We start from the raw sequence: 72,089 nt of genomic DNA, 5'->3' as shown, positions 1-72,089 counted from the left end.
TAATAGTCCATACTTTGTCTGAGTTTATACGACGCAAACTGGTGTTGAACGCCAGTTCCATGCTGCATTCTAGAGTTAAACGCCAGAAACAGGTTGCAAAGTGGAGTTAAACGCCAGAAACAGGTTACAAACTGGCGTTCAACTCCAAGAGAAGCCTCTACATGTATAAAGCTCAATGCTCAGCCCAAGCACACACCAAGTGGGCCCCAGAAGTGAATTTCTGCATCATTTACTCATTTCTGTAAACCCTAGTAACTAGTTTAGTATAAATAGGACTTTTTACTATTGTATTTACATCTTTGGATTATCTTTTGATCCTTTGATCATGTTTAGGGGGCTGGCCATTCGGCCATGCCTGGACCTTATCACTTATGTATTTTCAACGGTAGAGTTTCTACACACCATAGATTAAGGTGTGGAGCTCTGCTGTTCCTCATGAATTAATGCAAAGTACTATTGTTTTTCTATTCAATTCAAGCTTATTCCTATTCTAAGATATCCATTCGCACCCAAGAACATGATGAATGTGATGATTATGTGACGCTCATCATCATTCTCACCTATGAACACGTGCCTGACAAACACTTCCGTTCTACATGCAAACAAGCTAGAATGAGTATCTCTTAGATATCTAATACAGGGGACCGAGTCCGAGATATTAGAGTCTTCGTGGTATAAGTTAGAACCCATGGATGGCCATTCTTGAGATCCGGAAAGTCTAAACCTTGTCTGTGGTATTCCGAGTAGGATCTGGGAAGGGATGGCTGTGACGAGCTTCAAACTCGCGAGTGCTAGGCGTAGTGACAGACACAAAAGGATAGTAAATCCTATTCCAGTATGATCGAGAACTGACAGATGATTAGCCATGCAGTGACAGTGTATTGGACCATTTTCACAGAGAGGATGGGATGTAGCCATTGACAACGGTAATGCCCTACATAAAGCTTGCCGTAGAAGGGAGTAGGAATGATTGGATGAAGACAGCAGGAAAGCAGAGGTTCAGAGGAACGAAAGCATCTCTATATGCTTATCTGAAATTCTCACCAATGAATTACATAAGTATCTCTATCCTAGTTTATGTTTCATTTATCTTTTAATTATTAAAACTCTATAACCTTTTGAATCCGCCTGACTGAGATTTACAAGGTGACCTGGTGCACAAATTGTGAATCACACTTTTCACAACTCGTACCACTGACCAGCAAGTGCACTGGGTCGTCCAAGTAATACCTCACGTGAGTAAGGGTCGAATCCCACGGAGATTGTTGGTTTGAAGCAATCTATGGTTATCTTGTAAATCTTAGTCAGGAAGTTAATTATGTTTATTAGTTGAATTGCAAATAAACAATAGAGCATGGATTAAAGGTTACTTGTTATGCAGTAATGGAGAATATGTTGGAGTTTTGGAGATGCTTTGTCTTCTGAATCTCTGCTTTCCTCTGTCTTCTTGTTCACGCACGCACGTCCTCCTATGGCAAGCTGTGTGTTGGTGGATCACCGTTGTCAATGGCTACCTTCCATCCTTCCAGTGAAAACTACGCTCACGCGCTCTGTCACAGCACGGCTAATCACCGGTTGGTTCTCGATCCGGTTGGAATAGGACTTACTATCCTTTTGCGTCTATCACTAACGCCCAGCCTTCAGGAGTTTGAAGCTCGTCACAGTCATTCAATCCTTGAATCCTACTCGGAATACCACAAACAAGGTTTAGACTTTCCGGATTCTCATGAATGCCGCCATCAGTTCTAGCTTATACCACGGAGATTCTGATTAAGGAATCTAAGAGATACTCATTCAATCATATATAGAACGGAGGTGGTTGTCAGGCACACGTTCATAATTTGAGGGAGGTGATGAGTGTCACAGATCATCACCTCCATCACAGTTAAGCGCGAATGAACATCTTAGATAGGAACAAGCGTGTTTGAATGGAAAACAGAAATACTTGCATTAATTCATCGAGACACAGCAGAGCTCCTCACCCCCAACAATGGGGTTTAGAGACTCATGCCGTCAGAGAATACAAAGTTTAGATCTAAAATGTCATGAGGTACAAAATAAGTCTCTAAAAGTTGTTTAAATACTAAACTAGTAGCCTAGGTTTACAAAAAGTGAGTGGGCTATGATGGATGATGCAGAGATCCACTTCTGGGGCCCACTTGGTGTGTGCTGGGGCTGAGATTTAAGCAAGTCACGTGCAGAGGCCATTTGTGGAGTTGAACGCCAGTTTTTGTGCCAGTTTGGGCGTTCAACTCCAGCTTTTGATCCTTTTCTGGCGCTGGACGCCAGAATTGGGCATAGAACTGGCGTTGAACGCCAGTTTACATCGTCTATTCTTGTGCAAAGTATGGACTATTATATATTTATGGAAAGCCCTAGATGTCTACTTTCCAACGCAATTGGAAGCATGCCATTTCGAGTTCTGTAGCTCCAGAAAATCCACTTTGAGTGCAGGGAGGTCAGAATCCAACAGCATCAGCAGTCCTTTTTCAGCTTGAATCAGATTTTTGCTCAGCTCCTTCAATTTCAGCCAGAAAAATACCTGAAATTACAAAAAAACACACAACTCATAGTAAAGTCCAGAAATATGAATTTTTCCTAAAAACTAATGAAAATAGACTAAAAACTAACTAGAACATACTCAAAATTATATGAAATTAACCCCAAAAAGCGTATAAAATATCCGCTCATCACAACACCAAACTTAAACTGTTGCTTGTCCTCAAGCAACTAGACAAATAAAATAGAAGACTAATAGGTTGAGAAGCAATAATATCTCAGAGTTTTCTTGAGTGAAGCTCAGATTCTAATTAGATGAGCGGGACTAGTAGCTTTTTGCTTCTGAACAGTTTTGGCATCTCACTTTATCCATTGAAGCTCAGAGTGATTGGCATCTATAGAAACTCAAAATTCAGATAGTGTTATTGATTCTCTTAGTTCAGTGTGATGATTCTTGAACACAGCTATTTTATGAGTCTTGGCCGTGGCGCTAAGCACTTTGTTTTCCAGTATTACCACCGGATACATAAATGCCACAGACACATAATTGGGTGAACCTTTTAGATTGTGACTCAGCTTTGCTAAAGTCCCCAATTAGAGGTGTCCAGAGTTCTTAAGCACACTCTTCTTTTTGCCTTGGACCTTGACTTTAACCGCTCAGTCTCAAGTTTTCACTTGACACCTTCACGCCACAAGCACATGGTTAGGGACAGCTTGGTTTAGCCGCTTAGACCAGGATTTTATTCCTTTAGGCCCTCCTATTCACTGATGCTCAAAGCCTTGGGATCCCTTTTATTTGCCCTTGCCTTTTGGTTTTAAGGGTTATTGGCTTTTTGCTCTTGCCTCTTGGTTTTAAGAGCTTTTGTCTTTTTCTGCTTGCTTTTTCTTTTTCTTTCTATTTTTTTTCCTTTTTTTTTTTGCAAGCTTTGTTCTTTGCTGCTTTTTCTTGCTTCAAGAATCATTTTTATGATTTTTCAGATTATCAATAACATGTCGCATGTTCATCATTCTTTCAAGAGGCAACATATTTAACAGTCTTAAACAACAAATTCAAAAGACATATGCACTGTTCAAGCATTCATTCAGAAGACAAGAAGCATTGCCACCACATGTTACTAATTAGAATTTTTCTTATTAAAAACTCGAAATTTTATTGCCTCTTATTCAAAAGATCTACTATTTTATTCATGTTTGCTGATGATGAGAAAAATAGACTATAACTTAATTGGGGATAAAATCAAACTAGACACTAATTACTACTAATGATCATGTAATGAAGACACAAACATAGATAAGCACTTAACATAGAGAAAACGAAAAACAGAGAAAGTAAGAACAAGGAACGAGTCCACCTTAGTGATGATGGCATTTCCTTCTTGAGGCACCAATGATGTTCTTGAGCTCTTTTATGTCTCTTCCTTGCCTTTGTGGCTTGATTCTTAGTGATTTTTGGTATTTCTATCCTCAGTTGCTTCCAATAATTATGTGGAGGGAAGTGCATCCCCTGAGGTATCTTTTGATTTGCAGCCACATGTTCTACCACTGAGCTATAGATCCTTCACATAATTGTTTTACCACACCAAACTTAGAATGTTGCTCGCCCTCGAGCAAAAGAAGAGGGAATAGATGAAGAAGAAGATGTGGAAAGAAAAAACTAGGATTATGAGGAGGGAAGGTGGGGATCCTGTGGGGTCCACAGATCTTGAGGTGTCAAGGCATTTACATCCCTGCACCAATTTAGGCATGCAAAATGCCCTTGCACACAACTCTGGGCGTTCAGCGCCAGGTTGGTGCCCATTTTGGGCGTTCAACGCCCATTTACTAGCCATTTCTGGCGTTGAACGCCAGAACCATGCTTGTTCTGGGCGTTCAGCGCCAGGATGTTGCCCATTTTGGGCGTTCAGCGCCAGAACCATGCTCTGTTCAGGCGTTGAACGCCAGACAGGTGCTTCCTCCAGGGTGTGATTTTTCTTCTGCTGTTTTTGATTCCGTTTTCAATTTTTTTAATATTTATTTTGTGACTCCACATGATCATGAACCTAATAAAACATGAAAAACCATGAAAATAAATAAAAATTGGGTTGCCTCCCAACAAGCGCTTCTTTAATGTCCTTAGCTGGACCTTGCTGAGCTGTTAATCTAGCTTCAGCCTTGAGAATTCTTGCTCAATGTTGCCTTCAAGATAATGCTTGATTCTCTGTCCATTGACAATGAACTTCTTATCAGAATCAATATCTTGAAGCTCCACATAACCATATGGTGATACACTTGTAATCACGTATGGTCCCCTCCACCGGGATTTCAGTTTCCCGGGGAATAGCCTGAGTCTAGAGTTAAACAACAGAACCTTCTGTCCTGGTTCAAAGATTCTAGATGACAGCTTTCTGTCATGCCACTTTTTTGATTTTTCTTTATATAGCTTGGCATTTTCGAAAGCTGTGAATCTGAACTCCTCTAGCTCATTTAGCTGGAGCAATCTTTTTTCTCCTGCTAATTTGGCATCAAAGTTTAGGAATCTGGTTGCCCAGTAGGCCTTATGTTCCAGTTCCACGGGCAGGTGACATGCCTTACCATACACGAGTTGGTATGGAGATGTCCCTATGGGGGTCTTGAATGCTATCCTGTAAGCCCACAGAGCATCATGCAAGCTCCGTGCCCAATCTTTTCTACGGGTATTTACTGTCCGTTCCAGGATTCTCTTTAATTCTCTGTTAAAGACTTCAGCTTGCCCATTGGTTTGTGGATGATATGGAGTGGCCACCTTGTGGCGAATTCCATACCGAACCATGGCAGAGTAAAGCTGTTTATTGCAGAAGTGAGTGCCCCCATCACTGATTAGTACTCTAGGGACACCAAACCTGCTAAAGATATGTTTTTGGAGGAACTTCAGCACTGTTTTAGTATCATTGGTGGGTGTGGCAATAGCCTCAACCCATTTTGATACATAGTCAACTGCCACCAGAATATAAGTGTTTGAGTATGATGGTGGGAAAGGTCCCGTGAAGTCAATTCCCCATACGTCAAACAACTCAATCTCCAAGATTCCTTGTTGAGGCATGGCGTAACCATGAGGCAGATTGCCAGCTCTTTGGCAACTGTCACAGTTACGTACAAACTCTCGGGAATCTTTATAGAGTGTGGGCCAATAGAAGCCACATTGGAGGACCTTGGTGGCTGTTCGCTCACCTCCGAAATGGCCTCCATATTGAGATCCGTGGCAATGCCACAGGATCCTCTGTGCTTCTTCTCTAGGCACACACCTACGGATGATTCCGTCTGCACATCTCTTAAAGAGATAAGGTTCATCCCACAAGTAGTACTTTGCATCAGTAATTAATTTCTTCTTTTGTATCCTGTTGTACTCCTTAGGTATGAACCTTGCAGCTTTATAGTTTGCAATATCGGCAAACCATGGTGCTTCCTGAATGGCAAATAAATGCTCATCAGGAAACGTTTCAGAGATCTCAAGAGAAGGGAGGGACGTCCCTTCCACTGGCTCTATCCGGGACAGATGATCAACCACTTGGTTCTCTGTCCCTTTTCTGTCTCTTATTTCTATATCAAACTCTTGCAGAAGCAACACCCATCTGATGAGCCTGGGTTTTGAGTCCTGCTTTGTGAGTAGATATTTAAGAGCAGCATGGTCAGTATACACAATCACTTTTGATCCTACTAAATATGATCTGAACTTGTCAATGGCGTAAACCACTGCAAGTAGTTCTTTTTCTGTGGTTGTGTAATTTTTCTGGGCATCATTTAGAACGCGACTGGCATAATAAATGACATGCAGAAGCTTGTCATGCCTCTGTCCCAATACTGCACCAATGGCGTGATCACTGGCATCACACATCAGCTCAAATGGTAATGTCCAGTCTGGTGCAGAAATGACTGGTGCTGTGACCAGCTTAGCCTTCAGCGTTTCAAACGCCTGCAGGCACCTTGTGTCAAACACAAATGGCGTGTCAGTGGCTAGCAGATTGCTTAGAGGTTTTGCGATTTTTGAAAAATCCTTTATAAACCTCCTATAGAATCCTGCATGTCCCAGAAAGCTTCTGATTGCCTTAACATTGGCAGGTGGTGGTAATTTTTCAATTACCTCTATTTTTGCTTGATCCACCTCTATTCCCTTGTTTGAGATTTTATGCCCAAGAACAATTCCTTCAGTCACCATGAAGTGACACTTTTCCCAGTTTAAAACTAGGTTGGTTTCTTGGCATCGTTTCAGAACAAGTTTCAGGTGATCAAGACAGGAGCTGAATGAGTCTCCATAAACTGAGAAGTCATCCATGAAGACTTCTAGAAATTTTTCCACCATGTCAGAGAAAATAGAGAGCATGCATCTCTGGAAGGTTGCAGGCGCATTACATAGCCCAAAGGGCATCCTTCTATAAGCAAACACTCCGGATGGACATGTGAATGTTGTTTTCTCTTGATCCTGGGGATCCACTGCAATCTGGTTATAGCCTGAATAGCCATCCAAAAAGCAGTAATAATCATGACCTGCTAGTCTTTCTAGCATCTGGTCTATGAATGGTAAAGGAAAATGATCCTTTCTGGTGGCTGTATTGAGCCTTCTGTAGTCAATACACATGCGCCACCCTGTAACTGTTCTTGTAGGAACCAGTTCATTTTTTTCATTATGAATCACTGTCATGCCTCCCTTTTTTGGGATGACTTGAACAGGGCTCACCCAGGGGCTATCAGAAATGGGATAAATAATCCCAGCCTCTAGTAATTTGGTGACCTCTTTCTGCACCACTTCCTTCATGGCTGGATTTAGCCGCCTCTGTGGTTGAACCACTGGTTTGGCATTATCCTCCAATAGGATTTTGTGCATGCATCTAGCTGGGCTTATGCCCTTAAGGTCACCTATGGACCACCCAAGAGCTGTCTTGTGTGTCCTTAGCACTTGAATAAGTGCTTCCTCTTCCTGTGAACTTAGAGCAGAGCTTATGATCACTGGAAAAGTATCACCTTCTCCTAGAAATGCATATTTCAAGGATGGTGGTAATGGCTTGAGCTCGGGTTTAGGAGGTTTTTCCTCTTTTAGAAGAAATTTCAGAGGCTCTTTTATGTCCTCTGAATTCTCTAAATCAGGCTGAACATCTTTAAAGATGTCTTCCAACTCTGATTCGAGACTCTCAGCCATGTTGATCTCTTCTACCAAGGAGTCAATAAGATCAACTTTCATGCAGTCTGTTGATGTGTCTGGATGCTGCATGGCTTTGACAGCGTTTAACTTGAACTCATCATCATTGACTCTCAGGGTTATTTCCCCCTGTTGGACGTCAATAAGGGAGCGTCCAGTTGCTAGGAAGGGTCTTCCTAGAATGAGAGTAGCACTCTTGTGTTCCTCCATTTCCAGCACAACAAAGTCAGTGGGAAAGGCGAATGGCCCAACCCTGACAATCATGTCTTCAATCACGCCTGATGGGTATTTAGTGGAGCCATCAGCAAGTTGAAGACATATCCGGGTTGGTTTAACTTCTTCAGTTAAACCAAGCTTTCTGATAGTGGATGTAGGTATTAGGTTGATGCTTGCCCCAAGATCGCATAAAGCTGTCTTGGTGCAATCACCTTCTAATATGCATGGTATCAGAAAATTCCCAGGGTCTTTAAGCTTTTCAGGAAAGCTTTTCAGAATGACTGCACTGCATTCTTCAGTGAGGAGAACTCTTTCTGTTTCTCTCCACTCCTTTTTATGACTCAAGATCTCTTTCATGAACTTGGCATAAGAAGGTATTTGCTCAAGTGCCTCTGCAAATGGAATCTTTATTTCAAGAGTCCTTAGATAATCTGCAAAGCGAGCAAATTGCTTATCCTGCTCCTCTTTCCGGAGTTTTTGAGGATAAGGTATCTTGGCTTTATATTCCTCAACCTTAGTGGTTAAAGAAGCCTTTTTAGAGGGGTTGTTATCAGCACTTGTGTGTGTCTGATCCCTCACTGGCAATTGAGTGCCAGAGTCAGAAGCTGGAGTGACGTTAGACGCCAGCTCACTGTCTGTTCCTGGCGCCTGAACGCCAGAAATGTGCCCATTTTGGGCGTTCAACGCTGGATTCTGCCCCATTTGGGCGTTCAACGCTGGATTCTTGCCCATTTCTGGCGTTGAACGCCAATTCTGCCTTGTTTCTGGCGTTGAACGCCAGTTTTGGGCATGGTCTGGGCGTTCAGCGCCAGCCTCCCACCCATTTTCTGGCGTTTTAGCGCCAGAATTATTTTTCCCTGGCCTCTTACTGTCCTCAGGTGAATTTTTGGTGGGTTGCTCATTTCTTGAATTTTTGATGCCTTGAGGTGGTGTTTTTAATGTTTTCCCACTCCTTAATTGAACTGCTTGGCATTCTTCTGCTATTTGCCTTGATAGCTGCTGCTTTGTTAGAAAATCCAATTGCTGATTGAATTCAGCAGCTTGTTTTACAGTACTGAATTCAGCAGTTACTGTTTTAACCTCTTCATTCATGGAAGGGTTGCTGCTTAGGTACAGATGCTGATTCCTGGCAACTGTATCAATGAGCTCTTGAGCCTCTTCAATTGTCTTTCTCATGTGGATAGATCCACCAGCTGAGTAATCTAGAGACATCTGAGCTCCTTCTGCAAGCCCATAGTAGAAGATGTCTAACTGAACCCACTCTGAAAACATTTCAGAGGGGCATTTTCGTAGCATCTCTCTGTATCTCTCCCAGGCATCATAAAGAGATTCATTATCTCCTTGCTTGAAGCCTTGGATGTCCAGCCTTAGCTGTGTCATCCTTTTTGGAGGAAAATATTGATTCAGGAATTTTTCTGTTAGCTGTTTCCATGTCTTTATGCTGGCCTTAGGTTGGTTATTTAACCACCTCTTAGCTTGATCTTTTACCGCAAATGGAAACAGTAATAGTCTGTAGACATCCTGATCTATTTTCTTATCATGTACTGTGTCAGCAATTTGTAAAAATTGTGCCAGAAACTCTGTAGGTTCTTCCTGTGGAAGACCGGAATACTGGCAGCTTTGCTGCACCATGATAATGAGCTGAGGATTCAACTCAAAGCTACTGACTCCAATGGAGGGTATGCAGATGCTACTCCCATATGAAGCAGTAGAGGGGTTAGAATATGACCCCAGAGTCCTCCTGGACTGTTCATTTCCACTTATGTCCATGATGGATAAAGGGATATAACTTGGATTGATTTACCTTTTTATCTATTTATTTATTTATTTATTATTATATTTTTTTTAATTTTTTTATTTATTTATTTTTTAAATAATTTTTGAAAATTTGTTTTAAAAATAGAGAGAAAAGATATTTTTAAATTTAGTGAGGAGAGAGAAAAAACAATAAGATAGTACAAGATTTAAAATTTTTAGATCTAATGCTCCTTGTTTTTGAAAATTTTGGAGGGAAAACACCAAGGAACACCAAACTTAAAAATTTTAAGATCAAGACACAAGGAAAACTCAATAACACTTTGAAGACTCACAAGAACACAAGAACATGAAGAAAGAACACCAAACTTAAAATTTTTAGAAAACCAAACCAAAATTTTCGAAAACCAAAGGGAAATCAACAAGAAAACACCAAACTTAAAGTTTGGCACAAAATTTAATAGAAAAATTATTTTTGAAAAAGGTTTTAAAAATATGATAGCCAATTACCATGAACATAAACACCACGTTCTAACTAACTGAGCTATAAGTTTAAAGTATTTTAACAAGGGATAAATAATAAAAGACTCTAAACCAAAAAGAAAGATTTTTTCCTAATCTAAGCAACAAAATAATCCGTCAGTTGTTCAAACACGAACAATCCCCGGCAACGGCGCCAAAAACTTGGTGCACAAATTGTGAATAACACTTTTCACAACTCGTACCACTGACCAGCAAGTGCACTGGGTCGTCCAAGTAATACCTCACGTGAGTAAGGGTCGAATCCCACGGAGATTGTTGGTTTGAAGCAATCTATGGTTATCTTGTAAATCTTAGTCAGGAAGTTAATTATGTTTATCAGTTGAATTGCAAATAAACAATAGAGCATGGATTAAAGGTTACTTGTTATGCAGTAATGGAGAATATGTTGGAGTTTTGGAGATGCTTTGTCTTCTGAATCTCTGCTTTCCTCTGTCTTCTTGTTCACGCACGCACGTCCTCCTATGGCAAGCTGTGTGTTGGTGGATCACCGTTGTCAATGGCTACTTTCCATCCTTCCAGTGAAAACTACGCTCACGCGCTCTGTCACAGCACGGCTAATCACCGGTTGGTTCTCGATCCGGTTGGAATAGGACTTACTATCCTTTTGCGTCTATCACTAACGCCCAGCCTTCAGGAGTTTGAAGCTCGTCACAGTCATTCAATCCTTGAATCCTACTCGGAATACCACAGACAAGGTTTAGACTTTCCGGATTCTCATGAATGCCGCCATCAGTTCTAGCTTATACCACGGAGATTCTGATTAAGGAATCTAAGAGATACTCATTCAATCGTATATAGAACGGAGGTGGTTGTCAGGCACACGTTCATGATTTGAGGGAGGTGATGAGTGTCACAGATCATCACCTCCATCACAGTTAAGCGCGAATGAACATCTTAGATAGGAACAAGCGTGTTTGAATGGAAAACAGAAATACTTGCATTAATTCATCGAGACACAGCAGAGCTCCTCACCCCCAACAATGGGGTTTAGAGACTTATGCCGTCAGAGAATACAAAGTTTAGATCTAAAATGTCATGAGGTACAAAATAAGTCTCTAAAAGTTGTTTAAATACTAAACTAGTAGCCTAGGTTTACAAAAAGTGAGTGGGCTATGATGGATGATGCAGAGATCCACTTCTGGGGCCCACTTGGTGTGTGCTGGGGCTAAGATTTAAGCAAGTCACGTGCAGAGGCCATTTGTGGAGTTGAACGCCAGTTTTTGTGCCAGTTTGGGCGTTCAACTCCAGCTTTTGATCCTTTTCTGGCGCTGGACGCCAGAATTGGGCAGAGAACTGGCGTTGAACGCCAGTTTACGTCGTCTATTCTTGTGCAAAGTATAGACTATTATATATTTCTGGAAATCCCTGGATGTCTACTTTCCAACGCAATTGGAAGCATGCCATTTCGAGTTCTGTAGCTCCAGAAAATCCACTTTGAGTGCAGGGAGGTCAGAATCCAACAGCATCAGCAGTCCTTTTTCAGCCTGAATCAGATTTTTGCTCAGCTCCTTCAATTTCAGCCAGAAAAATACCTGAAATTACAAAAAAACACACAACTCATAGTAAAGTCCAGAAATATGAATTTTTCCTAAAAACTAATGAAAATAGACTAAAAACTAACTAGAACATACTCAAAATTATATGAAATTAACCCCAAAAAGCGTATAAAATATCCGCTCATCATGACCATAGCTTGCTTCAAGCCGACAATCTCCGTGGGATCGACCCTTACTCACGTAAGATTTATTACTTGGATGACCCAGTGCACTTGCTGGTTAGTTGTATCGAAATTGTGAAGAAAACTAAAATTATGAATGTGCATATTAAGTTTTTAGCGCCGTTACCAAGGAATGAACAATCACGATTTCGTGCACCAGGGATTGATTTATTTTGACCAAGTAATTGCATGAATTTAAATAGATTGCATGTAGATAATTTGCATTGAATAAATGTTTGTACCCCTTTCTTGTCTTTCTTGAGTTTAGCATGAGGACATGCTTGGTTTAAGTGTGGAGAGGTTGATAAACCCCAATTTTGTGGTTTATCTTGTGTTGAATTTAGTGAATTTTATCAACTTATCCCGCATTTATTCAATGAAATAGCATGGTTTTGTGAATTTCTTCTAAGTTGTGCTTAAGAGTGAAAACATGCTTTTTAGGCCCTTAATTAGCTAAATTTAATTCACTTTGATTCCACTCGATGCCTTGATGTGTTTGTTTAGTAATTTCAGGCTTAAGAGGCAAGGATTAGATCAAAGAAGTAAGAAAAAAGCATGCAAAATGGAGAATTCATGAAAAAATAAGAATTTGGTGAATGTAAGGCCACGCATATGCGTGACACTTGTCACGTGACCTCATTAAAGAAACACGCTAGGGGCAATTTCTGAGCTCAAGGAGGCCCAAATCCAACTCATTTCTGAAGTATTTGAAGCCAAAAGTAGGAAGGAAGAAGGGGGGAGCAATTAGTGTAGTTTAAGAAATACGCTTTAAGTTAGTTCTAGAGAGAGAAGCTCCGCTCCCTCTTCTCTCTAGAAATTAGGGTTCTTAGTTTAATTTTATCTTAGATTTAGGTTTTAGTTCTTATTTTCATCTAGTTTCTTTTACCTTCCCTTGTTCTATTGCCTTAATTTCCTTACTTTATCTTGTTAATTTCTGATTTGAGCCACTTTTTAGTTTATAAACACTCTTGTTACCTTTAATTTCATTTAATGCAGTTTGATATTTTATGTTCTTTTCTTGCTTGCTTGAGTTATTATTGTTATTTTCTTGCACTTAGTAGTTTAGATTTTATATTTTTTGTAATTTAATATGCTTTTATTTTTATGCACACCAAGTGTTTGATAAAATATTTGGCTTAGGTTTAGAGTAGATTTTGAGCCTTCTTGCTTTGGAAAGAGAAATTAGGTAATCTTGAGTCATTAATATCCAATTTGGATTAGTGATCTAAAGTAGTTAGTTAATCTTATTTTCATTAACATTACTTATGGATTGGGGTTAACTAGGCATATTTGACTTTCTCCCAATGTTGGAGATAACATAATAGGCTTAACTCTTGGTAATTATCGTGTTATGATTAATGACAAGGATAGAAAACCTTGATTCTCAATCTTTGCCATGAATGCCTCTTTAGTATTTGTTATCTTTAGTTGTTTTATTTATTTTCTTGTCATTTAAAATTCTTACCATTTAATTTCTTGCCTTTTTATCAATCCACCTTTGTGAACCTCATAACTAATAATTGAGCACTCGACTGTAATTCCTAGGAAGAATAACCCGGGAGTAATACTCTCGGTTATTTTATTGGGTTGAACTTGTGACAACCAAAATTAAACTTTGATTGAGGGTTGTTTGTTAGTTTGGAATTATACTTCGACGAGATTATTTTTTTGTGTGAAAATTCTAAACCGACGGTAACCTCACATCACTGCTACACTATGCTATCAGCTTTGAGGAGTACCGAAAGGTGTCTAGATGCAAGACAGCCAAAGAAATCTGGGAGAAACTCCAGGTTATACACGAAGGCACCAAACAAGTCAAAGAAACAAGGATTGATATAATGCGAAAAGAGTATGAGATGTTTAACATGAAGGATGGAGAAAACATTGATAAAATGTTTGAGAGATTCTCAATCATAATCAACAGCCTTAATGCTATGGGTTTAATACACACATAACAAACCCTAGTGAGAAAAGTTCTTAGAAGCCTCATAAATAAAGGAATGAAACAAAAGCCATTGTCCTAGTCGAGAGTAACAACCTAAGCCCTATAACCTATGATGACCTGAAAGGGAAACTTCTTGCTTATGAAACCACACATCCAAGCCAAGACTCAAAGAAAAAGGGAATAGCCCTTAAGTCAAAAGTCGAACCAAAAGAGAGTGAATCTAGTGATAGTTTTTCAGATGATGAACTTGTGTTTTGGCTAGGAGGCTTAGAAGGCTAAAGAGGAACAAAGACAAGTACAAGGGCTCGAGTTCAAAGGAGTACAAGAAGGATATGAGCAAAGTAATTTGCCACAACTGTAAGGAGGCTAGACATCTTAAATATAACTGTCCGAAACTTAAGAAGGAGGACAAAGGAAAGAAAGAAAAGAAGAGAGTGCTCATGGCATCTTGGAAAGATCTTTAGAACTATTTGGATGAGGAAGAAGACTCCAAATGTGAAGCTCAAATCTGCTTCATGGCTGGTGAGGATCAACTTGATGAGGTAAATTACTATGACTTGTCCATAGATGATTTACATGTTATCATTGATGATCTCAACCTCTATTCTGAAAAATTGCTGAACAAATACAATAAATACAAATCTAAAAAGGAAATATTGAAAGTTAAAAATGATTTTTTGAAAGAAAAGCTGAAGGAAACCGAATGTACTTTGGATATTATTGAAGAAAATAGATTTATGAAATTTGAACTTGAGAAACTTAAAGGAAAGTACATTGTGGATCCTTCTCAAGAGCTTGTTGCTGAAAATGAAAGGTTAAATGAGATTATTAAAAGATTGAATAGTGACTTAGCAAAATTTGCTCATAGTTCTAGTAACTTGGCCAAATTACTTGCAAATCAAAGACCATTGTTTGAAAAATCTGGTTTAGGCTATGTGACAAAAGAGAGTGCAATTTTTGAAAATTCTTCTACAGAATTCATGGCCTCTTCTTAAAAAACAAAATCCACCATCAGCAAATCTGGTCTTGGATATGTTCAACACCTATGAAGAAGAATTTGAAAAATCTTATTTTGATGAAACTGCATCATCTTCAAGAACCGAACCTACACCAAACAAGTCGGGTCTGGGCTATGTCTCAAACAATGAGGTTGCTTTCAAAAACCCACAGTTTCACAAAAGAACCTCTTATTTAAGAAGCCCATATGCTTTCAAAAATCCTGGTTTGAATGCATTTGCAAAAAGAAATACTAATAACAAAAATAATTTTGTCAAAAAATGCCCATTTTTCAAAACCCAGAAAACCTCAGTCTTTTAAGTATTTCCAGCATCAAAACTTAAATCAATTTCATCAACATGCATCAAGAAATCATTACTTTAATTGTAAGAAAATTGGTCACTCTTACTTACAATGCTTTATTGAAAAAATAAGAGTAGAAAATCAAACTTACAATGTTATTTGTGATTTTAATGCACTTGGGCAACCAAGGTGGATTAACTTCAAAGGATCCAAATTAATTTGGATACCTAAGGTTACTTGAGATTGTATGCAGGTTCGCCTAGCATCCAAGAAGAAGAAAGATATGTGGTACTTGGATAGTGGATGCTTTAGGCACATGACAGGAAGGTCAACCGTCTTCATCAAACTCAACAAGTATGATGGAGGATTTGTTACCTTTGGAGATGATGGAAAAGATAAAAATCATAGCTGTTGGAAAAGTAGGTAACAATCATTCTACTTTCATTGATGATATCTTTTTTGTTGATGGTTTGAGACATAATCTTTTGAGTATTAATCAACTGTATGACTTGGGTTACTTGGTAATATTCAAATGATTAGAATGCCAAGTGGTGAGTGAAAAATCAAATGAAGTGCTATTCATAGCAAATTATTGTGATAATGTGTATGGTCTCACTCTTGATGAAATAAATAAATAAAATGTAGCTTATTTTCATTCTAAAGAAACTGAAAAGTGGCTATGACACAAAAGATTGGGCCATGCTAGCATGTTTCAAATAAATAAGCTTGTCAAGAAGGGATTAGTAAGAGGTCTTCCTTTAATAAAATTTGACAAAGATATCACTTGTGATACTCGTCAAATGGAAAAACAAACAAAAAATTTATTTAAATCAAAGGAAGACATCTCTACTAAAAGACCACTTGAATTGCTACATATTGACTTATTTGGTCCAACAAGAACCCAGAGCTTAGGTGGTAAACATTATGGTTTGGTTATTGTGGATGACTACACAAGATTTGACTGGGTTTTATTTCTTGTACACAAAAATGATGCCTTCTCGGCTTTTGAAATTTTTAGCAAGAAATTCAAAATGAAAAGGATTTAAAGATTGTCTCAATAAGAAGTGATCATGGAACTGAATTCGAAAATCAATTATTTGAATCCTTTTATGAGGAATTTAGAATATCACAAAAATTTTCCTGTCCAAGAACACCACAACAAAATGGTGTTGTTGAAAGAAGAAACAGAAGTATTCAAGAAATGACAAGAGTTATGCTTTGTGAAAGTAATGCTCCAAAATTCCTTTGGGCTGAAGCTGTTAATACGGCTTGCCACATTTTCAATAGAACAATCATAAAAAATTCTTTTAAGAAAACTCCTTATAAACTTTGGAAAGGTCACTCACCAAATTTGAATTATCTACATATCTTTGGATGCAAATGTTTTGTCCTAAATAACAAAGAAAATCTAAGAAAATTTGATCCAAAGGCATATGAATGTTTATTTGTAGGATATTCCACAACTAGCAAAGCATATAAAGTTTATCATCAAAATGCTGGAATTATTGAGGAATCCATACATGTTACTTTTTGTGACACTAACTTAGTTCAAAGTATCTTGGAAGATTGTGATGCAGGAAATCAGGTTCAAGGCAACAAAGGAGAAGCCCAAAATCTTAAGAAAGAAAGTTCTGGGCTACCCGAATCTGAAACTGCTGCTACAGGAGATCCTGCAGGAGACAATTCTATTTTGTCTCCTGAAACAGGCAAAATTTCTGAGAATACTAGTTCTTTGGATCCCTCAGTGACCGAATCTGCTCCTAAGTTCACTAGAACCCGTGAGTGGAGATTTTTAAAGAATTATCCATAAGAATTTGTCATTGGGGACGTCTCTCAAGGTGTCAAAACTCGATCCTCCACTAGAAAAGCAAATAAAGAATCAAACCTAGATTTTCTCTCTCAAATGGAGCCACAAAACATCAAAGAAACTCTTGATGACCCCTCTTGGATAAAGGCTATAGAGGAAGAGCTTAGTGAATTTGAAAAGAATCAAGTTTGGACACTTGTTCCAAAGCCAAATGGAAAGAAAGTGACCGGCACCAAGTAGATTTTCAGGAACAAGTTGGGTGAAGATGGAAGCATAGCTAGAAATAAAGCAAGGTTAGTGGCATAAGGATATGATCAAGAGGAAGGAATAGACTTTGATGAATCATTTGCCCCTTGTTGCTCGAATGGAAGCCATAAGACTTCTTCTTGCTTATGCTGTTTATTGTGCTTTCAAATTGTTTCAAATGGATGTGAAATGTGCATTTTTAAATGGTGTAATAGATAGAGAAGTGTATGTGGCACAGCCACTTGGTTTTGAAAATAAGGAATTTCCTAATCATATTTTCAAACTTTCGAAAGCTCTTTATGGACTAAGACAAGCACTTAGGACTTGGTATGAAAGACTTAATTCTTTTCTCTTGAAAAATAGATTTCAAAGAGGCACTACAGACACTACTCTCTTTATTAAAATTCTAATGATTCTTTTATTTTAGTCCAAATTTATGTTGATGACATTATTTTTGGATCAGCTAATGAGACCCTTTGTACTGAATTTGGAAAACTTATGACAAGTGAATTTGACATGAGTATGATGGGTGAACTTAATTTCTTCCTTGGGCTTCAAATAAAGCAAACTGAAAATAGAATTTTTATTCATCAAGAGAAGTATGTCAAGGAATTAGTTAAGAAATTTGGTATGGAAAATGCCAAACCCATGGGAACACCCATGCACCCTAACTCAAAGTTAGAAAAGTGTGAAATTGAGAAAGATGTTGATGAGACTAGGTATAGAGGAATGATTGGATCTCTTATGTACCTAACTTCCTCTAGACCTGATATTGTGCAAAGTGTTGGAATGTGTTCAAGATTCTAATCAAAACCGAAAGAATCATACTTTTCTGTAGTTAAAAGGATTATTAGATATGTTCATGGCACATCCAATTTCGGTTTATGGTATCCTAAGACTAATGAGTTTTCTGCAGTTGGTTATTATGATGCAGACTTTGTCGGAGATAGAGTAGATAGAAGGAGTACATCAAGCATTTGCTGTTTTTTTGGAAAGTCCTTAAATGTCTGGTCTAATAAGAAGCAGTCTACAGTGGCATTATCCACTGCTGAGGCTGAGTATATTGCTACCTCCTCCTGTTGTTCTCAGCTTCTTTGGTTAAAAACTCAACTTGCTGATTATAAATTAAATGCTGAAAATATTTCCTTGCTGTGTGAAAATATGAGTGCTATAAATATTTTCAAAAATCCAGTTCTGCACTCAAGAACTAAACATATTGAGGTGAGACTTCACTCAATAAGGGAACATGTTCAAAAAGGAAATATTAGCATTCAATTTGTTAAATTAGAGGATCAATTAGCTAATATTTTTACCAAACCTCTAGCTGAAGATCGATTTTGAAAACTTAGGACAAATTTAGGGATTCTAAGTTATGATTCATTATTTGCGCTTTGCTAATGTGTTTATTAAAGTTTTTGTCTCTCAGGTTGGGATGAGACAATTTTGGGCAAATGAAGAACCATCATCCTGAATATTAATTTCTGGGCTCAATGGCAAGTTCTGAATCTTCTGGGCCAACCTTTTAGTTTAGAGTTCTTATGGTCCAATATGTTTCCTTAAACTTTATCATCTCTGGGCCCAATCAGTGTTACATCATCCATGTGTGAATTTGTGTTTTGTCTTTTAGTGAAAAAGATTTCATCTTTAAATTAGTTTTGTTTTACCTAGTATTTTTAATAAAATTAAATCATTTTTTTAATGAAAACATTTTATTTTAATATTTGTTTTATTCTACACAGTACTTTATTCTTAAATAAAATCAAAATCAAAACTTCTCATAGTGATGTCAAGTCTTTTCAAGGTCTAGTCACAAGTGATAAAGCAACATGGTTTCAATAAACCTCTTTCTTGTAGCAGTTACTAATCCTCTCTCTTCATAACTCCTTCCACAACCTCTTCGGTTCCTCCCTACTATCATCACTCCCTGTTTTGTGCGAAACCCTTACTACACAACAATGAAGAAGAAAACTGTCATGCAAAAGAGTCCCAGGGCTAAAATTTACAAACTCCCTGCTAAGTCTAGAACTTCTCCTCGCAACAAAGATCATACTTTTACTCCATCACCTTCTCCTCCAACCTCACCTCCTCGCATTGATCTAATGGCACACACCAAAACTACTCCAAGGTATCCCTCCTCCTCCAAACCGACGGCTCCTCCCATTGCTCCTTCAAACCCAAGCACATCAAAAGGGAAACGTCCTACTACTGAGGAGATTGTGCCTGAACCGTCTCAACCTAAGCTTAGGTGAGTCCCTCAATGTCCTCAACGAGGTAACCCTCATATCCCTCTCAAATCGATTAAGAAACCTGATGAATCCATATTTGATGATAAATTTTGGATTGATTTGAGTGGATTTCATCATATAAACCCACATTTATTCATCCAAATAGCATACTTTTGTGTTCTCTCCCTAAGTTGAGCTTAATTGTGAAAACATGCTATTTTGGGCTTAATTTAATCAATTTTCATCCCACTTTCATCCCATTTGATGCCTTGATGGTTTTGATGAGTGATTTCAGGTATAATAGGTAGGAATGTCTTGATAAGAGTGGAAGAAAAGCATGCAATTGGGACAAAACATGAAGAAAACAAAGGAGAAGCACACACTGGAGTGTGCGTATGTAAAACCTACTACGCGTACGCACAAGTGAAAGATCAATAAGTGTGCGTACGAACACAACTTTGTGCGTACGCACAGGTCCCGACACGTGACTCATTTACTGCAAAACGCTGGGGCGATTTCTGGGCCTCCAAAGCCCAGTTTTGGACTTTCTGAAGCTAATTGAGTGCTATATCAAAGGGGCATCACTCCATATCAAGTGGAGAGTAATTAGGGTAGATTAGAAACATGCTTTAAGTCATATTCTAGAGAGAGAAGCTCTCCCTTCTCTCTAGAATTAGGGTATGTTAGATCTCTCTTAGATTTAGGTTTAATTCTTGTTTTTATTTAGTTTTCCTTACCATTTATTGTTATTGAACCTTTGTTCTTTACTTCTATTTGTTATTTCCCTTCTTTTGTTCCTTTATGTTTATGACACTTTGTTACTTTTAATTCCAATTAATGCGATTCATGTTTTATGTTTCTTATTGTTTAATTTAGTTGTTATTATTGTTTTCATCCATATGGTAGTTGTAGAATTTATTATTTCTTGTTATTTTTCCATGCTTTCTTTTTATGCCTTCCAAGTATTTGATAAAATGCTTGGTTGGATTTTTGCCTAGTTTTTCACACTCTTGGTTGAAAAATTGGGTAATTAGGTAAACTTGAGTGGTGGATGTCCATTCTACATTGTATGAGAATTGTTAGTTGATTTGGTTTCTTCTAACTCTAAGCCTTCCATTAATAGAGTTGGCTAGGACTTGTGGATTGAGATCACTTATGCCCTTTTGACTAGTTCTCAATGTTAGGTGGTGCGTGTACGCAAACCCCACACTCTCGTACAACAGTACCAGCAAGTGCACTGGGTCGTCCAAGTAATACCTGAGCGAGTCAGGGTCGATTCCACGAGGATTGTGGCTTGAAGCAAGCTATGGTTATCTTGCAGGTCTTAGTCAGGTGGATCAAAAGACTTGGTTGTGAAACTATGAAGACATATAACTAATAAAGATATTTAATAAAAATAGAGTTGAGAGTCGGAGTTTCTTTGTCTTTCTGAAATAACTCTGATACTACTGTCTTCTTTGCTTGTGAATGATCTTCTTCTATGGCAGGCTGTATTTGATCAATGCTATGGGCTGTGGTCATTGATCTCCTCTGCTACAGATTGAACGCCATTGGCCGTGGTCATCCAATCTGACCAAGGGTGAAGCGCTTAGCAAGTCATTCTCCTGGCGATCCTACTCAAAGCGCCATAGACAAAGTCGAATCTTCCGGATCAAAGAATGCTGCTTCTTTAGATTTTAGCCTATACTGCGGAGACCCTAATCTTCCCAAAAATTGGCTGAACTGGTGTCTCGAGAAGTCCCCAACGAAGTCGTGGATTAACCGTCTGAGAGATGTATAAACATAGCTGTTGGCTCGTGCTTTCCAGTCATGTATTCACATGAACCCAAGTATACACAGGTGTTTGTCAGGCACGTTCGTCTTAATGTGATGAACAGAGCTAATTGGTTAGATCATCCTATTCACCACGATGAGGATCGGATTATACATCTTAGAAACAGATCAAACACGGATCGGAGAAGAAATAGTAATACTTTTATTAATTCATAGGACTCAGCAGGGCTCCTCCCCTCAACCTAGGAGGTTTAGAAACTCATACTGAGGAAAAATACAATGATAAATGTGTATGATGGTAAAAGTGATGTAAAAGTGTTCGAATAACATGAATAAAATCCCTTAAATACTAAACAAATTACTAGTAAGTGTAAAATAGTCTTTTTAGTGCTAAAATCCACTTCTGGGGCCCACTTAGTGAGTGTTTAGGCTGAGATTTGATGAGATCCACGTGCTTTGAGGTCTCTGCGGCGTGAAACGCCAGCTAGGGGTCCTCTTTGGGTGTTTGTACATTGGTCTCTACTCTTCGGGCACTGGACGCCTTGTAGGGGGCAGGTAGCTGGCATTGGATGCTAGTTTTGGGCCTTCTAATCCGAAGCAAATGATGCGTGAGCATCTTTCCTATCTTTTCCTAGTGAATTTGCATTCAATTTGTTGAGTTTAATCAAGAATTAATTATCTTTTAGCCACTATGGATGCTACTTTGAGTCTTATGCAATTCTGTTTATTTTAGGTAGCATTTGGTTGGATTTGATGGAGCTTCCACAGAAAAAGAGAAGAAGACTATATAGGGCAGAAATGCTTAGAGGATGGAGAGGAAGCCTGCACAAATAGAAGGAGCACAAGAATTAAAGGAGATGACCAGCGAGGAGCGACGCGTGCACGTACCTGATGCGTACGCATGAAAAGTGAAGTTGCTCAGCGACGCGTGCGCGTACCTGACGCGTACGCGTGACACGCGAAGAAGACCATCGACGTGTACGCGTGACTGACACGTACGCATGAGAAACGCGAAGTGCAGAAAACGCTGATTCCTATTAATTCTGATTTAAACTTTAACTTTTAAGAGGAAAAGATATTATTTTAGTTTTAGAAAATATATTTTTTAAATTAATTAGGATTAGATATAAAAGGGAAAAGAAACTTCCCTTCAGGAGATTCCAATTAGTTAACATTCCATTCCACCTCAGCCAAAATACATTTTATCAGAATCCTTATTTTCTCTCTGAACCATGAGCAACTAAACCTCCACTGTTAAGGTTAGGAGCTCTGTCTATTGTATGGATTGATACTATTATTTTTCTATTTTGATTCATGTACTTATTTATATTTCAAGAATTGTTTTCGTTCTTTATTTTATGAATTTGGGTGGAACGGAAGTATGACCCTCTTTCTAATTGAGTTCTTGTATAACTTGGAAAAGCTCTTTACTTGAACAACAGCTTGAAAACAACTTCTCCTAAATTTTAATTATCTGGACTTAACGGGATACGTGACATATAATCCTCTTATATTTGGGTAATTAGGATTTATGTGGCATATAAACTAGAATTAAGCTTCACCTTCTAATTGGAATAAATTGACCAAGGAATTGACAGTTGATGAATTTTAGAAGAGACTAGAAAGGTCTAAGGAATTAGGGTCTAGTCACATATAGTTTGTCATTAATTAAATCTTGCATGATTAAAATAGTTAGTAAGAAAAGTCAATCCGGAAAATAGATAACTTTGAAGCCTTAACTACCTTCTCCATATTTTTATTCCCAACTTATTTATTTGCCTGTCTTCTGTTTAATGCTTTTTGAAATCTCACACTATTTTCTGCTTGGCTAACTAAGCCAATTAATCAACCATTGTTGCTTAGTCCTTCAATTCTCATGAGATCGACCCTCACTCACCTGAGGTATTACTTGGTATGACCCGGTGCACTTGCCGGTTAGTTTGTGGGGTTATAAATTCTGCACCAAGTTTTTGGCGCCGTTACCGGGGATTGATAGTGATTAACAACTATTAGTTGTTTGATTGCTTAGATTAGGCATTTTAGTTTTAATTTTTTTAAATTTTAGTTTAGTATTTTTAATGTCACATAGTTAATTTCATTTTAATTTCCTTGTTTATTTTCCCTGTTAATTTTCGAAAAATTTTTTTTATTTCAGTTATCATTTTCGAAATTTTTCTGTTTTATTTATTTAGTATTTCTATTTTATTATTTTACATAGGTTACTGGTGCACGAATTGTGAATCACACTTTTCACAACTCGTACCACTAACCAGCAAGTGCACTGGGTCGTCCAAGTAATACCTTACGTGAGTAAGGGTCGAATCCCACGGAGATTGTTGGTTTGAAGCAATCTATGGTTATTTTGCAATTCTTAGTTAGGAAGTCAATTATATTTATCAGTTGAATTGCGAATGAACAAGAGAGCATGGGTTAAAGGTTACTTGTTATGCAGTAATGGAGAATATGTTAGAGTTTTGGAGATGCTTTGTCTTTTGAATCTCTGCTTTCCTCTGTCCTCTGATTCACGCATGCACGTCCTCTTATGGCAAGCTGTGTGTTGGTGGATCACCGTTGTCAATGGCTACCATCCATCCTTCCAGTGAAAATGGTCCAGGTGCGCTGTCACCGCACGGCTAATCATCTGCAGGTTCTCAATCGTACCGGAATAGGATTTACTATCCTTTTGCGTCTGTCACTACGCCCAGCACTCACGAGTTTGAAGCACGTCACAGTCATTCAATCCCAGAGTCCTACTCGGAATACCACAGACAAGGTTTAGACTTTCCGGACTCTCATGAATGCCGCCATCAATCTAGCTTATACCACGAAGATTCTGATTAAGAAATCTAAGAGATACTCATTCAATCTAAAGTAGAACGGAAGTGGTTGTCAGGCACGCGTTCATAGGGAATGATGATGATTGTCACGTTCATCACATTCAGGTTGAAGTGCGAATGAATATCTTAGATAGAAACACGCATGTTGAATAGAAAACAGAAATACTTGCATTAATTCATCGAGACACAGCAGAGCTCCTCACCCCCAACAATGGAGTTTAGAGACTCATGCCATCAGAGAATACAAAGTTCAGATCTAAAAATGTCATGAGATATAAAATAAGTCTCTAAAAGTTGTTTAAATACTAAACTAGTAGCCTAGGTTTACAAAAAATGAGTAAACTATGATGGATGATGCAGAGATCCACTTCTGGGGCCCACTTGGTGTGTGCTGGGGCTGAGATTTAAGCAATTCACGTGCAGAGGCCATTTGTGGAGTTGAACGCCAGTTTTTGTGCCAGTTTGGGCGTTCAACTCCAGCTTTTGATCCTTTTCTGGCACTGGACGCCAGAATTGGGCAGAGAACTGGCGTTGAACGCCAGTTTATGTCCTCTATCCTTGTGCAAAGTATGGACTATTATATATTTCTGGAAAGCCCTGGATGTCTACTTTCCAACGCAATTGGAATCATGCTATTTCGAGTTCTGTAGCTCCAGAAAATCCACTTTGAGTGCAGGGAGGTCAGAATCCAACAGCATCAGCAGTCCTTTTTCAGCCTGAATCAGATTTTTGCTCAGCTCCTTCAATTTCAGCCAGAAAAATACCTGAAATTACAGAAAAACACACAACTCATAGTAAAGTCCAGAAATATGAATTTTTTCTAAAAACTAATGGAAATAAACTAAAAACTAACTAGAACATACTCAAAATTATATGAAATTAACCCCAAAAAGCGTATAAAATATCCGCTCATCACAACACCAAACTTAAACTGTTGCTTGTCCTCAAGCAACTAGACAAATAAAATAGAAGACTAATAGGTTGAGAAGCAATAATATCTCAGAGTTTTTGAGTGAAGCTCAGATTCTAATTAGATGAGCGGGACTAGTAGCTTTTTGCTTCTGAACAGTTTTGGCATCTCACTTTATCCATTGAAGCTCAGAGTGATTGGCATCTATAGGAACTTAGAATTCAGATAGTGTTATTGATTCTCCTATTTCAGTGTGATAATTCTTGAACACAGCTATTTTATGAGTCTTGGCCGTGGCCCTAAGCACTTTGTTTTCCAGTATTACCACCGGATACATAAATGCCACAGACACATAATTGGATGAACCTTTTAGATTGTGACTCAGCTTTGCTAAAGTCCCCAATTAGAGGTGTCCAGAGTTCTTAAGCACACTCTTCTTTTTGCCTTGGACCTTGACTTTAATCGCTCAGTCTCAAGTTTTCACTTGACACCTTCACGCCACAAGCACATGGTTAGGGACAGCTTGGTTTAGCCGCTTAGACCAGGATTTTATTCCTTTAGGCCCTCCTATTCACTGATGCTCAAAGCCTTGGGATCCCTTTTATTTGCCCTTGCCTTTTGGTTTTAAGGGTTATTGGCTTTTTGCTCTTGCCTCTTGGTTTTAAGAGCTTTTGGCTTTTTCTGCTTGCTTTTTCTTTTTCTTTCTATTTTTTTTTTCTGCAAGCTTTGTTCTTTGCTGCTTTTTCTTGCTTCAAGAATCATTTTTATGATTTTTCAGATTATCAATAACATGTCTCATGTTCATCATTCTTTCAAGAGCCAACATATTTAACAGTCTTAAACAACAAATTCAAAAGACATATGCACTGTTCAAGCATTCATTCAGAAGACAGAAAGCATTGCCACCACATTTAACTAATTAGAATTTCTCTTATTAAAACTCAAAATTTTATTGCCTCTTATTCAAAAGATCTACTACTTTATTCATGTTTGCTGATGATGAGAAAAATAAACTATAGCTTAATTGGAGATAAAATCAAAATAGATACTAATTACTACTATATGACTCCTAAGGTAAGCTTCTATAAGGACACTGTCACAGAGTTAAGGCAGAAATTAGAAATTAACAACCTTTATTCTGGGGGAATGGGGGTTCCTCTGATCCTTGGGGTGCTCGGTCCTGCAAGAGAAGACTTTTGGCGCTTCAATTCCCTTAAGTCACGCCCTTGCTCCTCTTGTTCTTTAAACATATAGGTCAGCATTTGACTGTGTTCCTTCTGTTCTTTTATTATTTGTTCCATAGCTTCCCGTATCTTGGTAACAGACGTTTCAAGATACTCCCAGTATTCAGATTGAGGGATCTCTGGGAGGAATTCCTGTGCTCTCTTCTTGATGGGATCATCCTGTGCTTGTTATTTTTCCATTGATGCTTTGGTGATTGGCTTCTCAATTGAGATATACTCAGTTATTCCCATCCTTACTCCAGCGTCCTTGCAGAGCAGAGAAATCACGCTTGGATAAGCCAACCTGGCCTCTTTAGAATTTTTGTTAGCAATTTTGTAGAGTTCAGCTGAAATCAGCTGATGAACCTCCACCTCCTTTCTCATCATGATGCAATGGATCATCACTGCTCTTTTAACTGTGACTTCAGAGCGGTTGCTAGTAGGCAACAGAGAATGCCCAATGAATTCTAGCTATCCTCTGGCGACTGGTTTGAGATCCTCTCTCTTGAGTTGATTTGGGACACCCTTTGTGTTGGTGGTCCACCTGGCTCCAAGGATACATATGTCCTCTAGAATCTTATCCAGGCCCATGTCTGCTCTCATCATCCTCCTGTTGAAGGAGTCTGGATCATCCTTTAGCTGAGGTAGCTTTAAGATCTCCCTGATCATGTCAGGGTGGGTATGAACAATCTTTCCTCTGACCATGGTCCGATAGTCATAGAAGGCAGTTCCAGATAGTTTCTGCTTGTCAGTTTGCCACATATTAGCATAGAACTCCTGGACCATGTTCCTTTCCACTTTCGTTTCAGGATTAGCTAGGACTTCCCAGTTCCTAATTCGAATTTGCTCTTGGATCTCTGGATATTCATATTTTTTCAGATCGAATCTAACTTCCGGGATCACTGATCTCAGACCCATTATTTTAAGATAATGGTCTGAATGTTCTTTAGATAAGAACTTCCCTTGATTCCAAAGTGGTTTTGGAACGCTCTCTTTCTTACCTCTTAGAGTGGGTTGTTTTCCTTTAGGAGCCATAATCTTAGTGATCGTGGATAAACACACCAAACTTATAGGTTTGCTTGTCCTCAAGCAAAAGAAAAGAAAGGAGAGGGATAGAAGGAGAGCTAGCTGCTATTGTTGATGGGAGAGGAGGGAGGCCGAACTCAAATTTATAAGGGGGGGAGGGTGGGTTTTCGAAAAAAAAAAGATAAAGATATGATAAAAAGATTTATTTGGAAAAGATAAGATAGAAGATATGATAAGAGAAGATATAGTTTAAAATTGAGAGGATATGAAAGATTTTTGAGAAAGATAGATTTAATTTTTGAAAAAGATAAAGTGGAGGTTTTGAAAAAGATATTGATGAGTTGAAAAAGATAGATTTTTTTAAAAAATTTTGAAAAGAGTTGGATTGAATTTGCAAAGATGCCTGGTGCTTATGGATTAAAATACATTTGATATTTTTAGTGGTAGGGTTTTTAGAAATTATGGAATTTTGAAATCAGGGTTCTTGACATGTTTATGTAAAATCATGCATTGAACCATAAAATTTGAAATTAGAGTGGAAAAACGTGTGGAAAAAATGAGTTTTGCTCCTCCCTGCCTTCCTGGCGTTTGAACGCCCAAACACTGCCTGTTTTGGGCGTTCAGCGCCCAAATGCTGCTCTCCTGGGCGTTCAACGCCCAGCTGCTGCCATCACTGGCGTTCAACGCCCAGTGGGTGCCCATTTCTGGCGTTAAACGCCCAGATTGCTACAATTACTGGCGTTTTCTTGCCAGTGAGCTCTTTTTCTCTGTTTTGTGTGCCGAGGTCTTCTGTAAATGATTCCTCACCTTAGTGTCAGTGAACTTTATATAAACAAATAAAAATAAAAATAAAAAATAGGGCAAAATGCTTAGAGGATTGTTGCCCCATGGCTGAGTTGCCTCCCAGCAAGCGCTTCTTTATTGTCTTTAGCTGGACCTTGCTGAGCTTTTAATCTAGCTTCAGCCTTGAGCATTCTTGCTCAATGTTGCCTTCAAGATAATGCTTGATTCTCTGTCCATTGACAATGAACTTCTTATCAGAATCAATATCTTGAAGCTCCACATAACCATATGGTGATACACTTGTAATCACGTATGGTCCCCTCCACCGGGATTTCAGTTTCCCGGGGAATAGCCTGAGTCTAGAGTTAAACAACAGAACCTTCTGTCCTGGTTCAAAGATTCTAGATGACAACTTTCTGTCATGCCACTTTTTTTATTTTTCTTTATAAAGCTTGGCATTTTCGAAAGCTGTGAATCTGAATTCCTCTAGCTCATTTAGCTGGAGCAATCGTTTTTCTCCTGCTAGTTTGGCATCAAAGTTTAGGAATCTGGTTGCCCAGTAGGCCTTATGTTCCAGTTCCACGGGCAGGTGACATGCCTTACCATACACGAGTTGGTATGGAGAGGTCCCTATAGGGGTCTTGAATGCTGTCCTGTAAGCCCACAGAGCATCATCCAAGCTCCGTGCCCAATCCTTTCTACGGGTATTTACTGTCCGTTCTAGGATTCTCTTTAATTCTCTATTAGAGACTTCAGCTTGCCCATTGGTTTCTGGATGATATGGAGTGGCCACCTTGTGGCGAATTCCATAACGAACCATGGCAGAGTAAAGCTGTTTATTGCAGAAGTGAGTGCCCCATCACTGATTAGTACTCTAGGGACACCAAATCTGCTAAAGATATGTTTCTGGAGGAATTTCAGCACTGTCTTAGTATCATTGGTGGGTGTGGCAATGGCCTCAACCCATTTTGATACATAATCAACTGCCACCAGAATATAAGTGTTTGAGTATGATGGTGGGAAAGGTCCCATGAAGTCAATTCCCCATACGTCAAACAACTCAATCTCCAAGATTCCTTGTTGAGGCATGGCGTAACCATGAGGCAGATTGCCAGCTCTTTGGCAACTGTCACAGTTACGTACAAACTCTCGGGAATCTTTATAGAGTGTGGGCCAATAGAAGCCACATTGGAGGACCTTGGTGGCTGTTCGCTCACCTCCGAAATGGCCTCCATATTGAGATCCATGGCAATGCCACAGGATCCTCTGTGCTTCTTATCTAGGCATGCACCTACGGATTATTCCGTCTGCACATCTCTTAAAGAGATAAGGTTCATCCCACAAGTAATACTTTGCATCAGTAATTAATTTCTTCTTTTGTATCCTGTTGTACTCCTTGGGTATGAACCTTGCAGCTTTATAGTTTGCAATATCGGCAAACCATGGTGCTTCCTGAATGGCAAATAAATGCTCATCAGGAAACGTCTCAGAGATCTCAAGAAAGGGGAGGGACGTCCCTTCCACTGGCTCTATCCGGGACAGATGATCAGCCACTTGGTTCTCTGTCCCTTTTCTGTCTCTTATTTCTATATCAAACTCTTGCAGAAGCAATACCCATCTGATGAGCCTGGGTTTTGAATCCTGCTTTGTGAGTAGATATTTAAGAGCAGCATGGTCAGTATACACAATCACTTTTGATCCTACTAAGTATGATTTGAACTTGTCAATGGCGTAAACCACTGCAAGTAATTCTTTTTCTGTGGTTGTGTAATTTTTTTGGGCATCATTTAGAATGCGACTGGCATAATAAATGACATGCAGAAGCTTGTCATGCCTCTGTCCCAATACTGCACCAATGGCATGATCACTGGCATCACACATTAGCTCAAATGGTAACGTCCAGTCTGGTGCAGAAATGACTGGTGCTGTGACCAGCTTAGCTTTCAGCGTTTCAGACGCCTACAGGCACTCTGTGTCAAACACAAATGGCGTGTCAGCAGCTAGCAGATTGCTTAGAGATTTTGCGATTTTTGCAAAATCCTTTATAAACCTCCTATAGAATCCTGCATGCCCCAGAAAGCTTCTGATTGCCTTAACATTGGCAGGTGGTGGTAATTTTTCAATTACCTCTATTTTTGCTTGATCCACCTCTATTCCCTTGTTTGAGATTTTATGCCCAAGGACAATTCCTTCAGTCACCATGAAGTGACACTTTTCCCAGTTTAAAACTAGGTTGGTCTCTTGGCATCTTTTCAGAACAAGTTTCAGGTGATCAAGACAGGAGCTGAATGAGTCTCCATATACTGAGAAGTCATCCATGAAGACTTCCAGAAATTTTTCCACCATATCAGAGAAAATAGAGAGCATGCATCTCTGGAAGGTTGCAGGCGCATTACATAGCCCAAATGACATCCTTCTATAAGCAAACACTCCGGATGGACATGTGAATGCTGTTTTCTCTTGATCCTGGGGATCTACTGCAATCTGGTTATAGCCTGAGTATCCATCCAAAAAGCAGTAATAATCATGACCTGCTAGTCTTTCTAGCATTTGGTCTATGAATGGTAAAGGAAAATGATCCTTTCTGGTGGCTGTATTGAGCCTTCTATAGTCAATACACATGCGTCACCCTGTAACTGTTCTTGTAGGAACCAGTTCATTTTTTTCATTATGAATCACTGTCATGCCTCCCTTTTTTGGGACGACTTGGACAGGGCTCACCCAGGGGCTATCAGAAATAGGATAAATAATCCCAGCCTCTAGTAGCTTGGTGACCTCTTTCTGCACCACTTCTTTCATGGCTGGATTTAGCCGCCTTTGTGGTTGAACCACTGGTTTAGCATTATCCTCCAATAAGATTTTGTGCATGCATCTAGCTGGGCTTATGCCCTTAAGGTCACCTATGGACCACCCAAGAGCTGTCTTGTGTGTCCTTAGCACCTGAATAAGTGCCTCCTCTTCCTGTGAATTTAAAGCAGAGCTTATGATCACTGGAAAAGTGTCACCTTCTCCCAGAAACGCATATTTCAAGGATGGTGGTAATGGCTTGAGCTCGGGTTTAGGAGGTTTCTCCTCTCCCAGAAGAAATTTCAGAGGCTCTTTCATGTCCTCTGAATCCTCTAAATCAGGCTGAACATCTTTAAAGATGTTTTCCAACTCTGATTCAAGACTCTCAGCCATGTTGATCTCTTCTACCAAAGAGTCAATAAGATCAACTTTCATGCAGTCTGTTGATGTGTCTGGATGCTGCATGGCTTTGACAGCGTTCAACTTGAACTCATCATCATTGACTCTCAGGGTTATTTTCCCCTATTGGACGTCAATAAGGGATCGTCCAGTTGCTAGGAAGGGTCTTCCTAGAATGAGAGTAGCACTCTTGTGCTCCTCCATTTCCAGCACAACAAAGTCAGTGGGAAAGGCGAATGGCCCAACCCTGACAATCATGTCTTCAATCACGCCTGATGGGTATTTAGTGGAGCCATCAGCAAGTTGAAGACATATCCGGGTTGGTTTAACTTCTTCAGTTAAACCAAGCTTTCTGATAGTGGATGCAGGTATTAGGTTGATGCTTGCCCCAAGATCGCATAAAGATGTCTTGGTACAATTATCTTCCAATATGCATGGTATCAGAAAGCTCCCAGGGTCTTTAAGCTTTTCAGGAAAGCTTTTCAAAATGACTGTACTGCATTCTTCAGTGAGGAGAACTCTTTCTGTTTCTCTCCAATCCTTCTTATGACTCAAGATCTCTTTCATGAACTTGGCATAAGAAGGTATTTGCTCAAGTTCTTCTGCAAATGGAATCTTTATTTCAAGAGTCCTGAGATAATCTGCAAAGCGAGCAAATTGCTTATCTTGCTCCTCTTTCCGGAGTTTTTGAGGATAAGGTATCTTGGCTTTATATTCTTCAACCTTAGTTGCTGCAGGTTTATTGCCTACAGAAGTGGTTGAAGAAGCCTTTTTAGAGGGGTTGTTATCAGCATTTGTGTGTGTCTGATCCCTCACTGGCGCTTGAGTGCCAGAGTTAGAAGCTAGAGTGAAACTGGATGCCAGCTCCTTGTCTGCTCCTGGCGTCTGAACGCCAGAACTGTGCCCATTTTGGGCGTTCAGCGCCAGATCTTGCCCATTTTGGGCGTTGAACGCCAGATCCTTGCCCATTTCTGGCGTTGAACGCCAGTCCTGCCTTGTTTCTGGCGTTGAACGCCAGTCCTGAGCATGGTCTGGGCGTTCAGCGCCAGCCTTCCACCAATTTTCTGGCGTTTTAGTTCCAGAATTACTTTTTCCTGGGCTCTTACTGTCCTCAGGTGAATTTTGGATGGTTTGCTCATTTCTTAGCTTTTTGCTGCCTTGAGGTGGGGTATTTCATGTTTTCCCACTTCTTAGTTGAACTGCTTGGCATTCTTCTGCTATTTGCCTTGACAGCTACTGCTTTGTTTGCTTAAACTGTTCGTCCATATGTATATTAGCCATCCTTGTCTCTTGTAACCTTTCTTTGAATTCGGCTAACTGCTTTGTTAGAAAGTCCAATTGCTGATTGAATTCAGCAGCTTATTTTACAGGACTGAGTTCAGCAGTTGCTGTCTTAACCTCTTCTTTCATGGAAGAGTCATTGCTTAGGTACAGATGCTGATTCCTGGCAACTGTATCAATGAGCTCTTGAGCCTCTTCAATTGTCTTTCTCATATGGATAGATCCACCAGCTGAGTAATCAAGAGACATCTGAGCTCCTTCTGCAAGCCCATAATAGAAGATGTCTAACTGAACCCACTCTGAAAATATTTCAGAGGGGCATTTTCGTAGCATCTCTCTGTATCTTTCCCAGGCATCATAAAGAGATTCATTATCTCCTTGTTTAAAGCCTTGGATGTCCAGCCTTAGCTGTGTCATCCGTTTTGGGGGAAAGTACTGATTCAGGAATTTTTCTGTCAGCTGTTTCCATGTCTTTATGCTGGCCTTAAGTTGGTTATTCAACCACCTCTTAGCTTGATCTTTTACAGCAAATGGAAACAGTAATAGTCTGTAGACATCCTGATCTATTTCTTTATCATGTACTGTGTCAGCAATCTGTAGAAACTGTGCCAGAAACTCTGTAGGTTCTTCCTGTGGAAGACCGAAATACTGGCAACTTTGCTGCACCATGATAATGAGCTGAGGATTCAACTCAAAGCTACTGACTCCAATGGAGGGTATGCAGATACTACTCCCATATGAAGCAGTAGAGGGGTTAGAATATGACCCCAGAGTCCTCCTGGACTGTTCATTTTCGCTTAGGTCCATGATGGAGAAAGGGAGATGAGATAAAATAGAAAAAATATTTTTATTTATTTATTTATTTATTTATTTCAAAAATAAAATAAAAAATAAAATAAATAAAAATGAGTAAAAGATTTTCGAAAAAGTGAGGAGAGAGAAAGTGGTTAGGAGATTTTGAAAAAGATATGATGATTTTTGAAAAAGGTTTTAAATTTTGAAATAAAAATCTGAATTTTTAAAGGAGGGAGAAAAACAATAAGATAACACAGGATTTAAAATTTTTAGATCTGAGGTTCCTTATTTTCGAAAATTTTGGGGGGGGGGGGGGAGGGAGGGGAAACACCAAGGAACACCAAACTTAAAAATTTTAAGATCAAGACACAAGGAAAACTTAAGAACACTTTGAAGATTTACAAGAACACGAGAACACAAAGGAAGAACACCAAACTTAAAATTTTTAGAAAACCAAAATAAATTTTCAAAAAAAACACAGAAAAATCAACAAGAAAACACCAAACTTAAAGTTTGGCACAGGATTTAATAGAAAAATTATTTTTTTTTGAAAAATATTTTAAAAAGAAAATAAGGATTCTAAGATTCTAACACAACAATAAAAAGAGACTCTAAACAAAAAAAGAGAAAATTTTCCTAATCTAAGCAACAAAATAAACCGTTAGTTGTCCAAACTCGAACAATCCCCGGCAACGGCACCAAAAACTTGGTGCACGAATTGTGAATCACACTTTTCACAACTCGTACCACTAACCAGCAAGTACACTGGGTCGTCCAAGTAATACCTTACGTGAGTAAGGGTCGAATCCCACGGAGATTGTTGGTTTGAAGCAATCTATGGTTATTTTACAATTCTTAGTCAGGAAGTCAATTATATTTATCAGTTGAATTGTGAATGAACAAGAGAGCATGGGTTAAAGGTTACTTGTTATGCAGTAATGGAGAATATGTTGGAGTTTTGGAGATGCTTTGTCTTTTGAATCTCTGCTTTCCTCTGTCCTCTGATTCACGCATGCACGTCCTCCTATGGCAAGCTGTGTGTTGGTGGATCACCGTTGTCAATGGCTACCATCCATCCTTCCAGTGAAAATGGTCCAGGTGCGCTGTCACTGCACGGCTAATCATCTGCAGGTTCTCAATCGTACCGGAATAGGATTTACTATCCTTTTGCGTCTATCACTACGCCCAGCACTCACGAGTTTGAAGCACGTCATAGTCATTCAATCCCAGAGTCCTACTCGGAATACCACAGACAAGGTTTAGACTTTCCGGACTCTCATGAATGCCGCCATCAATCTAGCTTATACCACGAAGATTCTGATTAAGAGATCTAAGAGATACTCATTCAATTTAAAGTAGAACGGAAGTGGTTGTCAGAAACCCGTTAATAGGGAATGATGATGATTGTCACGTTCATCACATTCAGGTTGAAGTGCGAATGAATATCTTAGATAGAAACACGCATGTTGAATAGAAAACAGAAATACTTGCATTAATTCATCGAGACACAGCAGAGCTCCTCACCCCCAACAATGGAGTTTAGAGACTCATGCCGTCAGAGAATACAAAGTTCAGATCTAAAAATGTCATGAGATATAAAATAAGTCTCTAAAAGTTGTTTAAATACTAAACTAGTAGCCTAGGTTTACAAAAAATGAGTAAACTATGATGGATGATGCAGAGATCCACTTCTGGGGCCCACTTGGTGTGTGCTGGGGCTGAGATTTAAGCAATTCACGTGCAGAGGCCATTTGTGGAGTTGAACGCCAGTTTTTGTGCCAGTTTGGGCGTTCAACTCTAGCTTTTGATCCTTTTCTGGCGCTGGACACCAGAATTGGGCAGAGAACTGGCGTTGAACGCCAGTTTACGTCGTCTATCCTTGTGCAAAGTATGGACTATTATATATTGCTGGAAAGACCTGGATGTCTACTTTCCAACGCAATTGGAAGCATGCCATTTCGAGTTTTATAGCTCCAGAAAATCCACTTTGAGTGCAGGGAGGTCAGAATCCAACAGCATCAGCAGTCCTTTTTCAGCCTGAATCAGATTTTTGCTCAGCTCCTTCAATTTCAGCCAGAAAAATACCTGAAATTACAAAAAAACACACAACTCATAGTAAAGTCCAGAAATATGAATTTTTCCTAAAAACTAATGGAAATAAACTAAAAACTAACTAGAACATACTCAAAATTATATGAAATTAAGCCCAAAAAGCGTATAAAATATCCGCTCATCAGTTACCTCACTAGGAGTTCTCTGCACTCTGACGTAGAGAATCCCATCTTTTCTTGTTTTCTGTCTATTTATGCACAGGAATAGAGACAAAGAACATCTCTTAGACTTTGATCCTGAACCTGAAAGGACTCTCAGGTGACGTTTGCAACAAGCAAGACTTTACAAGGCTGCAGAATCCACTATGGATCCTAACAATGCTGTTAATGTCAATGTAGCCAATCCGAATGAGAATGAGGAACAAAGGAGAGTGCTTGGCTCTTACTCTGCTCCTACTACAGATCTTTATGGAAAAAGTATTGTAGTGCCTCCTATAGCTGCGAACAACTTTGAGTTGAAGCCACAATTGGTCACCCTGGTGCAACAAAACTGCCAGTATCATGGTCTTCCCCATGAAGACCCAAATTAATTTATTTCTAACTTTCTGCAGATTTTTGATACTATGAAGACAAATAGAGTGAACCTAGAGGTGTACAAACTCATGCTCTTCCCGTTTGCTCTGAGGGATGGAGCAAAGCTATGGCTAGATTCACAACCCAAGGAGAGCTTGGATACTTGGGACAAGGTTGTTACTGAGTTTTTTACTAAATTTTTCCCACCAAAGAAGCTGACTAAGCTTAGGGTGGAGGTTCAGACCTTCAGGTAGAAGGATGGTGAAACTCTTTATGAAGCTTGGGAGAGGTACAAGCTACTGACTAGGCAATGCCCTCCGGACATGTTCTCCAAATGGACCCAACTAGATATCTTTTATGAAGGTTTGGGTGAAATGTCCAAGATGTGCTTAGATAATTCTGCAGGTGGTTCATTGCACAAGAAGAAGACACTGAAGGAGACTATTGAGCTAATTGAATTGGTTGCCAGCAACCAATATTTATACTCATCTAACAGGAATCCTGTAAACTCTGAGGCTCCTCAGAAGAAGGGTATTATGGAAGTAGAAGCTCTTAATACTCTTCTTGCTTAGAATAAGCTTATGTCTCAGCAGATAATTCTACTTACTCAACAGATGGGTGGCATGCAAGTCTCAGCTATCAACACCCAAAACTCACCTCAAGAGGTCCCTTATGACATGACAAGTAATTTTGTGCAAAATGATAATTATGATTATGTTCAATGCTCTTCTGAACAGGTCAATTACATGGGGAGTGGTCCTGGAAATCCCAATACTGACCCATATTCTAAGGCATACAATCAAGGGTGGAGAAATCACCTAAATTTTGGGTGGAGGGACCAACCTCAGAGACCTCAAAATTTCAACAATAATTCTCAGGGCGGCTTCCAACAGAACAATTACAATAACCGCCAATTTCAGTCTCAGCAGCAACAACCACCTCAGCAGGCAAACTCTAAATCCCAAGAAGATTCTAATTGGGAGATGACGAGGAGGTTTATGCAGGAAACCAGAGCCTCCATTAGAAACTGAGAGGTGCAAATGGGCCAACTGAGCAAGCAAATACCTGAGAGGTCTGCAAGTACATTTCTAGGTGATACAGTGGTAAACCCAAGAGAAGATTGCAAGGTTATTCAATTGAGAAGTGGTAAAACAGCTGGCTCTGAGACAAGGGCCAATGAAGAGCTAGTTGAAAAGAAAGCTCCAGAGGAGAAGAAGGAAGAAGTAGAACACGCCCCTCCTAAGCATGCAGACAACCCATTTCCTGACACTCTTGAAACTTATCCTACATTGCCAAAGGCTCTTGAATACAAGCCAAAAATGCCATATCCTTAGAGGCTTCAGAAGGCTTCCAAGGAAAAGCAATTCTCTAAATTTTTAGATGTCTTCAAGAAGCTACAGATCAACATTCCTTTATGCTAAATTTATGAAAGAATTGTTGACTAACAAAAGGAATTGGAAGGAGCAAGAAACCGTGGTGTTAACCAAGGAATACAGTGCTATTATTCAACATAAACTTCCTGAAAAAATGCAAGATCCAGGGAGCTTTGTGATTCCTTGCACCATTGGAGATGTCACCATTCAGAGAGCTTTATGTGATCTTGGAGCTAGCATCGATCTCATGCCACTTTCAGTGATAAAAAAGCTTCGAATTGAGGAGGTAAAACCCACTCGTATTTCTCTTCAACTTGCTGATCTTTCTATTAAATTACATATGGGTGTTGTTGAGGATTTACTTGTGAAAGTAGGACCATTTATTTTTTCTGCTGATTTTGTTATATTAGACATGGAAGAGGATGTAAAATCCTCTATTATTCTTGGTAGACCCTTTTTAGCTAGAGGAAGAGCTCTGATTGATGTGCAAAAGGGTGAATTAACCCTGAGGGTAAACGAAGAACAAGTGGTCCTTAATGTTTTTGAATCTCTCGAGCACCCTAATGATTCTGAAGGGTGTATGGGAATTGATGTTGTTGAACCGCTTGTTCAAGAAGTACTGGAAGATGAGGTACTTGATGACATTCTGGATCCTATTTCTGAGTATGAATTAGTTGAGGTTGATGATTCACCACCCCAGAAGACTATGGTATACACGCCTAAAGCAGAGGAGGAAGCCCCCAAGCTTGAGCTCAAACCTTTACCTCCTTCTCTGAAATATGTGTTCTTGGGTGAAAATGATTCCTATCCAGTGATTATTAGCTCTTCCCTGAAGCCTGAAGAGGAAGAGGCGCTTATTTCAGTGCTCAGGAGCCATAAAACAACTCTTGGATGGACCATTAGTGACTTGAAGGGGATTAGTCCAACCAAGTGTATGCACAAGATCCTCCTTGAAGATGATGCTAAACCAGTTGTGCAACCACAAAGGAGACTCAATCCAACTATGAAAGAGGTGGTCCAAAAAGAGGTAATGAAATTATGGGAAGCATGTATTATTTACCCTATTTCTGACAGTCCTTGGGTAAGTCCTGTGCAGGTAGTTCCCAAGAAAGGAGGGATGACAGTGATCAAGAATGAAGAGAATGAGCTTATTCCTACAAGAACAGTCACGGGATGGTGAATGTGTATAGACTACAGGAGGCTCAACACTGCTACAAGGAAAGATCACTTCCCCATGCCTTTCATTGATTAGATGCTTGAGAGGTTAGCTGGTCATCCTTTTTGCTGTTTTCTAGATGAATATTCTGGATATAATCAAATTACAGTGGACCCTCAAGATCAAGAGAAGACAGCATTCACATGCCCCTTTGGAGTATTTGCCTACAGAAGAATGTCTTTTGGACTTTGTAATGCTGCAGCAACTTTTCAGAGGTGTATGCTTTCAATTTTTTCTGACATGGTTGAAAAATTTATTGAGGTATTTATGGATGACTTTTCTGATTTTGGTAATTCTTTTGAATCTTGCCTTAAGCATTAATCTCTTGTCTTGAAACGGTGTCAAGAATCAAACCTTGTTTTAAATTGGGAAAAATGTCATTTTATGGTTACAGAAGGTATTGCTCTTGGACACCGGATTTCAATTAAGGGAATTGAGGTTGATAGAGCAAAGGTGGAGGTAATTGAAAAATTACCACCACCAGCTAATGTTAAGGCAGTCAGGAGTTTCTTAGGTCATGCAGGATTTTATAGAAGATTTATAAAGTATTTTTCTAAAATTGCTAAACCATTAAGCAACCTGTTGGTTGCTGATGTTCCTTTTGTCTTTGATTCTGATTGTCTGCATGCTTTTGAAACTCTGAAAGCAAACCTTACCTCTGCTCCCATTATAGCTCTCCCTGACTGGGATTTACCATTTGAATTGATGTGTGATGCCAGTGACTTTACTATAGGAGCTGTTTTAGGACAGAGGCATGGTAAGCTTGTACATGTCATTTACTATGCTAATCGTGTGTTAAATGATGCCCAAAAGAATTACACAACTACAGAAAAGAGATTATTAGCTGTTGTATATGCTGTTGATAAGTTTAGGTCCTATTTATGTGGTTCTAAGGTCATTGTTTATACTGACCATGCTGCTTTGAAGTACCTTCTAACTGGTGCGGAATTTATAACCACAAACTAACCGGCAAGTGCACCGGGTCGTACCAAGTAATACCTAAGGTGAGTGAGGGTCGATCCCACGAGGATTGAAGGACTAAGCAACAATGGTTGATTAATCTACTTAGTTAGACAAACAGAAAATAGTGTTTGAGAGTTCAAAAAGCATTAAACAGAAGACAGGCAAATAAATAAGTTGGGAATAAAATATGGAGAAGGCAGTTAAGGTTTCAGAGATATCTATTTTCCGAATTGACTTTTCTTATTAATTTATTCTAATCATGCAAGATTTAATTCATGGCAAACTATATGTGACTAGACCCTAATTCCTTAGACCTTTATAGTCTCCTCTAAAATTCATCAACCACCAATTCCTTGGTCAATTAATTCCAAATAGGGGGTGTAGTTTAATTCTAGTTATTATGCCACAAAAATCCTAATTACCTAAATATAAGAGGATTATATGTCACGTATCCTGTTAAGTGCAGATAATTAGAATTTAGGAGAAATTATTTTCAAGCTGTTGTTCAAGTAAAGAGCTTTTCCAAGTTATACAAGAACTCAATTAGAAAGAGGGTCATACTTCCGTTCCACCCAAATTCATAAGATAAAGAGCGAAAACAATTCTTGAAATATAAATCAAAACATGAATTAAAATAGAAAAATAATATAATCAATCCATACAATAGACAGAGCTTCTAACTTTAACAATGGAGGTTTAGTTGCTCATGGCAAAGAAAATAAGGATTCTGATAAAATGTATTTTGGTAGTCGGGGAATGGAATCCCATGTGGAATAATTCTAATCCCCTTTTATATCTAATCCTCATTAATTTAAAATTTATCTTCTAAAACTAAAATAATATCTTTTTCTATTTTAAATAAAAAATAAAGTTTAAATCTGAATTAATAAAAGCAATCGGCATGTCTTCAATTGGTGGATGGTGACCACTTCTTCGTAGGGTCCACGCCTAACTTGGAGTGGGCATAACCATTCTTGTGTGAATCTCCCTTGAGTCTCTGCTATCCCTTGGCTCTAGTCTGTGTTTCTGGGCCGAAAACTGGGTCAAAACTCGGCCTAAAATTTCTCCCAGCATTTTCTGCGAATTTTGCACGTGGCGCATGTCATGCGTACGCGTTAGTCACGTGTACGCGTCGATGATCTTCTTCGCGTGTCACGCGCACGCGTCAGCTACGCGCACGCGTCGCTGTGCAACTTTTGCTTTTCACGCGTACGTGTCAGCTATAGGCATGCGTCGCCATGGACAGCTCCGAATCACGCGTATGCATCAAGCACGCACACGCGTCGCTCCTCGCTGGTCAGCTCCTTGGTTTCTTCTCTTTCTCTGCAGAAACTCCATCAAATCTAACCAATTGCTACCTAAAATAAACAGAATTGTACAAGACTCAAAGTAGCATCCATAGTGGCTAAAAGATATTTAATTCTTGATAAAACTTAACAAATTAAATGCAAATTTACTAGGAAAAGATAGGAAAGATGCTCACGCATCACAACACCAAACTTGAATTGTTGCTTGTCCTCAAGCAACCAAACTAATATAGGCTTAGAATGTGAATTTGCATGAGAATGAGAGTTCGATTAAGCTCATGTCTCTTCATATAGTGGGGTTTACAACTGCAATCTTGAATAGTTTTGGCATCTCACTCTCCTTTGAATTAGAAGGATGTCATTGTCATTCGGAATTAGAATCCGGATAATATTTTGAATTCATGATCTTTTGTAACTCAATTTAACCCTTGAACACAACAATTTTTCTTTGATTCTCTTTTCTTTGGTGCTTTGCACCTTGAGCCTAGCCGTGACTTTAAATGTTTTGTCTCAAGCTTCACTTGACACAGAAACACCACAAGCACTTAACTGGGGAACTCTTTTGAAGTTTTGATTTTTCTTTCAGCTACTCCCAGACAGTGGTGCTCAAAACCTTTGGCATACTCTGCTAATTGCAATTGATCTCGACTCTAAATATTTTATCTCAAGGATTACTTGACACAAGAACACCACAAGCATATAACTAGGAAAACAACTTTTTGAGCTTTTAATCATGTCTGACCTCCCTAGTCATTGATGCTCAGAGCCTTGGACCTTGCTTTCTTTTTTCTTTCTTTTGCTTCAAGGATTAAATTTTTGTTTATTTCAGAGAAGTCATAATAATTCTCTAAATTCCTGTTCCTTGTACACCAACATTCTTTTATTCAAATTTAAATATGCACTGTTCATGTCATGCATTCAGAGTCACAGAAAATACCACCATATTTAAGTGAATAAGACTTCTCTTCAATGTAAACTCACTTTCTCATGCAATATATCACTTCTTTTTCTTTTTCTTTTTAGATTCAAGTTCAGTGAGCGGTACATGAGACAAATAACAGAATGAAATTAATTCTAAGAACTGAAAGTACTAAAGACCATGCAGGCAATCAAAGCAACAGAAAATAGAAAACAACAGAATAAGAACGGAAAAGAAATATAATGAAAGGAACTCAACCACCTCAGTTATGCTAGTGGCCATCTCATTCCTCCATGAAGAACATTCATCTCCTTTTGGTGCTATTAAAATAAGCAGAAAAGCCATAAGCGTAGCGACAACACCAAACTTAAAGGTTTGCTTGTCCTCAAGCAAAGAAGAACTGAAAATAGAGAACAACAGAATAAGAACGGAAGAGAAATAGAATGAAAGGAACTCAACCACCTCAGTTATGCTAATAGCTATCTCATTCCTCCATGAAGAACATTCATCTCCTTTTGGTGCTATTAAAATAAGCAGAAGAGCATTGTCGCTACGCTTATGGCTTTTCTTTGGAAGCCTTCTGAAGTCTCTGAGGATATGGCATTTTTGGCTTGTATTCAGGAGCCTTTGGCAATGTAGGATACGTGTCAAGAGAGTCAGGGAACGGGTTGTCTGCACGCTTTGGAGGGGCGTGCTCCACTTCTTCCTTCTTCTCCTCTGGAGCTTTCTTCTCAACTAGCTCTTCATTGGCCCTTGTCTCAGAGCCAGCTGTTTTACCACTTCTCAATTGAATAACCTTGCAATCTTCTCTTGGGTTCACCACTGTATCACCTGAAAATGTACTTGTAGACCTCTCAGGTATTTGCTTGCTCAGTTGGCCCATTTGCACCTCTAAGTTTTTTTATGGAGGCTCTGGTTTCTTGCATAAAACTCCTCATCATCTCCCAGTTAGAATCTTCTTGGGATTTAGAGTTTGCTTGCTGAAGTGGTTGTTACTGCTGAGACTAAAATTGGCGGTTATTGTGATTGTTCTGTTGGAATCCGCCCTGAGAATTATTGTTGAAATTCTGAGGTCTTTGAGGTTGGTCCCTCCACCCAAAATTTGGGTGATTTTTCCATCCCTGATTGTATGTCTTAGAATATGGATCATTGTTGGGATTTCTAGGACTACTCCCCATGTAATTGACCTGTTCAGAAGATGATTGAGCATAATCATGATTATCATTTTGCACAAAATTACCTGTCATGTCATAAGAGAGCTCTTGAGGTGGATTTTGGGTGTTGATAGCTGAGACTTGCATGCCACCCATCTGTTGAGTAAGTAGACATATTTGCTGAGACATAAGGTTATTCTGCGCAAGAAGAGCATTAAAGGCTTCTACTTCCATAACACCCTTCTTCTGAGGAGTCTCAGAATTCACAGGATTCCTGTTAGATGAGTATAGATATTGGTTGCTAGCAACCAATTCAATCAGCTCAATAGTCTCCTCCGGTGTCTTCTTCTTGTGCAATGAACCACCTGCAGAATTATCTAAGCACATCTTGGACATTTCACCCAAGCTTTCATAAAAGATGTCTAGTTGGGTCCATTTAGAGAACATGTCCGGAGGGCATTGCCTAATCAGTAGCTTGTACCTCTCCCAAGCTTCAAAAAGAGTTTCACCATCCCTCTGCCTGAAGGTCTGAACCTCCACCCTAAGCATAGTCAGCTTCTTTGGTAGAAAAAATTTAGTAAGAAACTAAGTAACAACCTTGTTCCAAGTATCCAAACTCTCCTTGGGTTGGGAATCTAGCCATAGCTTTGCTCCATCCCTGATGAGAGAACTTTTGCGTGGTCTAGAAATTCGCAGATAAATCCTCGTTGCAAGTATAGTTTCTAAACCAACAAAAGTCCTTTCATACAAACGTTTTGGTTGTCACAAGTAACAAACCCCTTAAAAATTGATAACCGAGTATTCAAACCTCGGGTCGTCTTCTCAAGGAATTGCAGGAAGGTGTTCTTATTATTGGTTGTGAGTTTGTAAATTGGGGGTTTTTAATGTATAAGATAAAAAGCGAGAATAGTAAATGGCAAGAAAGTAAATTGTATTAAATTAAATAGATAATAAAACTCTTGGCAAGGTATGAAAACTAGAAGTCCTATCCTGGTTATCCTTATCAATTGTAATGAGAATTGGATTTTTCTCCCACTTTGTTAACCTCTAATTATGAAGGTAAGTTAAGTGGATGAATTAATTCTGATTCCTCAAGTCCTAGTCTTTCCTTGGGAAGAGTTAGAGTTAGTGGAACTCGAATTAATTCTTGAAGAATTCCAATTTTCAATTAACAATGAGTTTGATAACTCAAGAGTCTCCAATGACTCAACCAAAGCCAAAAGAGAAAAATCCAAATTATTTATATAATAAATAAAAGAAAGCAATCATAATTCTGAAATACCTCAATTAGCACTAATAAAGATATCAAATGTAACATGGAAGAGTTCATAAATTAAATTAAAAAAATAAATAAAAGGAACATTGAACCTGTGATGAAGAAGAAATAATCCTAAATCCTAAAACTAAATCCTAAGAGAAAGGAGAGAACCTCTCTCTCTAAAAACTACATCTACTCCTAAAATTGTGAATTATGAGAGCTTGATTATGAATGGATGTATTCCCCCACTTTATAGCCTCTAATCTGTGCTTTCTCGGCCGAAAACTGGGTCAGAAGCATCTCAGAAATCGCTCCCTACGATTTCTGTTACATTCAGGTCACGGGCAAGTGACGCGGAGGCGTCGTCCACGCGGATTAAAGTTCGCAGATGCGACGCGGGCGCATCATTCACGCGTTCGCATCACCTAACTTCGAGGAAGCTATGGCAAATTATATATAAAATCGAAGCCCCATACGTTAGCTTTCCAACGCAACTGAAACCGCATCATTTGGACCTCTGTAGCTAAAGTTATAGCCGTTTGAGTGCGAAGAGGTCAGGCTGGACAGCTTAGCAATTTCTCCAACTTCTTGTATTCCTTCCACTTTTGCATGCTTCCTTTCTATCCTCTGAGCCATTCCTGTCCTGTAATCTCTGAAATCACTTAACACACATATCAAGGCATCTAATGGTAATAAGAGAGGATTTAAACATAGGGGGCTTAAGGTCAAAGAAGCATGTTTTCAAATAAAGCACATAATTAGGAAGGCAAATGTAAAACCATGCAAATAGTATGAATAAGTGGGTAAAGAGTTGATAAAATCCGCTCAATTAAGCACAAGATAAACCATAAAATAGTGGTTTATCAACCTCCCCACAGTTAAACAATAGCATGTCCTCATGCTAAGCTCAAGAGAAACTATAAAGGAGTGAAGAGGAATGGTAAAATGTATGAAATGCAACCTATCTATATGAATGCAACTACATGCTAAGATATTTCTACCTACTTGGTTAAAAGTAAATAAGCTTTTCAAGACAAACATAAATCAGATTTCACTAATTCAAATCATACAATAAAAAGCAAGTAAACTTGTAAGAAGATAGCTCATGAAAGCAGAGAACATAGAATTAAGCACTGAACCCTTACTGGTAGTGTATATCACTCTAACTCTCAAGTGTCTAGGGTTAATCACTCTACTCTTCTCTAGTCATGCTTTCTAAACTTTGTTCTTCATCTAACCAATCAACAAAAATTTAATGTACCAATGCAAACATCATGAGGTCTTTTCAAGGTTGTAATGGGGCTAAGGTAAGGGTGAGGATATATATATATATATATATATATGGCTAAGTGAGCTATATAAAGTGAATTCTTGATTAGTCTAAGATCTCATCTAACATATACATACTTTATATAATTTAAAATGCTTTACCTAGCTACCCATAGTCTTCACTTTTGCATTACATACTCATGTATCAATTTTTCTTTAATTTTATCACATGCATTGATCTTTTATTAACTTAACATTGGGGTAATTTTGTCCCCTTATTTATTTATTTATATTATATATATTTTTTCTCTTTTTCTTTTTCTCTCTCTTTTTTTAGAGAGACATAAAAACTAGAATAACATATCAATACATATGGAATTTTTAATTTTCTGTTTTACATGAGTAGGTACCTAAATTTTCCAATATTCAAAATTAGAAACATGATACATTCCCTTATTAACCCAAGTTCCCACAGTTTTCCCACACTTAATTGTTGCACAATCCCTATCTTAAGCTAACCAAAGATTCAATTGGGATATTTAATTGTTTTTCTGTTTAAGGCTAGTGATGTGGTAAAATACAGAACAAATGGGGATTAAAAGGCTCAAAGTGGCTGACAAGGGTGATTTAAAGGGTAGGCTTATTTGGGATAAGTGAGCTAAAATCAAACAATGGCCTCAATCATATGCAAGCATGTAAATACACTAAATAATGGACATATAGATTGGAACAAAATATAGATTACAATCATAGAGAAGAAAACACACAAGAATAAAATATTTATAGTTAAATAATGTAACCATATAAATAAGCTCAAATCTCACAGGTTGTGTGTTCTTTAGCTATAATTCATGTTCCAAATACAACTTCCAAACAAATTTAACAAAAATTTTTCAATTTAAATTAGTGAAATACTATAAAAATTTCTTGAAAAAGAAAATATTACTTCAACCAAGTAGTAACTAAATGCATAAAATCAAACAAATATGCAATCAAATATGCAAATGCAACAATGAACAAATAAAGAAAATAAGATTATTGGTGTTGAAGAAAAGGTAACTAACCCCTGGAAGTCAGTGTCGACCTCCCCACACTTAAAGATTGCACCGTCCTCGGTGCATGCTGAGATGTGCAGGTGGACGGGTTGTTTCAACTGACACTTTTCTCATCAAGGAATGTGCGTAGGAACTTGTTTGTTTCTCCCATGTAAACATCTTCCGGTTCTCTTCCTGGTGGCCATCCTGAAAGAAAAAGGGAAGAAAGGTAACCCAATAATAAAGAAAAGAAAATAAATGAAGTAAGGTTGGGTTAATACCAAATGATAAGGGTCTCATTTACATGGAAGCTTCAACATGTACGTGAGAAAACAATATAAGCACATGGCATACTAGTGGTGCAAAATTTACAACAAATGAGAGGAAAATGTGGGTAATGTAAGATAGTATAAGTTCATATCAATGCAAGAGAAGTACAAGTATCATAAAAGATTAGCATTGATTAAAATAATATTACCCAATCAGAATAAAACAAGTCATAAGCACTAAGATAATACCAGAAAAGATATAACAGTTGAATAAGAACATTTGAACACCAATGGTAAAATAATAAATTTAGAAAAAAAAATAAAAATATACAAAATTAAAATGCAATGAATGAAAGTATGCAAATAAATAAAATAAAATAAAAGATAAGAAGAATGAGAAGGGAAAGAAATAAAGTAAGAAAGAAAGAAGAAAGAAGAAAAGATAGAACAAATTAGGATTGGGGAAGAAAAGATAAGATAATTGGCTGATCTGGATAAGCTGTGCGGCGCAAGCGACACGGACGCGGTCGCGCGACTTGCGCTTAAATTAATCGATGCGGTCGCGTCGGTCACGCAGACACGTGACGCATATTGTGCTATTGGCGCGAGGGCAGCCTCGCGCTCGCACAACTCTCTGTTCAAAATGCATTATTGCCAAATATCAGGGTGACGCGGTCGCGTGGTCGACGCGATCGCGTGAGTGGTCATGACAGGGATGTGACGCAGATGCGTGAGCCATGCGTCCGCGTGGTAAGGCTGGACGTTCAGCACCAGTCCAGCATCACTCCAGCTCATCTTTTGGCCATGCACCCTTTTGACGTCGATTTTCAGGTCACGCGGCCGCGTGGGTGACGCGGTCGCGTGGGAGGCCAATGTTCCCAGCTGACGCGGACGCGTCAGCGACGCGGTCGCGTGGGGTCAAATTATGCTACAGGCGCGCCTCCAGCCACGCTATCGCGTGACTTTCTGTTCGATTTTTTTTCTTCCCAATACACTGGCAACGCGGACGCGTCAGCGACGCTGCCGCATCGCGTGCGTGTTTTTTTTTTTTTTTGATGCATGAAAAGTGCAAAATGCAATGCTAATGTAGATACAATAAATAATTCCAGGTTCAATAAAAATAAAATAAAATAAAATAAAAACAAACAAAACGAAATAAAATTGAAAAAGGAACGATCATACCATGGTGGGTTGTCTCCCACCTAGCACTTTTAGTTAAAGTCCTTAAGTTGGACATTTGATGAGCTTCCTGTTATGGTGGCTTGTGCTTGAACTCATCCAGGAATCTCCACCAATGTTTGTATCTTCAGTAACCTCCGGGGTCCCAAACTAGGCATGTAAAGCCCTTAAGAAGCTTCAAACAGATTCTTAGGCTCCCGGGGTGACAAATGTCAGAGCAGATTCTAGGATCCCAAATCTTGCTTTTACACCCATTTTTGTCGGGATCTGTATTTTTCCAGCCGGGTGATAAGTAATTTGAATTCTCACTATAGCTACCAAACAACTTCCTAGACCCATTCAGTTGAGCTTTACACCAACCTTTGCGTTTAAACTTAAAGCTTCCAACCATAATGAACCTTGCAGGATAATTCTTACCACTGACCATCTTCCTCTTACTCTTAATGCCACAAAGAGCTCTAAGTTGACCATCCATCTCCAGTAGCCCATGTTCAAGTGGAATTAGAAAGCTAAGGGATATGAATTTTACCCACTTGAATGTTGTGAAGGATGATGGCAACTTAGGGGTAGGGGTCTCCAATAACTTCGGCAAGGTGATTTCAAGCTCCATTCCCCTGGGCTCTTCTTTAACAGCTTCCACCTCTTTGCAAGCTTCTTCAATTTCAACCTCTTCCTCTTGGTAGCTGTCTTCCAATTCAATCTCTTCTTCATTGTTCACCAAGAGTGTGGGAGGTTGTGTTTTTTCTTCTTTAATCTCCATCTCTTGATTAACATCTTCCAAGTCTTCAACTATGATATGCCTTGGAGGTTGTACACCCTCCTGAGCATCAAATTCAAATGTCTTGGAAGGAAGCTCTATGACTTGAGTTTCCCATGGAGGTTCCGCATCTCCTAAGTCTTCAACCACTTCTTCCTCCTCAATGGCAGGCGTAGCTTCTTCCAATTGTTTAAATACAAAATCGTGCTGCTCACTGTCCATCGAAGTTTCTAATATCTCCTTCATGCTACGTTCTTCATTAGATTGCCCACATAAAGCCATGGGGTTCCTTGAGTGTCCGAACGTCGGGAAGGTAATCGATTTATCGCTTGATCCAGTTGGCGAAGGGTTGCAAGAAGTTTTTCCACTATTTCCGTGAGACGATCTGTTGATTCTTGTTGCACTCGGCTATCATAAATAGGATCATAGTGCTCTTGGATTGATGGATATGGAGATGGCAAATATTGAGGTGGTGGTTTTATATATGGTTCATATGGCTCATAAGGTGGTTGGTGTGGTGGATACGGGTTAGGGTCATATGGAGGTGAATGGTGAAAAGGGACTTGTGAGTATGGTGGTCCAAAGTCATGTTGAGGAAAGGGTTCATAGGCATGTGGTGGTGGTTGTTGATAGTCCATTGGAGGTGGTTGTTGCCATGAGGGTTGATCAAATCCTTGTAGCTCCTCCCATCTTTGATTGTTCCAACCTTGATGCATGTTCTCATTGTAATTTCTTCTTCCTGCAACATAATTGTAACCAGACTCATAGCCAAAGGGGTGAGAGTTCATAGTATCAAATAAAAATTAAAAATGAAAATAAAAACAATTTTAAATTAAAAGGTTATTTAAATTTTGAAATTTAAAATTTGAAATTTGAATTTTGAACTTTGAATTTTAAATTTTTGAAATTTGAATTTTGAAATTTGAAATTTGAAATTTGAAAATTTTTAAATTTGAATTTTGAAAATTTTTAAAATTGAATTTTGAAATAAGATAAGATAAGATAAAAAATTTTTAAAATAAAAATCTGAATTTTTTTTTATGCAAATTTCGAAAATTCAATTAAAAATAAAGAGAAAATATATTTTTGAATTAAATGAGGAAAGAGAAAAATAATAAAATGACACCAAACTTAAAATTTTTAGATCAAAACGGAGAAAATAACTAAGAACAACTTGAAGGTCAAGATGAACACGAAGAACAAATTTTTGAAAAAATTTTAATAACTAAATAAAAAACCAATAACCTCTTAATTTATGAAAAAAGCAAAAATAAAAACAAAAATAAAAACAAATAAACAAGTAAAAGAAAAATATTTACAATAACCAATAATAAGGCACACGTTTACAATTCCCCGGCAACAGCGCCATTTTGATGAGAGAACTTTTGCGTGGTCTAGAAATTTGCAGATAAATCCTCGTTGCAAGTATAGTTTCTAAACCAACAAAAGTCCTTTTATACAAATGTTTTGGTTGTCACAAGTAACAAACCCCTTAAAAATTGATAACCGAGTATTCAAACCTCGGGTCGTCTTCTCAAGGAATTGCAGGGAGGTGTTCTTATTATTGGTTATGAGTTTGTAAATTGGGGGTTTTTAATGTATAAGATAAAAAGCGAGAATAGTAAATGGCAAGAAAGTAAATTGTATTAAATTAAATAAATAATAAAACTCTTGGCAAGGTATGAAAAATAGAAGTCCTATCCTGGTTATCCTTATCAATTGTAATGAGAATTGGATTTTTCTCCCACTTTGTTAACCTCTAATTATGAAGGTAAGTTAAGTGGATGAATTAATTCTGATTCCTCAAGTCCTAGTCTTTCCTTGGGAAGAGTTAGAGTTAGTGGAACTCGAATTAATTCTTGAAGAATTTCAATTTTCAATTAACAATGAGTTTGATAACTCAAGAGTCTCCAATGACTCAACCAAAGCCAAAAGGAAAAAATCCAAATTATTTATATAATAAATAAAAGAAAGCAATCATAATTCTGAAATACCTCAATTAGCACTAATAAAGATATCAAATGTAACATGGAAGAGTTCATAAATTAAATTAGAAAAATAAATAAAAGGAACATTGAACCTGTGATGAAGAAGAAATAATCCTAAATCCTAAAACTAAATCCTAAGAGAGGAGAGAGAACCTCTCTCTCTAAAAACTACATCTACTCCTAAAGTTGTGAATTATGAGAGCTTGATTATGAATGGATGCATTCCCCCACTTTATAGCCTCTAATCTGTACTTTTTGGGCCGAAAACTGGGTCAGAAGTAGCCCAGAAATCGCTCCCTGCGATTTCTGTTACGTTCAAGTCGCGGGCAAGTGACGCGGAGGCGTCGTCCATGCGTCCGCGCGGAATGAAGTTCGCAGATGCGACGCGGGCGCGTCATTCACGCGTTCGGATTGCCTAACTTCGGGGGAAGCTATGGCAAATTATATATCAAATCAAAGCCCCAGACGTTATCTTTCCAACGCAACTGGAACCGTGTCGTTTGTACCTCTGTAGCTAAAGTTATAGCCGTTTGAGTGCGAAGAGGTCAGGCTGGACAGCTTAGCAGTTTCTCCAACTTCTTGTATTCCTTCCACTTTTGCATGCTTCCTTTCTATCCTCTGGGCTATTCCTGCCCTGTAATCTCTGAAATCACTTAACACACATATCAAGGCATCTAATTTTAATAAGAGAGGATTTAAACATAGGGGACTTAAGGCCAAAGAAGCATGTTTTCAATCAAAGCACATAATTAAGAAGGCAAATGTAAAACCATGCAAATAGTATGAATAAGTGGGTAAAGAGTTGATAAAATCCACTCAATTAAGCACAAGATAAACCATAAAATAGTGGTTTATCAATCCCTCAGAGCAAACGGGAAGAGCATGGGTTTGTACACCTCTGGGTTCACTCCATTTGTCTTCACAGTATCACAAATCTGCAGAAAATTAGAAATAAATTGATTTGGGTCTTCGTGGGGAAGACCATGATACTGGTAGTTTTGTTGCACCAGGGTGACCAATTGTGGCATCAGCTCAAATTTGTTCGTAGCTATAGGAGGCACCACAATGCTTTTTCCATAAAGATCTGCAGTAGGAGCAGAGTAAGAGCCAAGCACTCTCCTTTGTTCTTCATTCCCATTCGGATTTGTCATATTGGCATTAACAGCATTATTGTGATACATAGTGGATTCTGCAGCCTTGTAAAGTCTTGCTTGTTGTAAACGTCGCCTACAAGTCCTTTCAGGTTCTGGATCAAAGTCTAACAGAGGTTTCTTGTCCCTGTTCCTACGCATAAACAAACAGAAGACAAGAAAAGATGGGATTCTCTACGTCAGAGTGCAGAGAAGTCCCAGTGAGGTAACCTGTGTAAAATAATAAAATAAAAATACTAAATAAAATAAATAAATAAATTTCGAAAATGATAACTAAAATTAGACAGAAATTTTCAAAAATTAACAGGGAAAATAAACAAGAAAATTAAAATAAAATTAACTAGGTGACACCAAACTTAATTTCAGAAATTAAGGAAAAATATTAGTGCTATTTATTTATTAATTTTTTTTGAAAATAATAAAGCAAAATTTAAATAAAATTAAAATTAAAATTCCTAATCTAAGCAATCAAACAACTAATAGTTGTTAATCACAATCAATCCCCGGCAACGGCGCCAAAAACTTGGTGCGGAATTTATAACCACAAACTAACCGGCAAGTGCACTGGGTCGTACCAAGTAATACATCAAGTGAGTGAGGGTCGATCCCACGAGGATTGAAGGACTAAGCAACAATGGTTGATTAATCTACTTAGTTAGACAAACAGAAAATAGTGTTTGAGAGTTCAAAAAGCATTAAACAGAAGACATGCAAATAAATAAGTTGGGAATAAAATATGGAGAAGGCGGTTAAGGTTTCAGAGATATCTATTTTCTGGATTGACTTTTCTTATTAATTTATTCTAATCATGCATGATTTAATTCATGGCAAACTATATGTGACTAGACCTTAATTCCTTAGACCTTTATAGTCTCCTCTAAAATTCATCAACCGCTAATTCCTTGGTCAATTAATTCCAATTAGGGGGTGAAGTTTAATTCTAGTTATTATGCCACAACAATCCTAATTACCCAAATATAAGAGGATTATATGTCACGTATCCCGTTAAGTACAGATAATTAGAATTTAGGAGAAATTTTTTTTAAGCTGTTGTTCAAGTAAAGAGCTTTTCCAAGTTATACAAGAACTCAATTAGAAAGAGGGACATACTTCCGTTCCACCCAAATTCATAAGATAAAGAGCGAAAACAAATCTTGAAATATAAATCAAAACATGAATTAAAATAGAAAAATAATATAATCAATCCATACAATAGACGGAGCTCATAACCTTAACAATGGAGGTTTAGTTGCTCATGGCAAAGAAAATAAGGATTCTGATAAAATGTATTTTGGTAGTCGTGGAATGGAATCCCCTGTGGAATAATTCCAATCCCCTTTTATATCTAATCCTCATTAATTTAAAATTTATCTTCTAAAACTAAAATAATATATTTTCCTATTTTAAATAAAAAATAAAGTTTAAATCAGAATTAATTAAAGCAATCAGCATGTCTTCAATTGATGGATAAGGACCACTTGCTTCGTAGGGTCCACGCCTAACTTGGAGTGGGCATAACCATTCTTGTGTGAATCTCATTTGAGTCTCTGCTATCCCCTGGCTCTAGTCTGTGTTTCTGGGCCAAAAACTGGGTCGAAACTCGGCCTGAAATCGCCCCCAGCATTTTCTGCACGTGGCTCATGTCACGCGTACGCGTCAGCTACACGCACACGTCACTGTACAACTTTCGCTTTTTACGCGTACGCGTTAGCTACACGCACGCGTCGCCATGGACAGCTCCGAATCACGCGTACGCGTCAGGCACGCGCACGCGTCACTCCTCGCTGGTCATCTCCTTGGTTTCTTCTCTTTCTCTGCAGAAACTCCATCAAATCCAACCAATTGCTACCTAAAATAAACGGAATTGCACAAAACTCAAAGTAGCATCCATAGTGGCTAAAAGATAATTAAATCTTGATAAAACTTAACAAATTAAATACAAATTCACTAGGAAAAAATAGGAAAGATGCTCACGCATCACTAACCAAGCAGGATTCTAAACCAAGATTAATCAGATGGGTGTTGCTCCTTCAGGAGTTTGATATTGAGATAAAAGACAGGAAAGGGTTAGAAAATCAAGTAGCTGACCATCTCTCCAGGATTGAGCCTGAAGCAGGCGTACAACCACCCACAGCTGTGACTGAGACATTTCCGGATGAGCAACTGTTCCTTATTTAGCAGGCTCCATGGTTTGCATACATTGCATATTATAAGGCCATGAATTTTATTCCAAGGGAGTACAGTAGGCAACAAGTAAAGAAGTTATTGACTAATGCCAAGTTCTACATTTGGGAGGAACCATATCTTTTTAAAAGGTGTTCAGATGGTATCATCCGGAGATGTGTCCCAGATGAAGAAACACAGCAGATTCTTTGGCATTGTCATGGTTCTGATTATGGAGGCCACTTTGGTGGTGAAAGGATAGCTACAAAGGTCCTTCAGAGCGGGTTTTACTAGCTGACTCTCTTTAGAGATTCAAGAGAATTTGTGAAGCACTGTGACATTTGGAAAAAGCCACGAATCTCCCTGCCAACCATGAAATGCCACAGCAGGGAATTCTTGAGGTTGAGTTGTTTGATGTGTGGGGTATTGATTTTTTGGGACCTTTTCCACCCTCATATTCAAACAACTATATTCTAGTGGCAGTTGATTATGTGTCTAAGTGGGTAGAAGCTGTGGCTCTGCCCACCAATGATGCCAAGGTGGTAATGAGCTTTCTTCAGAGATATATCTTTAGCCGGTTTGGTGTCCCAAGGACACTCATTAGTAATGGAGGAAGTCACTTCTGTAATAGACAGCTGGACTCTTTTCTGCAGAGATATGGAGTCTGTCATAAAGTGGCAACCCCCTATCACCCTCAGACAAATGGATAGGTTGAAGTTTCCAACAGGGAACTCAAGTGGATTCTAGAGAATACCGTTAGTGTTTCAAGAAAGGACTGGTCTAGGAAGCTTGATGATGCTCTCTGGGCATACCGGACAGCTTGCAAGACTCCTATTGGCATGTTCCCTTATCAGTTGGTCTATGGCAAAGCCTGTCACTTGCCAGTTGAGTTGAAGCATAAAGCTTACTGGAAAATCCGGTATCTGAATCTTGATTCAGAAGCTGCAGGAATCAAGCAAATGCTTTAGTTAAATGAGCTTGATGAATTCAGATATTCAGCCTATGAGAATGCCAAGCTCTATAAGGAGAGAACCAAGTTACTGCATGACAAGAAGATTGCCATCAGAGTCTTTGAGCTAGGATAGAGAGTGCTTCTGTATAATTCAAGGCTCAAACTCTTTCCCGAAAAGCTGAAATCCCGGTGGTCAGGACCGTTTGTGGTTACCAGAGCTTCACCATATGGTTATGTGAAAATACAGGAAGAGAATTCTGATAGGAAATTTACAGTGAATGGCCAGAGGTTGAAGCACTATCTTGGAGGCGAGATCGATCGCCAGAGGTCCGCTAATCTACTGAATTAGCAGAACTGACCGTTAAGCTAGTGACGTTAAAGAAGCGCTTGTCTAGAGGCAACCCGATAATTTCGTATCCTTAGTTATTTTTCGTAGTAGTAGTTTTATTACTTATTTGATTTTTATTGAGTTTTTACTGTTTTTCTGATCATGCAGCTATTTTATAACAGGAACCAAACACTTCAGGCGACACAAAAAAAAAATGAGCACACGACGCGCAAGCGTCATTGACGTGTACGCGTCATATTTGTGTGCGTGAAAAATAAAAATGAACAGAAAGTTGAGCAGGAGTGGCGCTGGAACTATGTTTTACGCACAAACCAGCCCACGCGTACGCGTGCCTTCACGCGTGCGCGTCACCCTGCAAATCGGCGTCAATGAGTGTTTGGGCAGAGAGTTGTGCTAGCTTGGGGCTGGAAGTGTGCTAGAGGCATAAACTTGATCACACGTACGCGTCCTTGAGCGTGTGCGTCCTTTCCACATGTGGCCATCCACGCGTGCGCGGGCATGACGTGCATGCGTCATATGAAAATTTTGGTTCCTAGGCCACGTGAACAGAGATTTGTGCGTGTGTGCGGCCGCCTTCACGCGATTCGCACAAACCAAGGGCACGCGTACGCGTGCCGGACGCTTACGCATCACTATCAAAATCGGCCGACCCACGCGTACGCGTGCTGTATGCATACGCGTCGCTTGCACCGCACACCTCCACTAGTGCGCCGTCCAGATTTAAAATTTTCATTCTCTCTCTCTCCCAAATCCTAATTCTCTCTTGTTATTTTATCCTTTTATTCTTCTTTCCTCATAATATTTGTTTTTGTTTTCAGTTCTTCTTTGCTTGAGGACAAGCAAACCTTTAAGTTTGGTGTTGTCGCTTCGCTTATGGCTTTTCTGTTTATTTTAATAGCACCAAATGGAGATGAATATTCTTCATGGAGGAATGAGATAGCCACTAGCATAACTGAGGTGTTGAGTTCCTTTCATTCTATTTCTCTTCCGTTCTTATTTTGCTTTCTATTTTCTATTGCTTTAATTGCCTGTATGGTCTTTAGTACTTTCAGTTCTTAGAATTAGTTTCATTCTGTTATTTGTCTCATGTACCGCTTACTGAACTTGAATCTAAAAAGAAAAAAAAAAGAAGTGATGTATTGCATGATAAATTGAGTTTATATTGAAGAGTAGTCTTATTCACTTACATGTGGTGGTATTTTCTGTGACTCTGAATGCATGACATGAACATTGCATATTTAAATTTGAATCAAAGAATGTTGATGTACATGGAACAGAAATTTAGAAAATTATTATGACTTCTCTTAAATAAACAAAAATTTAATCCTTGAAGCAAAAGAGAGAGCAAAAAAAAGATATAAAAGCAAGGTCCAAGGCTCTGAGAATCAATAACTAGGGAGGTCACACATGATTAAAAGCTCAAAGAGTTGTTTTCCTAGTCACATGCTTGTGGTGTTCTTGTGTCAAGTAATCCTTGAGACAAAACATTTAGAGTCGAGATCAATTGAAATTAGCAGAGTATGCCAAAGGCTTTGAGCACCACTGTCTGGGTGTAACTAAAAGAAAAATCGGAACTTAAAGAGAGTTCCCCAGTTAAGTGCTTGTGGTGTTTCTGTGTCAGGTGAAGCTTGAGACAAAATATTTAAAGTCACGGCTAGGCTCAAGGTGCAAAGCACCAAAGAAAAGAGAATCAAAGAAAAATTTTTGTGTTCAAGGGTTAAATTGAGTTACAAAAGATCAGAGAATTCATAAAATTATCCGGATTCTAATTCCGAATGACATTGACATCCTTCTGATTCAAAGGAGAGTGAGATGCCAAAACTATTCAAGATTGCAGTTGTAAACCCCACTATAAGAAGAGACATGAGCTTAATCGAACTTTCATTCTCATGCAAATTCACATCCTAAGCTTATATTAGTTTGGTTTCTTGAGGACAAGCAACAAGTCAAGTTTGGTGTTGTGATGCGTGAGCATCTTTCCTATCTTTTCCTAGTGAATATGCATTCAATTTGTTGAGTTTAATCAAGAATTAATTATCTTTTAGCCACTATGGATGCTACTTTGAGTCTTGTGCAATTCTGTTTATTTTAGGTAGCATTTGGTTGGATTTGATGGAGCTTCCGCAGAAAAAGAGAAGAAAGCTATATAGGGCAAAAATGCTTAGAGGATGGAGAGGAATTAAAGGCTATATAGGACAAGAATTAAATGAGATGACCAGCGAGGAGTGACGCGTGCACGTACCTGACGCGTACGCATGAAAAGTGAAGTTGCTCAGCGACGCGTGTGCGTACCTGACGCGTACGCGTGACACGCGAAGAAGACCATCGACGTGTACGCGTGACTGACACGTACGCATGAGAAACGCGAAGTGCAGAAAACGCTGATTCCTATTAATTCTGATTTAAACTTTAACTTTTAAGAGGAAAAGATATTATTTTAGTTTTAGAAAATATATTTTTTAAATTAATTAGGATTAGATATAAAAAGGAAAAGAAACTTCCCTTCAGGAGATTCCAATTAGTTAACATTCCATTCCACCTCAGCCAAAATACATTTTATCAGAATCCTTATTTTCTCTCTGAACCATGAGCAACTAAACCTCCACTGTTAAGGTTAGGAGCTCTGTCTATTGTATGGATTGATACTATTATTTTTCTATTTTGATTCATGTACTTATTTATATTTTAAGAATTGTTTTCGTTCTTTATTTTATGAATTTGGGTGGAACGGAAGTATGACCCTCTTTCTAATTGAGTTCTTGTATAACTTGGAAAAGCTCTTTACTTGAACAACAGCTTGAAAACAACTTCTCCTAAATTTTAATTATCTGGACTTAACGGGATACGTGACATATAATCCTCTTATATTTGGGTAATTAGGATTTATGTGGCATATAAACTAGAATTAAGCTTCACCTTCTAATTGGAATAAATTGACCAAGGAATTGACAGTTGATGAATTTTAGAAGAGACTAGAAAGGTCTAAGGAATTAGGGTCTAGTCACATATAGTTTGTCATTAATTAAATCTTGCATGATTAAAATAGTTAGTAAGAAAAGTCAATCCGGAAAATAGATAACTTTGAAGCCTTAACTACCTTCTCCATATTTTTATTCCCAACTTATTTATTTGCCTGTCTTCTGTTTAATGCTTTTTGAAATCTCACACTATTTTCTGCTTGGCTAACTAAGCCAATTAATCAACCATTGTTGCTTAGTCCTTCAATTCTCATGAGATCGACCCTCACTCACCTGAGGTATTACTTGGTATGACCCGGTGCACTTGCCGGTTAGTTTGTGGGGTTATAAATTCTGCACCAAGTTTTTGGCGCCGTTACCGGGGATTGATAGTGATTAACAACTATTAGTTGTTTGATTGCTTAGATTAGGCATTTTAGTTTTAATTTTTTTAAATTTTAGTTTAGTATTTTTAATGTCACATAGTTAATTTCATTTTAATTTCCTTGTTTATTTTCCTTGTTAATTTTCGAAAAAATTTTTTTATTTCAGTTATCATTTTCGAAATTTTTCTGTTTTATTTATTTAGTATTTCTATTTTATTATTTTACATAGGTTACTGGTGCACGAATTGTGAATCACACTTTTCACAACTCGTACCACTAACCAGCAAGTGCACTGGGTCGTCCAAGTAATACCTTACGTGAGTAAGGGTCGAATCCCACGGAGATTGTTGGTTTGAAGCAATCTATGGTTATTTTACAATTCTTAGTTAGGAAGTCAATTATATTTATCAGTTGAATTGCGAATGAACAAGAGAGCATGGGTTAAAGGTTACTTGTTATGCAGTAATGGAGAATATGTTGGAGTTTTGGAGATGCTTTGTCTTTTGAATCTCTGCTTTCCTCTGTCCTCTGATTCACGCATGCACGTCCTCTTATGGCAAGCTGTGTGTTGGTGGATCACCGTTGTCAATGGCTACCATCCATCCTTCCAGTGAAAATGGTCCAGGTGCGCTGTCACCGCACGGCTAATCATCTGCAGGTTCTCAATCGTACCGGAATAGGATTTACTATCCTTTTGCGTCTGTCACTACGCCCAGCACTCACGAGTTTGAAGCACGTCACAGTCATTCAATCCCAGAGTCCTACTCGGAATACCACAGACAAGGTTTAGACTTTCCGGACTCTCATGAATGCCGCCATCAATCTAGCTTATACCACGAAAATTCTGATTAAGAGATCTAAGAGATACTCATTCAATCTAAAGTAGAACGGAAGTGGTTGTCAGGCACGCGTTCATCACATACTTGAAAATAACTTCTCCTAAATTTTAATTATCTGGACTTAACGGGATATGTGACATATAATCCTCTTATATTTGGGTAATTAGGATTTATGTGGCATATAAACTAGAATTAAGCTTCACCTTCTAATTGGAATAAATTGACCAAGGAATTGGCAGTTGATGAATTTTAGAAGAAACTAGAAAGGTCTAAGGAATTAGGGTCTAGTCACATATAGTTTGCCATGAATTAAATCTTGCATGATTAAAATAGTTAGTAAGAAAAGTCAATCCGAAAAATAGATAACTCTGAAACCTTAACTGCCTTCTCCATATTTTATTCCCATCTTATTTATTTGCCTGTCTTCTGTTTAATGCTTTTTGAAATCTCAAACAGTATTTTCTGCTTGTCTAGCTTAGCTAATTAATCAACCATTGTTGCTTAGTCCTTCAATCCTCGTGGGATCGACCCTCACTCACCTGAGGTATTACTTGGTACGACCCAGTGCACTTGCCGGTTAGTTTGTGGGTTATAAATTCCGCACCAGCAAACTATGGACTATTATATATTGCTGGAAAGCTCTAGAAGTCCGCTTTCCATAGCCGTTGAGCGCTCCATTTGAACTTCTGCATCTCTAGAAAATCTCTTTCGAATGCAGGTAGGTCAGATCTGGATAGCATCTACAGTGCTTTCTCTGTCTCTGAATCAGACTTCTGCTCCAGCTCCTCAATTTCAGCCAGAAATTACCTGAAATTGTCCAAAAACACAAAAACTCATAGTAGAATCCAAAAATGTAAAATTAGCACTAAAACCTATAAAAACTTAATAAAAACTACTAAAAACTATATGAAAGTTATGCCAAAAATGTATAAAATATCCACTCATCATTAGAATTGACTAATTGGGATTAATTCTACACAATTACCATGTTTGTGGTCCATAACTAGGATAGGAATCATTAATTCTCCAATTCTTGCCAAGAGTCCTTTTTTCCATTTAATTTCTATTTTCATTGCTTTTACTTGCTTTTCATTTAATTACTTGCCATTTTAATTTCTTTCCTCTTGTAATCAAAATCCCCAAATCCCCCATAGTCAATAATAGAGCATTTCATTGTAAATCCTAGGGAAGATGACCCGGGACTTAAAACTTCCGACTATTTTGTATTGATTGTGACATCTTTGAATTAAAATTTGATGTTGGTCAATTGTTGGGTTTGGACTATACTTGCAACGCCAATCCTATTTTGAGAAAAATTCCTAACCCGCTTTTGGTCTCTATCAAATTTTTGGCGCTGTTGCCGGGGAGTTACAATGGTGTTATATTATTGGCTATTGTGAATATGTTAATCTGTTAATATCTTGCTTTTTGTTTGTTTTCTTGATTTTGTTTGTATAGAAGGTTAATTTTGGGATCTCATAGCTTGTTGAAAATTCCATCAAAGCTTGGTGCAATCAATTGAAAATTTTGGAGATTCAAGCATTGTTGGAAGTTCCAAGATAAATATAAGCACAAGTCTCCTTGATTAGAGCTCTTCATAAGTCCAACTTAAGGACAATAAACCAAAGTGCTAGGTGGGAGACACCCCACCATGGTAACATTGTTCCAACCCTTTCCTTGTTTATAATTTTGGTTTATTGCATGTTTGCTTGTCTTAGTTAGCCTAGGATTAGTTTAATTTTGAGCATACATAGGTTAATTTTCATGTGGATCATGCATTTATGGATATTTGAATGTTGTGGGGTTGAACTTTTGATTGAGCTAAGGCTTAGTACCTTTGAATTTGAGAAATTTTTTTTTTGGAAAAACAGGGCATCGTGCGTGCGCACACCCTTGTGCGTACGCAAGCAATATCTATATTTCACTTCTTGTGCGTGCGCACCGACCTGTGCGTGCGCACACTAGCTTGTGCGCCCTCTGTTGGAAGTGCTCGCGCGGCTTGTGCATAGGCGCTCCCCTGTTTTTCTTGCGCTTTGTGCGTGCGCACACAAAGCCCTTTTTGCGCATGATGAGACGCAGAAGCTGGTGAATTAAAAATTATTAAATGGTTATGTTGCAAGTATAGTTCTTAACTCACCGAAAATCTGCCTATCAATTTAGAAATATGTCACAGAGAATTAAATTAAAAATTACTGGGAGTTTTAAGTCCCAGGTCGTCTCCCAACGAGTTGCAGAAAAGTGTGCTACCTTATTAATCAGATGTGCCAATAAGTTGAGCTAAGTAAATTGGAATGTAAATTGAGGAAATTTAAATAATATGAATAAAAGCCTTGACTGGGAGTTGATTGGTTGGAATTTCTATTATTGGTGGAGTGAATGTAAAATTAATTTATAATTAATGGTTGTTTTGTTTGGTTATCCTTTACCAAGTAAGGGAAAGTCAAACAAGCTGGAATGCCAGATCTGTTCACAAGTTGTAACCCACTTAGTTCAAAGGGATTGGCGTTGGTGACAGGATAGCAATCCAACATTTAACCCAATTACAAATTTTTCTTCAATCCTTCCAACTCAAGAATTCCTTTTAATCAACTTCCCATCAAGTAAGGAAACTACTCACGCATTGTAAATAAAGAATCCAAAGCATATGAAAGGGAATTAAAAGAAGACATGATTATTGGAATTGAAATTAAATTAAAAAGAAATAATCCTTGCATTAAATAATCATAAAAGTATTCAAATAACAAAATTGAACAAAACAAGGAACATAGAAGAATGAAACCAAGTTAAGAAAACAAACTAGAATGATGAAGTCTTGATGAGAAAATAACTCTTCTCAATGTTCCAATGCGAAGACCAATTGAAAATTAAAATTCTAAAACCTAGAGAGTAAAACTAGATCTGAAACTGTCTCTGAATGAATCCGTTCCTTGTTTCTGCGTGTTCTCTGACTCTAGTCTGTTGTTCCGGGCCGAAAACTGGGTCGAAATAGGGCCCAAAATTGCCCCCAACGAATTCTGCAGATTATGCAGATCGCACATGTCACGCGATCGCGTCATCCATGCGGACGCGTCATTCGCGCTTTTCCTCGCCACGCGTTCGTGTCGTCCACACTACCGCGTCGCCAAAACTTTTCCGATTCGCGCGGCCGCGTGAGCCATGCGGCCGCATCACTGCGATTTGCTCTCCTTCGCGCGGTCGCGTGAGCCATGCGACCGCGTCACTTCTCGCTGGTTATCTCCTCAAATTCTTGTATTTCTTCCATTTTTGCTAGCTTCCTTTCCAATCTCCAACTCATTCATGCCCTATAAAGTCTGAAACACTTAACACACAGATTACGGCATCGAATGGAATAAAGGGGAATTAAAAATAAATAATTAAAGTCTCTAGGAAGCAGTTTTCAAACATGTAATAAGTTTAGGAAGGAAATCTAAATGCATACTAATTTAATGAATAAGTGGGTAAGGATCATGATAAAACCACACAATTAAACACAATATAAACCATAAAATAGTGGTTTATCAACCTCCCCACACTTAAACATTAGCATGTCCTCATGCTTAATTGAAGGAGATAAGGAAATAAGTATGAACATGTAGAAACTCATGAAATGCAGTGCAAACCTACACATATATAAATAAATGCAACTATATGATTCTTGTCTACTTAATCAAAAGTAAATAAGCTCTTCAAAACAATTACAAATCAAATTCCACTAATTTTATCATTACACAATAAAACAGATAAAAGTGCAAGAAAATAGCTCATGAAAGCAAGGAACATGAAAATTCAAGCATTGAACCCTCACTGATAATGTATGTGCGCTCTGATCTCTAGTGTATAGGGTGGTCACTCTATCCTTCTCTAATCATGCTTTCTAACTTTTGTTCTTCTCCTAACCAATCAACAATAGTTAATATACCAATACAAACATCATGAGGTCTTTTCAAGGTTGTAATGGGGCTAAGGTATAGGCAGGGGTGTATATTTGGTCAAGTGAGCTAATAAATTGAATCTTTAATTAACCCAAGCTCTAATATAACTTGTATACACTTAATGTCATCTTTAAAGTTCATACCTAGCTACCCAGAATTCCCTTTTTCAATCCATACTCATGTATCAACTTATATTTTTGGTTATATCATATGTGCATTGATCTTCGAATTCTGAATTCAACATTGGGGTAATTTTGTCCCCTTATTTATTGATTTTTCATATTTATTATTATTTTTTTTATAAATAAAGCTTGTCAATGCACATAGATTTTTAATTCTTGTAGTTTCACATGAGTAGGTATCCAAATTCCCTTTAAATTTTCATGATACATTCCCTTAACAACTTTTGTTCCCACAATTTCTCATACTTAACTAGCACACACAATTCTATCTTAAGCTAACTAAAGATTCAATTTGGGATATACGATTGTTTTTCGGCTTAAGGTTAGTAATGTGATAAAATATCGAACAAATGGGAATAAAAGGCTCAAAGTGGTTAACAAAGGTAATTGAAAAGGGTAGGCTTAATTTGGATGAGTGAGTTTAAACAAATAATGGCCTCAATCATGTGCAAGCATGCAAATATAATAACTATTGGACATATAAGATAAAACAAAATATAGATTACAATCATAGAGAAGTAAACACACAAGAACGAAATAATTATGGTTAAATAATGTAACCATTCATAAAGGCTCAAATCTTTCACAAGATGTGTGTTCTTTAACTCAAATATCATGTTCCAAATACAACTCAAGAAAATTTATCATAAAAATTTTGAAAAATTAGTGAAATTTTGTTCCAAAGATAGATTTTTAAAAGAAACTTACTGTCTTTTCAATCAAGTAGAACATGCATGCAACTATCCTAACCTATGCAATTTATTCTATTCTATAAAGGAAAGAAAATCTAACTAAAATATCCTAATTATTGGTGCCAGAGAAGAGAATTTACCTCCGGAAGTTAGGTACTGACCGACCTCCCCACACTTAAAGCTTTGCACCGTCCTCGGTGCCATCTGTCAGAAACAGGGGTGGGCTGGTAGCAGTATCTCCACAGGCGGGGCCGTCATGGCTCCCTGTGCTGGTGAAGGAAGTGGAGTCCGGGGTGTCTGAGTCTCTAAAATTTCCCTTGAGTAGCTCCTTGAGGTGTTTGAATCGGCACTCTCTCATCTTTGCTTTCTGTTCTTGTCGATCCAACCGTTCGATTATCTGCTGGAGCAATTTCTCAGTTGTAGATGCTTGTGGTGTTGAAGAAGGATTATCTTCAACTGGAGCAGTAGGAAGGCTTGTAGTGGCTGCTAAGAGTCTGAAGTATTTCCCGTTAGGGACATACTGATCGTCCTGTGGAAGCATGGCTTTGGTGTCCCCAGCTCTGTAGGAGACTCTGGCTGCTAAGACAAGATCTGAGACCAGGGCGGGGAAAGGTAAGTTGTCCGCAATTTGTACGTGTTCCATAGCATTCCGGATGTGTTTTGCGAGATTCAGAGGTTGGTCTGTAAGGATGCACCATAGTAGAACAGCCATGTCTGCAGTGAAGGAGGACTCATGAGTGCTCGGAAAGACGTAATGGGACATGATCTGTGCCCATACGCGAGCCTCCAAGGTAAGTGCTGAAGCCAAGATTCCCTTAGGGCGGGTACGGTGGTATCCGTAGATCCAATGGCTGCCAGGTAATGCAATGACTCCGAGAACGGAGTCTCAGTTGAATTGGTATCTCTGACGCTGAAGGATGGCTACTTGAAAAGCGTCCATTCTTGCTGGAATAGGGGGAAGACTCAGAGCTTGCTGAATGGCCTCTTCTGTGATGGGGACTTGCTTTTGCCGGACATAAACAGACTGTAGGGTCGGCATGTAGAAGTTGGAGTAGAACTCAACTACCCAAGAAAGATTGACCTGCCTCGGCTGTCTCTGGAGAAAACCCCATTGTCTTCGCTCAAGTTGCGGCTCAACAAAGGTGGCAATATTGGACGGGAGGATAAGAAGATATTCATTGTTATAATTCCTTTCTGCCATGATAGGGAACATCTGCTCACAGTAGCGATTGGAAAATCGCGCAGTGTCCTTTGCTGGAAAGGCTTTCTCTTTTTCGTCAACCTTTATTATCCGCTTAACACTTTTTGTTGAGGGCTTAACTGTGGTTGAAGAAGGCTCTGCCACTAATGCTCTTTTAGTTCCTCTTCTTGCTGGTGGTTTGGAAGTTGCTTTCTCCTTTCCTTTCTTGGTGGCCATCTTGAAAGAAGGGAAGAGAAAGAAAATTAAATTTAAAGAGATATATAGCAAGGAAGGAAACGGAAAAGAGGGTGAATGATGCACAGCAAAATGTAGATGACAGTAACACATGCTCTCGAGTACATATGAAAAGCCATCAATGGAAAATAGCTAGTGCATACAAAGTCAAGTGAATGCAAGGTGTTTATTGGCATGCCGAAAAAGGGCATGAGTGGCATAGACCAAGCATTACTTCGTAACAAACCATCACGTTTGTATTGACAATTGAATTCAATTAATAAAATAATAATGAAAAGTTGTGAAAAGCAAGCATTAAATAGTATAGCAACATAGAGAAGTGCATAATGTCACATGAGCTTTTTCACAAACACATAGCATGCATGGTGAATAGGGTATAGAAAATATGAAGATGAACATGCAAGCAATCCCTTAAGTGGGAGAAAAATAATTGTCAAACAATTTGCAATAATCCACAAGCATATAATGAGGGATGATAACTCAAAAGGTTTCTAACACCATGTAAAGAAAAGAAAAGAAGAAGAAGGAAAAATAAAAATCTGAAAAGAAAAAGAAAAGAAAAAGAAAATAATAATATATATACATAATATAAGAAGAATTATAGGAAAAAGAGAAGAAGGAAGAAGAAGGTAAGACCTTGTTAATGGTGGTAAGAGAGATAGAGAGTGAAAGGTGAGATAGAAGGGGGAAGGAAGAAATAAGGAGGGAAAAGAAAAATTAGGATTTGGGGGAGAAAAAGATAAGATAATTTGGCAATTTAGGTTGAGTTGTGCGGCGCATGCGACGCGGCCGCGTGGGGCACGCGTTTGCGTGGGTGGGCGTCAGGTAAGGGGACGCGATCGTGTCAGTCACGCGGTCGCGTGATCCGTGTTACGCTGCTGGCGCGAGTGCAGCCTCGCTCCAGCACAACTCTCTGTTCGATTTATTTTAATTACCAAATTAGGGTGATGCGATCGCGTGGGTCACGCGATCGCATGAGTGTGCGTTATAAAATGGGTGACGCGGCCGTGTCGGCAACGCGGTCGCGTGAAAAGGATTGTGCTTCCAGCACCAATCCAGCACTACTCTTGCACAATATCTCAGTGTGCACCCTTTTACGTCGAAAGTTCAGGGCACGCAGCCGCGTGGGGCACGCGGTCACGTGGGAGGTCAGGATTCCCATGCGACGCGAACGCGTCAGGGACGCGGTCGCGTGGGTCGATTTGTGCCATTGGCATGCCTCCAGCCGGATTCCAGCCGAACTCTCGGTTCGTTTATTTGTTTTCTCCACCCCATTTGCGATGCGAACGCGTCGCTGATGCGATCGCGTCGCGCGGCGAAAAACCCCTTTTTTTTGAATTAAAAAGAAATATGAAGACATGAAATGCAAATGCACGAAAGCACTAATAAAGAGGAGAGTTATTAAAGAAGAAAAACTAAAAGTGAAGAAAAGAACGATCATACCGCGGTGGGTTGTCTCCCACCAAGCACTTTGCTTTAACGTCCGTAAGTTGGACGCTCCACTAGCTCAATCGGCTGCTATGTGGGGATCTTCCAGGTGGAAGATCTCAAGCTCCTTATTTTTCTGTACCTTCTCGCCATGGTACAGCTTCAGGCGTTGTCCATTAACCTTAATAAGTTCAGAACTTGAAGGATGGCTTAGGTGATAAACTCCGTACGGTTCAGCCTTCTCTACTCTGTATGGACCTTCCCATTTTGATCTCAACTTACCGGGCATGAGCCTTAGTCGAGATTTGTAAAGGAGGACAAAATATCCAGGTTGAAACTCTTTCTTCTTGATGTTCTGATCATGCACAGCTTTCATCTTTTCCTTGTAAATTCTGGAGTTCTCATAAGCTTCTAGCCGAAGGTTCTCCAGTTCCTGCAGTTGCAACTTCCTTTCAGCTCCGGCGTTCTCAATTCCCATGTTGCACTCCTTAACTGCCTAGAAGGCTCTGTGTTCTATTTCAACTGGGAGATGACAAGCTTTTCCATAAACCAAGCGGAAGGGAATCATCCCAATGGGCGTCTTGTATGCCGTTCTATATGCCCACAGTGCATCTTGTAGCCTGGTGCTCCAGTCTTTTCTGTGAGGCTTTACTATCTTTTGCAAGATACGCTTAACTTCTCTGTTTGATACCTCGGCTTGCCCATTAGTTTGGGGATGGTAAGCTGTTGCAACTTTATGGATTATCCCATGCTTCTTCATCAATCCTGTTAGTCTCCTGTTACAAAAATGGGTGCCTTGATCGCTCACGATTGCTCGTGGTGACCCAAAGCGACATATAATATGGTTTCTCACAAAGGAAACAACAGTGTTAGCATCATCAGTGCGGGTAGGAATTGCTTCTACCCTTTTGGAAACATAATCCACAGCTAACAATATATAAAAATATCCATTAGAATTTAGAAATGGACCCATGAAGTCAATGCCCCAAACATCAAAAATTTCACAGAAGAGCATATATTGTTGAGGCATCTCATCCCTCCTGGATATATTACCAAATTTCTGGCATGGGGGCAGGATTTACAAAACTCAGCAGCGTCTCTAAAAAGAGTAGGCCACCAGAATCCGCAGTCTAAGATCTTTCTAGCTGTTCTTTGAGGGCCAAAATGTCCTCCGCTCTCAGATGAGTGACAGGCCTCTAAAATGGACTGGAATTCTGATTGAGGCACACAACGTCTAATTATCTGGTCAGCGCCACATCTCCATAAATATGGGTCATCCCATATATAATATTTAGACTCGCTTTTCAACTTGTCTCTTTGATGTTTAGAAAAATGTAGAGGAAATGTGCGGCTAACTAAATAATTAGCAACAGGTGCATACCAAGGGATTACCGCAGATACTGCTTGCAGGTTGTCAAAAGGAAAATTATCATCTATAGGAGTAGAATCATCCTTAATATGTTCAAGGCGACTCAAGTGGTCTGCTACTAAATTCTGATTACCACTCCTATCCTTTATTTCTAAATCAAATTCTTGTAACAGTAGTATCCAACGTATAAGTCTTGGTTTGAATTCCTTTTTAGCTAATAGATACTTTAGAGCTGCATGGTCCGAATACACTACTACTCTAGTACCATATAAATAGGCTCGGAATTTATCCAGAGCAAAAACAATAGCCAGAAGCTCTTTCTCAGTAGTAGTATAATTGGACTGGGCAGTGTCTAAAGTCTTAGACGCATAGGCAATAACAAAAGGATCCTTACCTTCGCGCTGAGCCAGCGCTGCTCCTACTGCATGGTTGGAAGCATCGCACATGATTTCAAACGGCTGACTCCAGTCTGGTCCTCTCACAATTGGGGCTTGAGTTAGAGCAGTCTTCAGCTTATCAAACACTTGTTCGCAATCCTCACTGAACTCGAACTTAATATCCTTCTACAGTAATCTGAACAAGGGAAGTGCCACCTTACTAAAGTCTTTAATAAATCTCCGGTAGAAACCTGCATGGCCAAGGAACGAACGGACTTCCCTCACAGAAGAGGGGTAAGGTAAACTAGAAATAACATTCACCTTTGCTGGGTCTACAGAAATACCATTATTAGATACCACATGTCCTAATACAATCCCTTGTTTTACCATAAAGTGGCATTTTTCGAAATTCAATACAAGGTTTGTGTTAACACATCTATCTAATACTCGAGATAATCCATCTAAGCAAAGGCTAAAAGAATCACCATAAACGCTAAAATCGTCCATAAAAACTTCCATACAGTCCTCAATAAGATCAGAGAAAAAACTCATCATGCACCTTTGGAAGGTAGCTGATGCATTGCACAAGCCAAAGGGCATTCTCTTATAAGCATATGTTCCAAAAGGACATGTAAAAGTAGTCTTTTCCTGATCCTCAGGAGCTATATGAATCTGGAAATAACCTGTGTAACCATCTAAAAAGCAATAATGTGATTTACCTGACAGGCGATCCAGCATTTGATCAATGAATGGAAGTGGGTAGTGATCCTTACGGGTAGCTTGGTTGAGACGCCTGTAATCAATGCAGACTTTTCAAGCATTCTGAACTCTAGTTGCTATGAGCTCTCCATGCTCACTCTTCACTGTAGTGACTCCAGATTTCTTGGGCACCACTTGTACTGGGCTTACCCATTCACTGTCTAAAATGGGATATATGATACCTACTTCTAATAGTCTGGTCACTTCTTTTTTGACAACTTCCAAGATGGTGGGATTCAATCTTCTCTGGGGTTGACGGACAGGTCTTGCTCCCTCTTCTAGAAATATTCTATGCTCGCATACTTGAGGGTTGATTCCCACTATGTCTGCCAAACTCTACCCAATTGCCTTCTTATGCTTCCTCAGTACATCAAGTAACTGCTCTTCTTGTTGAGAAGTCAGTTCCCTTGCAATAATAACCGGAAGCTTCTGCTCATCCTCAAGATAAGCATATTTGAGATGTGGAGGGAGAGGTTTCAATTCTAACTTTTGATCATGGGCAGGCTCTGGATTATCTGGGGCTTGTGAAAATGGCGAAGTGCCCTCACTGTCAGTTAAGAGGGTCCCCACACTGGGACCTTGTCCAGTGTGCCTCTCTTCAAACTCTTCCTCTTGAATTTCAGCCACACTTTCGTCTATGACATCACACTGGAAGATAGAACGATCTTCTGGGGGATTGTCAATGACTCCATTCAGATTGAAGATTACTATGCGGCCATCTATTTCAAAGGAGTATGTTCCTGAAAAAGCATCCAATTTGAATTTTGATGTCTTCAGGAATGGTCTTCCAAGTAGGATTGATGATGGCTTATCTAAATCATTGTGGGGCATCTCCAAGATATAAAAATCAGTGGGAAATGTGAGCCCTTTAATGTTCACCAAAACATCTTCAGCAACTCCAGCCACTATAATAATGCTTTTATCTGCTAACATAAAACGAGCTACCGACCTTTTTAAGGGAGGGAGCCTCAAAACATCATATATAGACAAAGGCATTATACTAACACATGCTCCTAAATCACACATGCAATCATAAATTACTACACCACCAATAGTACAACTAACTATGCAAGGACCTGGATCACTACATTTTTCAGGTAATCCTCCCATTAAAGCAGATATAGAACTACCTAAAGGAATAGTTTCTAATTCATTAATTTTGTCTTTATGGATACATAAGTCTTTTAGAAACTTTACATATTTAGGTACCTGCTGAATAACATCAAAAAGGGAAACAGTTACCTCGACCTTTTTGAATATCTCTACAATTTTAGGATCGGGTTCCAGCTGCTTCCTGGGCTTCCTTGCAAGTTGTGGAAATGGAATAGGAGTATTGTTGTCTGTGGCGTCTGCGCCTTTTGATGCTTCCTCCTGTGGTTGAGCTATTTCTTCTTCAGCTATGTCCTGTATATCATCTTCCTCTTCAACATCTTCGATTTCTACCACCTCTTCAGCTGAGGCGTATTCTGGTGAGCTTGGTTCCTCCTGATTCCTCTCCTGCAGTGTGGTTCCGGACCTCAGGGTGATGGCATTAATGCCTCCCTTTGGGTTGGGTAATGGTTGAGAGGGGATTCCAGTGGTGCTTGAAGGTTGGTTATCGGAATTTTATGCTGGTACAAACTGTGTCATAAAAGCTTGCATAGTAGAGGTGAGACCATTCAAACTGGCATTAATACTATTCATGATGTTACTTTCCATGGCCTGTTGTCTTTTCTCAAAAGATTGCAGTAGGTCTTCAGTAGAAGGTGAAGAAGAATGGGTAAATTGAGAGGTCTGCTGCTGATTGTTCTGTGGTCCTTGGTTCTGCCTCAGGTGAGGTGCTCTGTAAGGTTGATTTTGCTGCCTGTTGTTGTTATTGTTCCACCTCTGATTTTCCTGATTATCTTTGCCTCCTCTATTATTGTTGTCCCTCCAATTCTGGTTTGAATTATCCTACCATCCATGGTTATTATTTCCACTTTGATTATACCCTTGGTTGGGGCGGTCATAGAAGTTGTGAGTGGATGCCACCATGTTGTCTTCTTGTTGGAGCTGTGGGCATTCATCAGTATAATGGCTGTAATCAGCACAGATTCCACAAATTCTTTGTGGGACTAGTTGTTGGTTTTGCTGTGGTGGAGGAGGTTGAGCTTGCTGAACTTGTTGATTCAACTGTATTTGCTTCAGCAAGTTGGTCATTTCACAGATGCCTTCACGTAGAGCAGCAGTCTCGCTGCTAGAAGATACTTCTGCAACAGCTTTTGAACGGCCTTGCTTCTGTCTGTGGTTCCTAGTGGATTCAGCTAAATCACTGATCAATTGCCAAGCTTCATCAATGGTCTTGTACTTCTTCATAGACCCATTGCTGGCACTTTCCAGTATGGTCTTATCTTGGGGCCTCATACCCTGTGTGATATAGTTGAGTAGCACGATCTTGTCAATCATGTGGTGGGGGCATGCTTCAAAAAAATTATTGAAGTGCTCCCAGTATTCAAAGAGAGTCTCATTGTCATCCTGAATAATTGTGGAGATATCCTTCCTTAGCTTATCAGTGACTTCAGATGGGAAGAATTTCTCCAGAAACTCCTTTCTGAGTGTATCCCAGTTGGATACA

At 38.9% G+C, this 72,089-nt stretch overlaps 1 non-coding gene across 1 annotated transcript; it reads left to right on the top strand.

Moving 5' to 3' along the window:
* Positions 1-71,914: 71,914 nt before the first annotated feature.
* LOC112761632 (small nucleolar RNA R71) lies at positions 71,915-72,022 on the top strand. Its single transcript, XR_003182019.1, has one exon. It is a non-coding gene; the product is annotated as a small nucleolar RNA R71 (small nucleolar RNA).
* Positions 72,023-72,089: the final 67 nt, after the last annotated feature.

The sequence above is a fragment of the Arachis hypogaea genome, chromosome 16 (genome assembly GCF_003086295.3).
Source record: "Arachis hypogaea cultivar Tifrunner chromosome 16, arahy.Tifrunner.gnm2.J5K5, whole genome shotgun sequence".
Classification (NCBI taxonomy): domain Eukaryota; kingdom Viridiplantae; phylum Streptophyta; class Magnoliopsida; order Fabales; family Fabaceae; genus Arachis; species Arachis hypogaea.
This window is presented reverse-complemented; position numbering and strand designations above follow the sequence as displayed.